Raw genomic sequence first — 72,089 nt, 5'->3', positions numbered from 1 at the left:
CCACAATGATTTTTTTGGTGGCCTTAACCAAAAGGGGTGTGGCCATAATGGCTCTAAGGCAAAGAGGGTATCCCCATGCCACAGGGTTCAGTTGCTGGCTGTAAGACCCCATGGGTCAATGGCAATCTGTGTTTTCGGGCGAGAACCCCCAGGGTATTTCCTTCCTTTTCATATACAGAAAGGAAAAGGGAAATCTGATAATGGGGATGCCCAAAGGCAGGTAGGTTTATCAAATGCTCTTTAAGCCCTAGAAGGCTATGTTGTCCGGTCCCACCCATAAAGTTGTGTTGGGGTTGTTACCGTTGAGTAAAACATATGCAGTTTGGCCGTAGAGAGAAATTTGGAGTTTAATTTCAGCAATAACCAACGAGCCTGGGAAAACCTCACTGGTGCTTAGTTTGGGGTTTGGGGAAACTTAGGACTCCATGAAGTCTATCTGGATGTAGGTGTAGGCCTTGTTCTAATATCAGATACCCTAAATATTGAACCTATGTTTGGGCAAGCTGCAATTTTTATTTGGCAAATTTATGTCCCTTTAAGGCTAAACGCTTTAGTAAGGGGATGCTGTCTTCCTGTGAGGAGGCTTGAAAAGGAGAACAAAGAAGCAAATCATCCACATGTTGCAACAAAGTAGAACTTCTAGGGAACTTCATGTCCTCCAGATCAGCCTTCAGGATTTGCAAGAAATAAGGAATCTCAGTATAACCCTGAGGTGCTACTGTCCCGGTAAATTGTTTTTCTTCCCAAGTGAAGGCAAAAAGGTATTGAACAGTTTCATCAACTAAATAATGCACTGCATAAATCAATTATGGTGAAGAATTTACTTCTGGTAGAATGGATGTTAGTAATGTATGAGGGTTAGAGATAACAGTGTTGTTTATTGCTTGCAGATCCTGGACAACCCTCCACCCTTGGCCCTTAGGTTTTCTCACTGGTAAAATGGAAGAGTTACATGTGCTAGTACAAGGGATAAAGAGGCCTTGAGCCTTGTAAACTTCTGTTATGGTCTTCAAGCATTGAAGGCCTTCTTTACTTACAGAATATTAATTCTGGGAAGAGGTTTTGAGGTGTCTATTTGAATTTTGTTGGGAGGTGTGCTGTAAATTTTGCCATCAGTTGGAGATTCTGTCCAAAGGAAAGTTGTAGCTGATTCAATAGGGACAAATTTTCAATGTTTCCAGAATCAGCTGTAGTACTGTCAGAGATGGAACAAATAAAAGATGTGAAAGGGTCATTTAATTCACCTGGTGGGTTACTTTGATGACTACTGTCAATTTCTAGAATTATTTCGCCCTTTTGGGAGAAAGAAATTCTGGCATGATACTTCTCTAAGAAGTCTCAGCCTAGTAAATGGATAAGGGTGGAGAAACTAAGGGAAAAAAAGGTGTGTATCTCTCAAAGGGCCTAAACAAGAGGGAATGGGTTCTGTATGGTCAGGCCACTCAAGATGGTTGCTCTCTTGCTCTCTCTGCATCCCCTGCTGGCCAGTGCCTGCTTCACCTACACCCTACTCACTTGACTGACTTTCCCGTGTACTTGCTCCTGACCCCAGCTAGTGATTGTTCTTATCATAGGGGCGGTGAGGGGTGTGCCCCTCCACTGGTTTCTCTGGTAACTAATGAGTCCACCTGATGTCAATTCCCCTATAAGTGGTAATCTTCCCTCCCCCCCTCGGCCTCCGCAAAACCGGGAGCGAAGATTGCCGCCGTGTCCTGCTCGCTGCGCTCTGCACACAGTGGGGTGTTGCTCCAGGACCTTGCTTCAGACGTGTAAGCTCCCTAACCCATTAAACCATTAATGTCTCTGTTGCTGACTCTGGGCTCCTTCTTCAGTCTTGAAGCTGGGCAAGCACAGGCCTTGCAGGCCTGCGAGGTGCAGCCCAGGAGTTCAGAGACAGGAACCTCTTGAGATTCATTAGAGATCCCCATTACTGGAGCTGTTTTAGTACTCCAAGGCAGGGGCTGTTATATTGTAGTGGGGCTGTGAACCAAGAGTGTGGCTCCAATGTCATTTAGGATTGGAAGAGATTCATCTCCAATCTGGAGAAATGTTTTTCCAAGCCAACTAAGAGGGAGAATTGGGAAGGGCTTTGTAGTTCTTTGGAGCTCCAGGATTGAGAACTGGAAGGACTTTGGAAAGCCCAGTTAGAGGGCTGAAGGAGCCTCAGGTGCTTACATTTGTAACAATCTCTTTTCCAGCGTCCTGACTTTTTGCAATAATAGCAGAGACTAGGAGGCTTTGGTTTCATTTAGGAGCCTTCGTTTGCCTGAGTTAGAATAAGAATTTTGGTGGTCTTCCTTGGAGGTGACTCATCTAGAGTACAAGAGAGCTGGTTTGCCAGATAAAAACTACTTGGGAAGAATCAACATCTGAAGGAAGACCAGAATTTTCTTTAAAAACAATGTGAAGTTGATTGTAATATTTACGAACAGTTTCCTCAGATTTTTGTGGGCAAGCCTGAATTTTGTTCCAGTCAACAGGCATTGGAAAAGCCCTAAAAATTGTTGGATAAAGTTACCTAGTGATCCGGCCTGAGCCTGATCATATATAGTTGACCCTTTAACAATGAGAGGGTTAGGGGTACAACCCTCTGAATATCCATGTAAAATTCATAGTCGGCCCTTTGTATATGTGGTTGTATTCCCTCTGTATCTGTGTTACCCCAAAACTGGGTTTGTTTCTTGGTGGGTATCAAGCCAACAGACACAACCAAGCCAAAGATTGGGAGAAGGAAAGATTTATTACTTGCAGCAAGTAAGGAGAACACTGGGGATATTTCCCAAAGCACAGTCTCCCAGAACAGCAAAATTGGGGAAGTTTTAAGCTAAACGTACATGCATATTTGTGAAGGGGCTTGGGCAGCCCACAGAGTCCAAGCTTTAGTTGATTGAGGTATGGAAAAGGTCAATATCATCATCCCTTAGGTTCCAGTTGACTTGGTGTTTGAGTGCTTGAGGCTAATCTTTACCATTGAAACAGAACTGGGAGTCTTTCCAAATGACATATTATCTTTGCTCTTATTACTTCTCTTTCCTGATAATAGGCAATGTTTCTGCATTCTTTTGTTCCTTGAGAACACTAATTACTAACACCTGTCTAAGGACAAGCATTGTGGCCAGGCTTAGCTCATAAAATAGCTTACGCCCAAAATGGCTTCTCTTATGTCAAGAAAACCATACCTGATTGTCTTTCTCTGGAGACTCCCTACCCTATCTGCTTACATCTGCAGTTTTATATCCTCAGTTTCAACAACCAAGGATTGTGTAGTACTGTAATGTTCACTGTTGAAAAAAATCTGCATGTAAGTGGACCTGAGAAGTTCAAACCAGTGCTGTTCAAGAATCAGCTGTAATAAGTTAGTGGGCTGGTTGCCCAGTTGTAATTCTAGAGGCCTTTCAGGATATTCTCATTTAGCAGTTTTCATCCAATGCTGAGCCTGGCTTTCACTGACAAACATGAACCAGGCGATATAAGTCAGAAACCAGGTTGATAAGTTTGAATGATAGTATTAAATTCTTTAGCAAATTTGTGAGGATCTTCAGTTACTTTGGAAAAAATCTTTGACTATGGTTCACAGTTCATTTTTAGTCCAGGGAGTATAAGAAATTAAGGGATTAGCCTCTGGATTCTTAATTTTAAAGGGGCAGGTTCTGACAAGTTCAGAGGAAAAGGGAGTAAGGAGAGTTTCAGAGAAAAGGGGAAGTTTGGTGAGAGAATTAGTATGAGATAATTGAGGGTATAGTGGAGGCACAGTCAGTGTAGAAGGAAAGGCAGAAGACGGTGCAGGAGGTGAAGTCTGGCCGTGATGAGCAGAGGGAGAGAGACATGACCACGCCAAAGGTGAAGCCTGAGACAGAGGAGCCAAGAAAGAAGAGCCTGGGGTTTGGGGGGCCATTTTATCTTATTTTAATTGTTTGTTTGCCTCAGTTAATCTTAAAATTATAGTTTTCGAAGAGGCAATTTTAGGCTCTTGATAAAGTTGGGAAGCCTCAAAATACCAAATGAAATAAGCATTCCATTCAGTTCTGGAAAGTTTAGTTATCGTAGTCCAATTCGGTTTTAAGGAAATTAGGTTTGTGGATTTCAAAAATTCCCCATGATGGTCATTGATATTCTAAATTGCCTTTGGTCAGGTGAGTCCATTTAGTTTGAAATTCGCAAGAGGAAGGACTCTGGTTTTTAAATATAGAATTAGCCGGAACCCTGGAGAGGGGGAGGGGGAGGGGGAGGTGTCCTCAAAATACTTAGATAAATGGGATCCAATTTCCTAGAGGTTTTTCCTCTAGAGTAAAGAACAATTTTCAAACAGCTCAAATGACTTACAGCACAAACCGCTCAATTCAAACAGCTGGCAAGCCAGCCCCAGCCAACTCAAAGGAAACTGCTTGGTCCCAGAGGAGCCAAGCCAAAGGCTTTTTCAGCCCATTTCTAGAGAATAGCCCTTCCAAAGGAATAGGCTGAAGCCTGAACACACAGCGCGGTTTCATTTGAAGCAACCCCTTCTAAAGGAATTGGGCCGAAGGCATTTTCAGCCAGCTTCAGTGGAAACAGTCTGATCTCAAGATCAGACCAAAGTGCCAAATGAGTACTTGTAAACAGAACAAGGCCTTGAGGAGAAAGAGGAAACCTTAAAATAGATCCCAAATAAAGCCTGGAGAGCCTCAAGTGCAAGGAGGGCAAAAGCTCAGATTCAGGAGAAAGAAGTACCATCAAACTCCGGGGTAGGGAGAAAGCCGTAAACAATGGGCTTGACTGTGAATACTGCACCTGTTTTCTCACCAGCCTCAGAGCCTTCGGGAGTCTTCTCTGGTCCCAGCATGGGCCACCAAATGCTTACCTCAAACAAATAGACTGCCAGATATTTCACCTGCAAAGATGAATTTATTCAGGACCAGCAGAGAATTGAAATTCTGGGTCTGCAACCATGGTGAGTCACGTGCAAGTTCCCATATGGCAAGGGAGGGAGAACACTTTTATAGAGGAGAAGGAAGTTGGGAGGGCTATAGTAAACGAAGAGTCCGTGGCTTTTCATTGACTGAGTCCTTGCCAGGAAAGAAGAGGGGTCCTTCTTCTCCCTGTTGGGCTCTGCTGTTGTCACAGGTGCGAGAGTTTTCTGGTCTCCCAACTCTGTTGGACTAAGGTTTCCGTTAATTAATTTTGAGAGAGGGAGAGGGAGGAGGAGAGAAGTGTGGTTCTCGAAACCAGGTGAAGAAATTGAAGGGGGAGGCTGTTATCAATTACGTCATGTCTACGGATAGGCTAAGTAAAAGAAGTACGAATACTTGGCCATTGGCTACAGCAGTGTGGCCATCCTGTGTAAATTTATAAAAGATGGTTCTGTGGGTCCAAGAGAAAATGAAGGTGGGAGAATTAGAAAAAAATTATATAGACAACACTTTCAAGGAGTTTTTCTCTAAAGGAGGGAGCAGAGGAACGTGTAGTCGCTGGTAAGGCTGTGGAATTAAGAAAGGGATTTTTCAAATGGGATAAAGTACCTCATGTTTATATACAGTTGAGAAAGATTCTGTGTGTGTGTGTGTGTATGTATATGTGTGTGTGTATATATATATGTGTGTGTGTATATATATATATATAGTGAAAAAAATTTATGATACAGTGATGAAAGAGGTGAGTTAGTGAAACAGTGGCCCAGAGTACATGAAAAGGAGTTGAATCCAGTGAATAAATTACGGGTTTGGCCTCAGAAATAGTAGCATATGATTCAATTCCAAAAGGAGGGAAGATAAGCTATGTGGGTACAGATGCAAGTAGATAGGTAGTTTTACAGAAAAAAGCTTGTGGAAGTTCTATCTCATTCTCATTAAAATATGAAAGAGGTCATCAAGTTAAAACGATAAGAAGGAAGAGTGTTAATGGCCTGAAAGAGAAAAATTGTCCTGCAAAACTTCTCAAGGTAGGAACCCCAAATCAGCAGCCATTCATCATCTGAAATGCAGAATTTTGGGTCCCATTCTAGATCTACTGAATCAGAATCTATGTTTATCAAGATCCTCAGGTAATTTATATGCAGATTCAAGTTTGAGAGGTACTGATCCAGAAAAATGAGTGAGAGAGTTAAAGAATTAGGGAAATATGGTAGGATAGCTTGCAAACAGGAAGGGCCTACTTGAAGATAATGATCATGAGTTTAAGATGAGACCAATTAGTGTGGTTATGAGATTTTATTCAAACAGTTCACCTATGTGGTGCAGGTAAAAGAGTAGCAGAGAGTTGCTTCAATTGAAGTTGATTTTATCAGGAGAAGACAGAGTGATAAATAAGTAAGAGGGCTTATGGTAATTTCAAGGGAGTGATGATTATGATGATCAGAGATTTAAGGTTGAGTAACATAGGAAATGAGGACTAGAGGCTTGTTCAAAGCCCTGTTAAAGTACTGTGAAAGTATTATCTCTGTTTACATCTCTCAGCATCTCCAAAGTAGTATCGTATCTCCAATTTGACTCCAGTAGGGATAATTCAATTTCTTGGAAAGCAGTAGCAAAAAAAGAAAAAGCTACTTACCAAGGATCAGAGAGAAGATTGGGATGCATATCTGAAAAGATTATGGTCAGTTTCCTGAATGTGGGCCAGGTTTTGGTTGGGCGTGAAAGAAGAAGAGGCTGAGTAACCAACTCAGAATGCAGCAGATTTGAAAGAAGGACCTTTAGTTAAAAATAATAGGTGACAGTGTGGAGAACGTCTCAGCTTTGGGCTCTGCCTCTGGTAACAGTTCAGAAAAGACCATCAACTACCAACTATTACACTTACAAAACACGGAATTTAAAGTGTGTTAGACGCTGGGTAACTTGTCTAGGAAAAATTGCACCAGACACATAGGTAAGGGAGGTTTTATTAAAAACTGTTGGAATAGAGATCAAGACTGTTGCAGTAGGGGAGAGATATTGAACTCAACTCTGCTGAAATGAAAGGGAGGAGAGTTTTAGGCACGGAAGTGAGCTGGTGGAAAAGTACTGGAGGACATTGGTGGGAGGTTGGTAAATGTGATTAGACTGTTAACTGGCACTTATTGAAGTTGACTCCTAGCTGGCATGGAGACTAGGAGATAGGGGCATTATCTTTCTTGACAATTATATTTCAAAGGGATGGCTTCTAGGTCCTGGAAAGACATTCCTGGGTTGTAAAATTGGCAAGTGGCTGGGAGAAGATTTATGTCTCAAAGGAGCAGAGAAAAAATTTACAATTGCAGGTTTCCTAAGAAAAGGAAGGTTAGAAGTCTATGTTTAGGAAGAAAAAATATAAAGTTTAGGCCATCATGGGAATGGGGAATGTTAAGACCATCTTGGTCAAATGCTTCCCTTCAAAGCCCATCACCTGTAGATAACCTACCATATAACAGTAATTAGACATGCATAAACCATTTAACAGAAAACAGGAAACTTGAGCATCTTGGGCATTGGTGGCATAAAGGGAATGATTTGCCCCTATATTGAAGTTGGACTAGACAGAACCAGTTGCAAGTTTCTCAAGAACTCAATGATAAACATAGTGCTTTTATATTAATCTCTACTTACCATCATAATCTATAAATCATGTTACTAGACACTTTCAATGTTTTCATTATTTTGCACTCAACATAAGTGTGATGTTTACTATTAATAGATTAGCACTAATTACAAAAAAGAACAAACAAAATCAAAACAATGGACATGGCTAAATTGTTCTGTAGGACTTCTGCCCCCTGTTGGAAAGTGGCAAAGGGTCTTGCTCTGGAACACTGTTCATATTTGTGAAAGTTCTTAACTTTAAGTATGTGAGTTGGAAAGTTTATGTGTTATATTTTTAAATATAAAAATACATTTTTGGATTAAAAATTCAAAACCCTCAAATCAGTATTAAATCACACATCAATCACTACCACATTCTATAGCAATATCTATTCACAGTTACTGATGATTTAGCAGGTCATTCTCAACACTGTGTTGCCTTGACCATGTACTTTTATATATTCTTTGAGCAATGATGTTAACATGTGAGAAATTTCTTTGGCACTGGCTTGATGTCATTTTAGGACTTTGACTTGTTGAAGCAGATGTATTCTACTTTATTCTGTGTGATACAACGTGCTCCTGCTTAATGACTGGGAAGGAGCAAGGGTACCTCATGCACTATGACTTCAAAGATCATGAACAATTACTCAGACATAAAAAGAAATGAAATGGAGGTATTTGTAGAGAGGTGGATGGACCTAGAGTCCGTCATACAGAGTGAAGTAAGTCAGAAAGAGGAAAACAAATACCGTATGCTAACACATATATATGGAATCTAAAAAAAAAAAAAGAAAAGGCTGTGAAGAACCTAGGGGCAGGACAGGAATAAAGACGCAGACGTAGAGAATGGACTTGAGGACACGGGGAGGGGGAAGGGTAAGCTGGGACGAAGTGAGAGAGTAGCATCGACATATATACACTACCAAATGTAAAATAGATAGCTAGTGGGAAGCAGCCGCATAGCACAGAGAGATCAGCTTGGTGCTTTGTGACCACCTAGAGGGGTGGGATAGGGAGGGAGGGAGGGACACGCAAAAGGGAGGAGATATGGGGATATATATATATATATAGCTGATTCACTTTGTTATAAAGCAGAAACTGACGCACCATTGTAAAGCAATTATACTCCAATAAAGATGTTTAAAAAAAGAAAAAAGATCATGAACATTTTACTATTTTCTGATGCCTTACACGGTCCAAATTATAGACAGGTGTTTATTATTTAGATTTAGCTGTAACTAGAAATATGGCAAACCTCCAGAAAATTAATAACATCTGCATGTAAAGCAGCACATCAGTATATCCCTCAGACGTCGCCAATTAGAATTTTGTGTCCTTAGTGGATAAAATTTGCTGAAAATGTCTGCCACAGAATTGTCATCATTGTTTTCACTGAAAATATTTTTAGGGGCTAATGTCAAGTCGTAATGAAATGTGTCCAGAAAAATGTTGAAGAAAATTGATAGAAATAAAACTACATAGCTATTTATTTAGCTTGAAAGCCTGTTTTCAAAATATCTAGCACTTTACAATCTTTTCTTTACCTTCAGGAGTTGTTTATTCAGTAATCATCATCTCTGGTATTGGTGGATTAAATCAGTATACCTCAGTTCTGAAGCTGAAGTATAAAGAAGGAGAATGGGAAACGAAGAGAAAGAAAATATTAGAATTGCAAAGCAAAGTCATTATACAGTGTTTAACTCCTGTGATAAAAATTAACTGTTTCAAATATTGACAAAGGCAGTTTATGAGAAAAAATACCTGTTATGTAATATTGCAAAGCATCTCAAATCTTAGTTTTAAATGGTGAAATGAGGGTTAGTTGAAACAAAAACTGCCCAGAGAATGGTTTAAGTATACTGAAAGCCTGGCTGAGATGTGTGTTATTAAGGAGACGAAAGGTACACCAGGAGGGGCTTCATGAAGCAGGGACACGAAAGGTACACCAGGAGGGGCTTCATGAAGCAGGGACAAAAGTACCTTCCAAGATGAAGCAGAAGTGAAACTGTTTCTAAGCCTGTGCCAAAGTTAATGCCACTGCAAGTACATATTATGCTTAGCAATTTTAATGATGCCATCTTAAAATGAAAACCTGGGGATACGTTGGTGTGAATCAAATTACCATAAATTTTTAAATGCTTGAAGTTAGAAAATAGACAAAAATCTTCACTGGTAACTGAAAATGAATCAAACAATGGAATGCTAGTTGGAAATGAAAAATGTGCAAAGAAGCAGAAGCAAAACAGACAATAAATAAAATGTAGAGACACCTAATTTATCTGATATTGTCAGAGGAAGAGTACTTCCACCTAAAGGAAATATTCAGATGATTGACATTTACCCCATTAAGTGCTCCAGTTATTTTCTGTTTTAACTATTTTTGATGGATATCATTCTTAAATGAATTACATACTTCCATGCCTTATTAAACAAGAGGTACTGAGTATAATCTAACTATTCTTCGATGCCCTGGATTAATAATGGCAGATAAATGTAATGGAAAAAATACAGAGCTGATGTTTAGATAGATTTAACAGCCTCCTCCAGTTACTGACTTTGTGACCTTGGATAAGTTGTTCTCTGACCTCTCACTTATTTCTGTAGTTGGAGAAAAAATTATATACCTTGTAAGGTTATTGTGAGGATTAAAATATTAAGATATTTGTAGTTTATATAGTAGGCATTCAAAATGTTAGTAATCATTTTACCATGACATGATATACAATTGATTTCTTTACAAGTTATTGCAGTTACTGTAGAGACGATCAAGAGAGGCTGAATAGAAAGAGATCTGAAGTAAATAGTTCATGTTAGAAGGACATTATTTGCATATTAGCAGGCGAATCTGGAGCAAAGAATAGTACTAAATTTACCTAAGGAAACAATTAATGAGATTGGGGAAAAGCAGAGAGGCAGCATGAAGCTGTAAAGGTAAATAAAGGCTGTTTCATCCAGGAATATATAAAAAATAATATAAAGATGTTTGTATTTTGAAAAGTAAATCTTCTCTATTTTTCCATACCTCTGTAAAATTTGCCACAAACATACACATACTATGCATAAATGTTGTAGGGTATGTTTTGTTTGTGTGGTATGTGTTTGTAAGCACCTAGTATGTTACCAGATTTGATCTTGTCACTTTAAGCTTTTTAAAATTACAACACTTGTGGGAAAAAAAGCATCCATTTGCTACAATTGCATAAGAAGATTTTGCCTTTGTGAAAAAAGCATCCATCTGCTACCATTGCATAAGAAGAATTTGAGTTTTCTCAGTAGGTCCCTTCCTTTTGACCTTATTAAAATGATTTGGCAGGTAATATCAGAGATTCTTATTTGGTGTTATGATCACTTACCTGTTTCAACAAAGATAGCTTTTCTTTTTTCTTCTCTTTTTCATTTTTTGGCTAGTTTTGGTGATTTTTGGAGAATAGAATCAAAGTAAAATGCCTGGAATACCCATCATTCAGGATTTCATTCAGGATTCTCTTTCCTTTCTATAGATGATAAATAAATTTTTAAAAATTCAGAGGAAAAAGCAAGAGAGCCCCAAACTTGAAATCAGATCAAATAGTATTATCTATGAGGAATAAGCATATTCTGTAAGTTTTTATATCAGTGATTTAATTTTCCTGTCAGTGATCACAAGCATATTATATTCCCTTCAGTACAGTAATTCCACAGCAAATGATAAGAATATAGTGACAAATACCTATACATAGCAAACATACATAAATGTAAAGAGAAAAATTCAGGTCAGATATTTAATGGAACCCTGATAAATTTTAAAAGGACACTGGAGGTTAGAGAAAGATGAGAAAGTGACAAATTAATAAACAAGATACTTTTGGGAAAATAATTTTAAGAAAAGAACAAACGTCCTGATTGTGTATACAAGTTTTATTTTCTTTTATGTGTTGGCTGATTTTAACAGGAAGTTCCAAAATTTAGATGAGTCATATTAGACTTCTAAATCTATAGAGGATGAAGTTAATGACATTTTAAGTTTCCATAATTATAATTATGTTTTCAGTAAGGCACAGATTAATCAAGATGTATGCTGATTGGATGGAAAAGGACTGCAACCATTTCTAAATGATCAATATAATAATCAAACTATGTGTAAAATCTGTATTGTACAATGCCTCTTTTTATAACTTTATTTAACAAGGCATTTTAATATATTATAAGTAAAACGCTCTCTTCATTTGATTAAAAGAGGTGGCTAAACTGCTCTTACTAAGCATTATTTAGAAACTCAGGTAGTTTCTTCTTTAGGAAGAAACTATGTTTTTAATTTTTAAAATTTTTATTTTATATTGGAGTATAGTTGATTTACAATGTTGTGTTAGTTTCAGGTGTATGGCAAAGTGATTCAGTTATGCATATAAATATATATATTCTTTTTCAGATTCTTTTCCCATATAGGTTATTACAGAGTACTGAGTAGAGTTCCCTGTGCTATACAGTAGGTCCTTGTTGATTATCTGTTTTATACATTGTAGTGTGTGTATGTTAATCCCAAACTTCTAATTTATCCCTCTCCCCCCAACACCTTTCCCCTTTGGTAACCATAAATTTGTTTTCTAAGTCTGTGAGCCTCTTTCTGTTTTGTAAATAAGTTCGTTTGTATCATTTTTTAAATTACACATATAAGCAATATCATATGATACTTGCCTTTGTCTGACTTACTTCACTTAGTATGATAATCTCTAGGTCCATCCATGTTGCTGCAAATGGCATTATTTCATTCTTCTTTGTGGCTGAGTAATATTCCATTTTATATATGTACCACATTTTCTTTATCCATTCATCTGTTGATGGACAGTTAGGTTGCTTCCATGTCTTAGCTATTGTAAATAGTGCTGCAATGAATATTGGGGTACAGTATTTTCGAATTATGGTTTTCTGTAGATATATGCCCAGGAATGAGATTGCTGGATCATATGGTAGTTCTATTTTTAGTTTTTTTAAGGAACCTCCATACTGTTCTTCACAGTGGCTGTATCAATTTACATTCCCACTAACAGTGTAGGAGGGTTCTCTTTTCTCCACACCCTTTCTAGCATTTATTGTATGTAGACTTTTTGATAATGGCCATTTTGATGGATGCGAGGTGATACCTCACTGTAGTTTTGATTTGCATTTCTCTGATAATTAGCCATGTTGAGCATCTTTTCATGTGCTTTTTGGCCATCTGTATTAGAAACCCTCTTTTAATTGCGGCATGTCAAAAAATGTTCGCTCTATCCGAGTGTGAATGTATTGTTTCAGGAGAGTCACATTTGCAAAAACACATTGTGAAAGATCTATTAGAATGGGAACTTGTTATGGGAAGAAACTAACAGAATAAAACTTTTGAAATCAATCCAAGGCAAATTATAAATTTATATTAACTAATCATGTCAAGGAAACATATCCTCATTGTTGGTATTTAGGGATACCAGTAGGTAGTCAAAGAATCAGAATTTATGTCATAATCAAAAAGTGTCTCTGTTAGTGATGTTTCTACATATACTGTAAAAAAAAAAAAATACAGTATATATTACTGCCTCAAATAATCAGCTACCTTTTAGAGCAATTACAATAAGTGAAAAAGGTTCTGTTTATATTCATTCATTCAATTTTTGATGCTTTTTATTTTTGGTGTATAATGTAAATTTATGACCTTATTATTACTTCTGCCTGAACAATTTCTTTTTAACTGTCTTATAGGATAAGTTTGCTGGCAATAAACTCTAACAGTTCTTTTCTTTTCCTGATAAAATCTTTATTTCTTCTTCATCTTTAAGGATAATTTTTCTGGATATAGAATTCTGGGTTGACTTTTTTTTTCTTTAGAAATTTTAAAGATCTCACTCTATTTTCTACTGTCGTGTATGGTTTCTAATGAGAAGTCTGCTGTAATTCTTATCTTTTCCATTGTATGTAAGGTGTCCTCCCCAATCCCAGCTCACCCTTGATTACAATCAAGATTTTCTCTCTCTCTTTTTTTTGGTTTTGTTTGAGTACGATATACCTAGTTTCTTTGTTGTTTTAGTATTTATTCTCTTCTGTGTTCACTGTGGTTTGGTGTCTGTTACCATTAATTTTGGAAATTTTAAAGCCATTATTTCTTCAAATATTTCTTCTGCTCTGCTCGCACCTCTTTTTTCTGGTATTCCAATTGCACATATGCTATATGCTATATATATAATTTGATATTTTACCACAGTTCATGTGTGCTCTGCTTTTTTTTCTTTACTCTTTTTTTCTTTTTGCAAATTGAGATAATTTGTGTAATTTCTATTGCCATATTTTCAAGTTCACTCATACTTTCCTCAGCTGTTTGAATCTACTGATTAGCCCATCAAAGGCATATTCATTTCTGTTATTTTGTTTTTAATTTCTAGTATTTCTATTTGATTATTTCTTATTTTTTTTTAACTTTTCATTGTATATTGGAGTATAGCTGATTAACAATGTTGTGATAGTTACATGTGCACAGCAAAGCAACTCAGCCATACTATTTGATTATTTCTGATAGTTTCATCTTTGTATTGAAATTATTTGCCCGATCTAGATCTAGCATGTTTGGCTATCTTTCCATTAGAGTTGTCAACGTATTAATTATAGTTATTTAAAAATATATCTGAAAATAACAATATCTATTATCATATCTGAGTCTGCTTCTGGTAGTTGCTTTATATTTTTAGACTTTTTCCCCCTTGCCTTTTGTCATCCCTTGTAATATTTTGTTGAAAGTGGAGTATGTTATATAGGACAATAGACACTGTGGTAATAGGCATGTAAAGTGAGGATTTGTGTTAATATAGTTATGCTGTATTCGCAGTATGCTGTTGCTGTGGGCACCAGAGGACTCCTCTAGTGACCTTATTCTTTTATTCTCCACTCTCGGCTTCAGGTCTCCCTTTTCTAAAATGCTCCTCAGAGAGAATCTATCTCTTGCAGATCTCCCAGCTGTAATTCACTGGTATTATTATTGGAGGCTTGTAGTGTGGTGGTAGGGTGTAGGACAGAGAAGCTTATGCTAATGTACTGAGTAAGTCTTAGCCCTTGGAGTGTTCAGTGAGCCTGTGTAGTTGAAGTATGACCTTCACAAATGTGCCTGTCCTTCCACCATAGACATAGTTTTTCTTCTCTCCATTTCTTTTCTCAGCGGTAGTGAGTGTCCCCTAGTGTTCAAAAGCTATATCCTTGAGGTACTCTTCCTTGCAGATTGAGACTTTTATTTTTTTCCCCTCAGGTGAGATAGTGTTATGGGCTAAATTGTGTCCTCCTCCCCCAAATTCATATGTTGAAGCCCTAAACTCTAGTACCTCAGAATGTGACTGTATTAGGAAATAAAACCTTTAAAGAAGTGATTAAGTTAAAATGAGGCTCTTAAGGTGGTCCTTAATCCAGTCTGACTGGTGTCTATGTATAGGAAATTTGGACACAGAAAGAGACACCAGGATACATATGTATAGAGAAAAGGCCATGTGAGGACACTGCAGTAAGACAGCCACCTACAAGCCAAGGAGAGAGACCTCAGAAGAAACTATCCATTCTGACACCTTGGTCTTGGACTTTTAACCTCCAGAAGTATGAGAAAATAAACTTACATTGCTTAAGCCCCCCAGTCTATGGTATTTAGTTATGGTAGCCCTAGAAAGCCAGTACAGATAGGGAGACTGGGCCTGGGTGGAGTTCCCTTCCTCTGAGATGAGTTTTGCATGTGTCCTCAGGCTTTCTTCTTCCCTCTGCAGATTGAACATTTGCTCCATCAGGGAGAAAAATCTTCATCCTCATCCTCACTATATGAGCTTTCTTAGGATTCCTACTGATCTTTCATGGAGTTCCTGGAGGAAAATCCTTTAAATGGGGGGGAATGTCCCTAAAACTGCATCTCCCAAGAGATTTTCACTTTCTACTAGCTCACACTCATGTTTTAGAAATTTGTCAAAACTTCTAGTTTAATATTCCTATAGATTACATAGTATCTAGTGGTTTCTTCTCAGGTAAGCAAATGCTCAGCTTCTGTCTCTCCCTGCAGGTATCTTTCTTTGGGTTGGCCTTGACTCGTGACATCTGTTATTTGATGGTTTCACAGAAAACCATTTGTTGCATGTCTAGCTTTTTTCTTGTTTTAAGGATAGAAACTTTCCTTTTTTAGTTCACTACATCTCTAAGCTTAAACTGAAAGTCATGTTAGGATATTTAAAAACATTATAAATATTAAGTAAGCATCACTTATTGTTACAGACAAATAAAATCTTTGGAGTTTAATACTGAAAATAAAAATACACATCGTATGTGGTGAATATTTAAGATTTTTTCAATGTCTAGAATCCACTTCTTCTTACCACACCCATTTTATTTAGAGAAATTTCCTTTTCCCCCTATGTCCACTAACCAATGGCATGTTTCCTATGCTAGACTAATAGATACTTACTTCCTAAAATCTGGATCACGCGCAGAAGGACAGTGGAACTGAAAATGGTTGCATTTCCAGTCATCCCAAGGCTATAACTTTGACCATAATAATTCTGCTACTGGAATGTTATTTTGTTTCTGTTTTCTGGACTCTAGAGTTAGCTTAGTTTCTACAATTTTAAGTCTGATTTTCTAGCATCCCTTGGATTCTGTGTTTCAAATATCTTTCCAATAAATTCCATTTGCTTAGTTTGATTAGATGAGTTTCTGCTGCTTGCAATCAAACAATCCCAACTGATAATCATAATAGAAGATGCTGCTTTCTGGCTATTTGTTTATAAGTGAAAGTTTAGTTTTTCAATGGATTTGTTTGTATATTTTAGTTACCTCATTATAGCATTAGAATATGTATAAGTTTGCATTATTCTTAAAGCTTGTTTTTGGAAACAAACATTAAAACATTGCAATAATCTGTGAAGTGATTCAAGGATGGGCACACTCAGCAGGGGTAACTGAAACTGGGACAGATGTTGAACAGTTCAACCAAATGTACAACTGGTTGGAATACAGCAATCATCTGAGTTGATTGTGAAAGTTAGGTACATATAAGCTGTTAAATTTCCCTGTAGGAGTTCTCTTACTTTCTTAATATGTCCTAGATATTTGACCCTATGACACTGTTATCTCAATGGTAGCACAACAGATGACACACAATAGAAGTTGGTTGCAATAACTCAAGCATGCAGCTAGTGAATATTTAAACAGGAGGCAAAGGTAAGTTTCATGCTAAAGTAAGTAAACAGTTCCTACTATTAACACATATTGCTTTCATATAAGGAAGATAAATATTCTATAGGAAACATTTAAAGGAACGTTGCTATCAAAGGAGAATATACAGCTTACTAAAAACAAAGATTCAAAATGAAAAGAAAGAAGCAAAAACATGACCCATAGGCTAACAACTGACCTTTTTCATACTTACAGTATTAATTACACTGCAGCACAACTTTGGTCTATAGAACTACATTCTCCATTTGATCATGTGTATCTTGAATGTGATAATATATCTTTTATATTTGCATTGTCAACCCTATCACTGAGTCTGACATGCAATAACTTAATGGTATAGTTTTAAGGAATAGATAATAGAATAATGCTACAAACTAAAGAAAAAGTACTCGGCCTATTGCTGTCTTTGCACTTAATTTTTAAAATAAGATTGTTGGTACAAAGCTAAGAAGGAGGAGCAGTGGAAAATTGCATCATTGAAACTTCCCATTATGTCTGTTCTGGGTTTCTAGGTGTCAGCCTCTAAGAATTATAGAGATAGGAAAGTAAAAGAGTAGACAACTTATGTTAAGTATAAAACTACCAAAATTGGCTGTAAATGTAATTAAAAAATAAGTTATGGTAGGTTGAATAATGGCCCCCTCCAAAGATATCCACATTCTAATCCCAGCCTCTGAATATGTTGACAGAAGGGACTTTGCAGGTGTGATTAAAAGAAAGATCTTTAAGTGGGAGGGTTATCCTGGATTATCCAGCTGGGCCCAAATGAATCACAAAGGTCCTTGTAAAAGGGAGGCAGGAAGTTTGGAGACAGCAGAGAAAGGAGTGATGAAGGAAGCAGAGTTTGGAATGATGCACTTTACAGATGGAGTAAGGGGGCCATGAGCCCAGGAATTCTAGAATCCAGAAAAGGCAAGGAAATGGATTTTACCCTGGTGCTTCCAAAAGGAATCTAGCTTTGCTGACACTTTGATTTTTACCTTCTTAAGATTAGCTTGGGATATCTGGTCTCTAGAACTGTAAGATAATAAATATGAGTTATTTTAAGCCACTGAGTCTGTGGTAATTTGTTATAACAGCAGTAGGAAACTGACACAGAAATAGTCTATGATATCAACACTAAGTGTTTGGGAATTCCCTGGCAGTTCAGTGGTTAAGGCTCCATGCTTCCATTGCAGGGGGCACGGGTTCGATCCTTGGTCAGAAAACTAAGATCCTGCAAGCCACGCAGCATGGCCAAAAAACAAAAAACTACTAAGTGTTTTTATGATTCTTAGTTAATACCCTTAACTGTGCAAACAAGACTATTATTTACTTTAGGATATTATAATAATACCAATATTTAATTGTAATTTTGTAACTATTGTTTTTTCTAATAGTAGACTTGCCAGTCTTTAAGGTAAAACTATACTAAATAACAGTTTTGATCACTGAAATAAGGAAAGACCTTAAAAGTTTCTTAAGGAAATATTGCTTATGTTATTCAAGTAAATTACATATTAAACAACCTATGGAAAATTATATTGTTTGCATTTCTGGTCTTTCATTCAATTCACTATTATGTGAGACAACTCAAACGTATATTTCAGAAACTGAAACAAAAGTGATAGGAACAACTACAGAAAAAATACTTTCATGAGAAATCCTAAATTTATTCATGTGTAAACAAATGATTATATCATGTGATGTCTTCACTGATAGATGTGTAAATAAGTTAATGGGAGAAGAGAAGAGAAAATATTTATATCTCCTTAAAGAGGCTCAAAATGATTTTCTGAAGGAGGTGGTATCCTTGTCCCTATTCTAATGAGGCTTAACTGGATGTTTCTAGTTCCCCTTTTTTCTCTTTATTTTTATCCAACTTTTAGACATATGCACTTGGATGTTCTAAAGGACCTCAAATTCACCTTGCCTAAACTCATGCTCTCTTAAAAGAAATCTTTTTCCTCATCACTGTTCTCTCTTTTTTTGAAAGATACCTATATTCCCCCTTTCTCCCAGGCACTAAATCTGGGAATCTCACTTGACTTCCAAGGCATAACATATGTCTTAGTCTCTTTAGGCTGCTGTAACAAAACTACCATAAAGATTCACTGGGAGATGGGTTGTGTGACTAAGTTAGAACTGGAGGAAGTTCAGGGAGAGAACTATACACTCTTCCACAGTAGAAAGTGACTCAAATTTAAAAATTGAGAAATAGCAGTAAATACATGATCTTTAGAACTAAGAAAGTAAAAAGAGCTAATAAGTTTAAAATCAGCTACAGGACTTAGAGTTAAGTAAGGATAGATTGAAAATACCTCTTTTTCATTGCACACCTTATATTTTAAGCTAGGTACATGAATTGCTTAGTTTGGAAAGAATATAGTTCTAATTTTGAAAAACTTTTGGGGTGTTAGGCCTTAAGGTGAAGATATCCACATGCAGATCTGTTCCATACTACCTTATCCTCATCCCTATCCTTAGATATTAATAATTTAAAAATCAGTAATATATTAAATTTTATGTGTAATATTTTATAAAGTCTCTTCATATGAATTATCAAATTTCATTTTGCTAATAATCCTATGAAGTCCGGAGAGCAGAGATCGCTATGTCTGGGCTAGGATTATGTATATGTATTAAATTATTATATATAATTTATATATTACATATATATAAGCAGTATACTATATCTACATACTATATCTACTTGTTATTTTTATAAAATCTAGAAAAAGCTGTGTACAATGAAATAAAGTTTTCAGGAAAAACTGATCTTTCAAGTAATTAAATGAGTAGCAAACAGCAGAATGTTACACAAGGTTATATGAACATACTGAACAATAGTAGAAACAATATAATGTTTAGTAGGAATTATAAAGAAATTGGCTGTGTGCTGTGACTAAAATGGGCCTAAATTATTTTGATTTTTATAAAAAATGTTGAACATATAGTAAGTTCAAGTTGGTGTCTTAAAAATGGGTTATAAAGAGGAATGTAAACTCTTCACTAACCTCAAATAGTTTACAGTGAAATGTAGAGTTTAAAAAAGTAATGATAGTGATAAAGGGCTTTCTATGTTCCAAGCGCTGTGCTAAGTGCTTTACATGCATTGCCTTCCTCTGTATAGCATCTACCCCAGGTGCTGGGCCCCATTGTCATCCCCAGTTTACAGAGGATGGAGCCAAGACTTAGAATGATTAAGTAATATGCCCAAGGTGTCACTGAGATGGTAAGTGTTGGAGCAGGTATTCAAACTATGGTAGTCAGGATCTAGAGACATGTTGATAATCACTATACTTTAAATATATATATATATAAATATAATAGCAGTAAAAATAAATCATGAAAGTAAAAGTTAAAAAGTAGATAACATCATGAAGAACTTTGGAGCATAAAATGCATATCATTTGTGCCCTTATAAGCAATCATAATAAGCAGAATACTTAGGGCCATTGTATAGCACCACTATAAGAAAAGTAAAGGTAATCACGACAGGGATTCAAAGAAGCAGAACCATATGGGAGGAGCCCTCTGGATTAAAAAAAAAAATTATCTTTTGAAGCTTGACAGTAAGATGGTTCACATAAGTGCACATAAGAGCACAGACCTTGGAACCAGATAGCCTGTGTTTGAAACCTGGCTCTGCAATTTACTAGCTCTGTGACTTTGGGCTAGTTACTTAACATCTTTGTTCTTGGATTTCCTCATTGATTAAGGAGAGATACTAATAGTATCTACTTCATAGACTTGTCATGAAGATCAGATCTTTGCTGTATATAACATGCTGAGAATAGTGTCTGGAAAAGAAGCACAGTTATAGGTTTCTGATACTGTCATCATCATCACCATCGTCGTCGTCTCATTATCATCATTTTCATTGTTGTCAATATCATATTTATATTATTACATAATAATTAATCCATTGGTGAAAAAGTGTACTTTAAATAAAGAGTTGAGATTGTGAAAGACAAAGTGCAGCAGACAGTTAAGGAGATGATTTTATTCAGACTATAGTACAATATTAGGGAAATGTTCATTAGTGAGACATGTCTCATATGAAAGGGATCTGGGAGCTTTATGGAGATCATGATAAAGTTCAACATGTCAGTTCTGTCTTTTGTTTAAGGCAAATGTTGCTCATTGATGAACAACTCTGAGTTGATTATAAATTTCCTGAGTGAGACAAAGCAGCTTGTAAGAAATAGTCTACGGAGGATTCTTTTTGGTATTTTTTTCTGTAAAACTAGTTTAACCATCTATTGGGTCACTTAAAGTTGAGAATCTTTATGGTGACAATGGTTTATTGTCCTGGAGATAAGGCAACTTACAAGAGGAATGCCTAAAATGAAAAAGAGAAATACTAATATAAGATTATATTAAAGAGTCCAGTGTTGAACCTTGAGGTTAACCTGTCTAGTGGATTCCAAGAAGCTGTTAAAAGTTACAAAGCACTGCTAGTTGAGTTTTCAGAAAATTGATGAAAATTGATGTTCCTTAGCTAGAAAATTGATGTTCTCAGTGTTGTTGGCTGCAGTCTTGGTGACCTTTTGAATGCATTACCCAAGTGTTTTGCCAGACTTCTTTATGGTCCAGACAGCAACTTGTCCAGGAAAAATTCTGGCCCATGCATGGTCTGTTACAGTGGTGAGTCCTTGAAGATTTATATCAAGGAGCTGGGCTTCAGCTTGCAGATCCTGAGGAGAAGGACCAGCTCCAAGGCAATCCAGAGTCATGATAGTGATCTGGGCAGTCATGTTTTACTTCTCTTGATACTGAGTCAGACAGTAGAGGGAAAGATTGGAAAAGTGAGTTTGGAGAATTGTAGACAGATACTAGAGAAACTTGGTAAAATTAAAAATTTGTTGAGGATTGACAATTTGGACATGGAATTGGATCCAGTCCCATTTACCAGTAGGTATCAAAACTGATTGAAGTCAATTGAACCTCCACAAGGCAAGACAATTAGCATATCTGTTAGTTACCTGTAATTTAGAAGGAAGTAAAATATATCTCAAAAGACAATGAACGGGACAAGAATTTGATAACCCGGAATGGTATACTATAGATGATGCATAGTTTACCATTGAAACACAAAATTTGTCTCTAAAGTAACCCCTCTTTTGATCAAAAGTCATCTCAAGGAAAGATTATTCTCGATCACAAAATAAGACTGGCCTCAGTAGATTTGGTTTGATTGTTTACATAGAGGAAGCAAGAACAGTAATTTACTGTATTGGCCTTCTTAAATTTGCTTTACTGGGTGTTTTCATTAAAAAAAAAAAAAAAACTCAGATTGGACTTTTAAAAGCCTCATAAGCCTAGAAGTCAAGCCAAGAACTGGTATAGTAGGCAGAATAATGCCCTCCCACCCCCCAGAAAAAGATCTACATCTAATACCTGGAATCAGAGATTTGACCCCTACATGAGAGAAGAGGGAGTTACAATTTCAGATGGAATTAAGGCTACTAATCAACTAACCATAAAATGCTGAGGTTATCTTGGATTATCCAGTTGGCCCTGGTTCCTGCTGCTGGCCCCAGCCCTCACCAGTGCAGCTGACCACTGCCACCAGGAGGCACCTGCAGTGGGACCCCACAGCCAAGTGTGATACTGTATGCAAATAAATATGTATGTGTGTATGTATGTATGTATATAGTCTTGAGGGCATTATGCTAAATGAAATAAGTCAGACAGCGAAAGACAAATAGGTATGATCTCATTACATGTTGAATCAAAAAAAGTCAGACTCCTAGAAACAGAGAGTAGAATGGTAGTTGCCAAGGGCTAGGTGGTAGGGGAGATGAGACATTGGTCAAAGGGTACAAACTTCCTGTTATAACATGAGTTCTGGGGATCTAAGGTACGCATGGTGACTACAGTTAACAGTACTGTATTATGTACCTGAAATTTGCTGTGAGAGTACAGCTTTAACATCATACCATAACAACAACAGCAACAACAAAATGGTAATTGTGTGAAGCGAAGGATTGTGTTAAGCAACCTTATTATGGTAAGCACTTTACAATACAACTTTGAGTTATAAGAAAAATAAGTTCTGAGCACCTAATGTACAGGATAGTGACCATAGATAATAATACTGTATGGTATACTTCAAATTTGCCTAGTGTAGCTCTTAAGCTTTCTTACTATACAGACACACAAAAGGTAACTATGTGAGGTGATAGATATGTTAATGAACTTGATTGTGATTATCACTTCACAGTGTATATGCATATCACATCATCACAGTGTACACTTTAAATATACACAATTTGTCAGTTCTACCTCAATAAACCTGGAAAAATGAAAACAAAAACAAAAACTCCCACAAGCTATGAATTAGGAGAAACTTGTCAAAACAATGGGAAAACTTAGAATACTAAAATACTGTTAGAATTCTAGGATAAAATCATACTTATAATAAAGTTTTCATACCCTTTTGGCTTTAAAACCTTGAATTGTTCTGGAGATTGGTTGAATAATAATGTGAACATACTTAACACTACTGAATTATACACTACAATGGTAATTTGGTAAATTTTATATTTTACTACAATTAATTGTTTTTTTAAATTTACTACAGAAAGAAAGAAAAAAATTGACCCGCACTTGCTGACTTTGTGGATGGAGGAAGGTGGTCACCAGCCAAGGAACGAAGGAATGTGGACGGCTTCCAGAATCTCAAAAAGGTAAGGAAATGGATTTTCCTCTAGAGCCTTCAGAAAGGAATGTAGTCCTCTTGATACCTCGATTTTAGCTTAGAAAACCCATTTTAGACTTCTGAACTACAGAACTGTAAGATAATAAATCTACAATGTATTAAACCCCCAAATTCATAATAATTTGTTACAGTAGCAATAAAAACTCACACTGACTGACCGTCACATGAAATACCTATAAATGTGGGTGAATGCCTCTCTTCTTATAGTCCCCAAAATATACTATATTTCCTGGGCTTGACAGGAAGTGACCTTCCTTAGTCACCTTTATGGCTGGAAATCCTGTAAGCCAGACACTTGGGCAGTTTTCCCAAGAGGGCTTTGTGATCATTGGCTCCATAAAGTCAGCCTTCATTCCTTAACATTGTTTGGTCACATCTGATAAATTGAGCATATCAAATATGATATCCTAGGCAAGGGCTTGGTCGCATGTTTCCAATTATGTTCTACTAACAAGAAAGACATATTCTTATTGAATCCATTCAAATAATCTTATTTCCACAAAAATAAGAATATTCAGTAAGATTTTTTGAATTCTGGAAGGTCAGGCAGGGAGCAAAGGATATCATTTACAAATGTTTCAGTTTACAAAAGTGTAATTTACTAAATTGTTATGAATTATAGATAGCTTAAGATAAAAGATAAAGATTCTTTAAATGTCCAAAAACTAACATATCAAAACATCAAAAATGTTTCAAAATAATCCACAGTCATACCTCATCAACTCACTCAGTCTTATGTAATCAATCCTTTCTGTGATCTATCTTGGGTTAGCATCTCATGAACTCACCTGTTTCTTTCTTAGAGTTCTAGAAATTCTGGCACAGTCCAATGGAATGGACCTAAACCTTTGTAACACTGCTATCAGGAGCCTATACCAAAAAAGCACCTTGCATAGTCCTTTTCCAGGGATCTCTGGCACAGTCCTTTGTTAAAGATAAAGGATTCTGGCTTGTAGCTGATTGCAGGTTCTTTCAGGGCAACATCAGAATAAAACAAAAACTACCTGTGAATGACAAAGGACTTAAAAAGGCTGTAGTTAACATAATACTGATAATTTGCAAAACGGAAAGATCAGATGAGAATTCATAACAAGAATAATGAAGCTGAGAAAAGAATTTGGTTGTTTCTGTGGAATGCAAAACAAGACAAAAGTCAACTCCAAATTTTTTTGGACAAAATATTTATAAACATAATAATTACACCTATTTTCAATAATAGTACATATTAAAATTAATAGTACAAATGAAAACACATATTTACAGAGTAAGAAAACTTCAGATATAACATATAAATCAATTGACATAGTGGACCATGAGTATACCAAGCATATCATTAGAATCTACTAAGAATATATGAAGGCTATAAAATAAAGAAATTCTTTAGGTCTAAAGAGGTCCTAAATATCTGTATATTAATAAAAACTCCACAGTTAAGTGATACAAATCTTCAATTGAAAACCAGTATTCTAGAAGAGGCTATTTCAAATTAAAGAAGTAAATTACAACCAAGTTAACGTTTTAAAATTAATTGAATTTATGACTGAAAACACCATGTCTAATATGGGGCAAAGCAGCCGCAAGGTGCTAATAAATAGGAACATGTCATGGACAGCAAGGGCAGTGACTTCCCATACAGCATATATTTTCTGTAATAAATATATTGATAATACTTGACCAATGCAAATTTAACCCAAGGAAATCTATGTATATATTCAGATTTGACACCTCTTTCCGTGCAACTCATCAGTAGTAAAACATATCAAATAACCCTAATTATTTCTGGCACACCTATTTTTACAAAACGAAAGCACAAATCCTTTGTGATTTTCCAGGAGTCCTTTGGGAAATCACAAAGGTAATTTTAAGTGGAAAAGGTCACTTATGATTCAATTTTTTAAAGTAATAGACTGTTTTTTAGAGCAGTTTCAGAGTTACAGAAAAATTGAGCAGAATGTATGGAGTTCTCATATATTCCCTTTCCCCACCTCTGTTTCTCCTATAATTAACATTTTCACTGGTGTGATGTTACAATTGATAAACCAATAGTGATACATTATTGTTGACTAACATCCATAGTTTACATTAAGTTTCATTCTTTGTGTTGTACAGTTCCACAGGTTTTGACAAATGCATAATGTCACGTATCAACCATTATAGGGTCATACAGTATAGTTTCACAGCCCTACAAAATGCCTGTGCTTCACCCATTCATTCCTTTTCTCCACTACTCCCTGCCAGCCCCAACCTGTGGCAACCACCGATTTTTTTTTTTTTTTTACTATCTCTATAGTTTTGCCTTTTCTAGAATGTCATATTGTTGGAATTATACAGTATGTAGTCATTTAGATGGGCTTCGTTCACTAAACAATGTGTATTCAAGTGTCCTCCATGTCTTTTTGTGGCTTGTCAGCAGCTCATTTCTTTTTATTGCTGAATAATAATATTCCATCAGATAAATGTGCCACAGTTACTGTTGCTGTTTTTAATCCATTCACTTATTGAAGGACATCTTGGTTTCTTCCAATTTTTAATCAATTATACAAAACTGCTATAAACATTCATGTGCGGGTTTTTTGGGTGAATTTGTTTTCAACTTCTTTGGGTAAATACCAAGGAATGAGATTGTGGATCAAATGGTAAGAGTATGCTTAGTTTTGTAAAAATCTTAGACACTGTTTCCAAGCGGCCGCACCATTTTGCATTCCCACCAGCAGTGATGAGTTTTCCTGTTGCTCCACATCCTCACCAGCATTTGGTCTCTTCCATGTTTTGGATTTTAGCCATTCTAATAGGTATATAGTGAATATTATTTTATTTTAATTATTAATTCTCTCAGTGACATATAATGTTGAGCATATTTTTATATGCATATTTGCTATCCATATATCTTCTTTGTTGAGGTGTCTGTTGGGATCTTCTGTCCCCTTTTACAGTGAGTTGCTTGATTTCTTTTTTTTTTTTAATTGATTAATTAATTTATTTTTGGCTGTGTTGGGTCTTCGTTTCTGTGCGAAGGCTTTCTCTAGTTGTGGCAAGCGGGGGCCACTCTTCATCGCGGTGCACGGGCCTCTCACTATCGCGGCCTCTCTTGTCGCGGAGCACAGGCTCCAGACGCGCAGGCTCAGTAGTTGTGGCTCACGGGCCTAGTTGCTCCGCGGCATGTGGGATCTTCCCAGACCAGGGCTCGAACCCGTGTCCCCTGCATTAGCAGGCAGATTCTCAACCACTGCGCCACCAGGGAAGCCCTCTTGATTTCTTAATGTTGAGTTTAAGGAGTTTTTTGTGTACTTAGGATACAAGTCTTTTATCAGATATATGTTAGGTAAATGTTTTCTCCAGGGCTAAGGCTTGTCTTTTCGTTCTTTGAACAGTAATTTCCTCACAGAAGAAGTTTTTAATTTCAATTAAGTCCAACTTATCGATTTTTTCTTTTGTGGATTATGCTCTTGGTGTTTTAAAAACTCATTGCCAAAACCAAGGAATCTAGATTTTCTCCTATGTTATCTTCTAGAAGTTTTACAATTTTACATTTTTTTTTAAGTCTATGATCCATTTTGTGTTAATTTTGGGGGAAGTGTCAGGTCAGTGTCTAGACTTATTTTCTTGCAACTAAACATCCAGTTGTCTCAATTAAATGTCAGTTATTCCATTTGTTAAAAAGACTTTGTTTCTGCATTTGATAGTCTTTGCTTTTTTTTTAATCAAAGATCAGTTGAGTATATTTGTTTGGGTCTATTTCTGGTTCTCTATTCTGTTCCATTGATCTATTTGTCTATTCTGTCACCAATTTTATGCTATTTTGATTGCTGTAGCTTTTTTTCTTGACTGATTTGTGTTTACATACTAAATGTCTTTTTTTTCATAACTAAAAAAGGAAGAATGCCCAGAGAACTAAGTATAATAGGTATGTGACAGAATAGATTTGTGTAAACTTGATTGGAACTTGTGAAGTGTGGAATGAGAACAAATTGTCCTCTAGAAATAACTGTAGAAAGATGGACTCTATAAAAATGGAGAAATTGACAAGAGAAAAAAGTCAGCCAAATCTATTTCATTCGAAATTAATTTCAGTGTCAGATAATTCTTGAATTTGCATAATGAATTTCCATAGAACCCTCATATATGAATCTCTTAGACACTCCGAAGTTCTAGGTTATCTGCTATAATCTGTATGAAGAGCCAAGCACTAAATGTCCAATATTAATTAATTGGTTTGGCAAATTACAAAATGTTTAATCCATGGAATATTAAGAAAATACATTATATTAACAAACTTTCCTCAGGTAGAAAAAATACTGTATAGTCTGTAATGTAAAATTAGAATACAAAATTAACAGTGTGAATGCAAACAATATGAGTAAAAAGAAAGATATAAATAAACACGAGTGCTATATTTGTGTAAGAGGATGTGTAATGGACTCTTTTTCTTCAATTTTGTATAATTTTCATTTTCTATAATAAATATTTACTTTTTAAAAAGTTTTATTGAGAAATAAATATATACTTCACATACCATAATATTCACCTATTTAAAGCCTACAATTCAATGGTTTTTAGCATATTCACAAAGTTGTGCAACCATCATTACAATATAATTTTAGAATATTTTCATTACACCTTAAACAAATCCTGTACACATTAGCGGTCAGTTGCTATCTCCTCTCTACCCCACAGACCTAGCCAAGCACTAATTGACTCTCTGTTTCTATAGATTTGCCTCTTCTGCACATTTCAAATAAATGGATTCATATAATATGTGGTATTTCTATGACAGTTTTTTTCACTTAGAATAATGTTCTCAAGGTCATTCATGCAGTTTGTATATCAGTACTTCATTCCTTTTTATGGTCTGGTAATATTTCACATTTTATTTATCCATTCATCAGTTGATGGACATTGACTCTGCCATTACAAAAGTGCTTCTTCATATTTTCTTTGAAAAAGAGAAGAAAATTATCTTAAAAATTTGTATTTTGACAGGAAATCAAATGCTATATGCACATTCGCACATGTGTGTACCTGTGTGTGTGGGTAAGGGTGGGGACCTTGAAGAGGTTCCCTGGGTTTGATATTAGCATAAGGAGAGCAGAAAAGTAATATATAGAACAGTGGTCATGTGGTTTATAGTTTATTCCAGGGTCTCTAGACCCTATCTATAGACACATCATTTCTGATAAAAATGATGAACATATACTTAAGTGATAAATTGCTTTCAGTAAAATTAACTCATCTATTTGATGTTTTAAAAATTTATTAATGAGAAAAATCAATATTTTTGGTGGTGTTTATGTGAAAAATATACATGGCCAAATATTAAATATGGGTATATTTTATAGTAAGCCTATATAAAAAATTACCTAGACTCTAATTAAACTGGTAAACATTAAGAAAAACCATGAAATCATAGACACTTTAGAATCATCAGAACCTAAATACCAAGGTACTGTATACATAACATGTTTTCTTTAGAATTCTAATATATGAAAATTAACTGAAATTTTCAGGAGGATCAGAGGAAATATTTTGAGAAATATCTAAAAAAATACAACAAAAGAGAAAAAGTTATAAAATTAGAGTATCCATCTGGGAAATCCTATGAAAGTAGTTATACAAAGAAAGAGCTGAAAAAATAGTTAAAAATTTATCAAATAAATAAGAAAATGGTTCCAGAATTAAAGGTCTCATGAAATGAAATTAGTATAGTTAATGAAAAAAATCCTATAAATTTATATTCATCATGAAATTTCAGAAGAGATAAAGAGATTCTTAAAATCACTGAGGAAAAACATCAAAAAAAAAAAAAAAAAAAAAAGGATTGGAATTACTTCCCTACAGTAATACTAGACACTGGTATTTAGTCTTCAAAATTTCTGGTCCCAAATTTCTACTCTAGAATTCTATGCTCAGTAAAAATGAGTATGAGGGAGAAAATAATGATACTTCAGACACGAAGTATCTTTAAAATTCATCCAATATACCATTTCTCCAGGAGCTACTAGAAGATAAGCTCCTCAAAATGATGACTAAACCAAGAAATAGGATAATATTGAATTCAGAAAAGAGAAGATTAAAAAACACCTCAGAGGTAAAGGTCACACTCCAGATAAACAGCAAGAGAAATACCAGGATGACAGCTAAGCAGCACACCTAGGGAGCAACCAGCCAGACTGAAACATTGGGACAGGAGGAAAATTATGTATGTTTCTATTGGCAATGAATGGAAAAGTGGAAAATCAAGCAAACCAAAAAAGAATTAATTGTTCCAATAAAATTGAAATTCATACAGCTATTGATATTTATGAATTGAACATTTAATCCTCAGTGAGGACAAGTTACAATATTATGTGCCCTGAGTACCAATCCTTGAAATTCCAGTGCTTCTCCTTTAGAAGGTAATGAAGAAAGGAAGTGTAAGTGTGAGTAGAGAATACCATCTGCTATATATACTATGATAGATCTAAATCCTTATCCTCCAGTTGTGGAAATGTTATATTCAAACCTCAAACATCAGGAAATGGCAGCAAATGCAGAGGCAAAAGAAGAAGAATCAGCTTAAAGAATTGCAAATGATTATTTCCTGAAATTAATAGACTCAGGAAGTGAAGGAGGAATGGGACATATAAGTACTGTGGTTTTGCTTTTTTTTTTTTTTTTTTATTAAAACTACTTGAATTTGAGACTGACATGGATTTATTTAAAATGGAATAAGTTTAAAAATAGCCATAGCAAAATATATAATTCATTTACTTCTATCACCTAAAAGAAAGTGGTGAAAGGAGCAGAGAGGGAAGAAATGGCAAGTACTTCTCCCGTCACTCACTCCTTTGTGCTCCTCCAAGAAGAATCCCAGAGGAAGAAAAAGACAAAAACTAAGGGCAGTTTGGTTATGGGACTGTAATGATTTCATTAAAGCATTCTTCCATTTTATTTTCCAAAATCAAGTGATCATGCAGTGTTTATCAAGGAATGACTGAAGAGCTCCTTTAAAGAGTAAACAAGGATGCCTTTCCTGATTGTCCACATTGTTTCCAGTGCAGCCAGCATCCTCTGATATAACCAGCCCTATCTATCTGCTTCATATAAATATGTTCCATTAATATGTTTCTATTTAGTACTTTGCAAAAATTAATTTCTGTGTGAATAATAGGGGTATACACAGGAGTGTACTCAGCATGTATGTAGCTATTTCTATCATCGTTATACTTCTGGCAGTTGTCTGCTTGCAGTGAAAAGAACTACATTTTGCAGCATCTTTACTCCACAAATTTAAATGTTTCAGGTGATATTTTTTCCACAGAGACAGTTCTAGGATGCAGAGAGAGGCACAAATTACCAGCGTGTCAATTATAGTAATGCTTTTACATAATAAGTATAAGTAGTAGGTCATAAGAACCATTAGTCTCCTTCTTGTTACTAAAAACATAGTGCCAATCAAATTCTATATATGTGGGTAGTGGCTTGTGAGGGAGGTAATAAAAATGAACAAACAAGTTATTCCTATTCAAAGCATACCTTGAGCATACGAGACAATGCACATTAGGCCACGTTCCAAGCAAAGCGAGAACAGGAACCCAGCAGTGATAATCTCTTTTCCCAGACTTTTTCAAAGATACCATAAATAGAGTCTGACATTAATGTTTACAGAGAAGAGATAGCTTGTAGGAGTATTTGGATACTAATTTGCAGAGTAATAACAGATAATGCTCAAATCACTGTGAGCAGTCCGAAAAGAAGAATATGCAAAGGAGCTCTTTAAGGTGACAGTTTATGCTTCTCTTATAAGACAGGGATTCTTAACCTGAGGCCCATGGACTCCCAAGTGTCTGTGGATAGGATTCAGGGTCCCAACACAAAAATCCATGCTAGGATTCAGGGTCCCAACACAAAAATCCATGCTAGGATTCAGGGTCCCAACACAAAAATCCATGCCTTATGAGAGGCAAAAGTGTATATCTATATCACTGTAGTATCAGAAGTACATGCAACTTTGTCACTAATAGAAATGAGAGATTTTAGATATCACAAAGCACTTATTGCAGATATTTTGGGATACAGTTCATGCTCATTAACACTTCAAGGTTATTGTAGTTATTAAGTATACTATTAGAACTTATTATTTTAGGCATTAATAAAGAAACAATCATGTAAGTTTGTTTTTAATATTTTTAAAACTATATTTCAATATATTTGGTTTATATTTTAGTTCTGTGCACTTTGTTCATTTAAAAACTTTATTCTGAAAAGGAGTCCAGACTTTACACGACTACCAAAGTGATCCATGGATCAAAAAAAAATGGTTACAAATCTCTGGTTAAATTCAGAGGTAAAAATATTCTGCTTTTGTTTCAGAATTGAGTGCTCAGATAAATCCAGGAAGTCAGATGTTATTTGGCAATAACTTGGAGGATTTTTTTTTTTTTTTTGATAGAAGCGAGGAGAGCTGGATATTTTAGTAGTTTTCTAGAGCATATACAGGTCTAATATAGGAACATGAACCATAAAACTTTAGACACTTTAAAATACTGTATTGTAGTACCAAGTCGATGGGGAGGAAGAGAGAGATTCCCTGGGCAGACGGAGATAATGGATAGGGACTCCAAGTATTGATGGAGACATTCTGAAATGGCCAGAGTGTGAGTTAGCAGTCCATTTTTACTTCATTGATTTTTCACTGTGATTGAATTGAACGTGTTTGTTCATCAGAAATTGCCTCTGGTATCTGATTTTTCCTCCATTTTAATTTCTCTTTTTTCATCTAAATCATGTCATACTAATCCTCATTGCTATCGAGCAACAGAATATGACATTCCTGACAGAGGAAAGGACTTGGGTACTCAAGGTCTTCATCAGCTATAGCTGCTAACACTACTGACAGTCAATAAGAAATCAGTGCTTTCTATTTTTGTTTTAGGTAATTTGTTTTTTTATTACAAGTTTTATTTTTAACAGTTCAAGAGTTGAAAGTTAAAAATACCAGATATAGGCTGGAAAGCATTCTTTTTTTCCATTCTTAATTTGGTACCCAGTCGAACGTATTCAAAGATGCTGTTTTCAAACCATACATAATTGTTGGGAAAAAGCAATCTAGAAGGTATCTCTAGAACTATCAATTGTAACTATTCTTCAGAAATCCTTTATGAGTGTATCTGGATGCTCTGACCCCCTTGAAACATTTGTGACATTTGTAAGCTTGATCTTTCTTCACATTGTAAATTGTAAATGAATACAAACAGGGACCAGATATCATGTATTTTATGTAAACCCTTGCATAGACTATATACAGCCAAATACACTATCATTTGTCAACAAATATTAAAGGAATGGTAGCATATTATAGAGATTTGTTTTTTCCAAGTATTTGTATTTGTGCTACTTAGCATGAAGATTCTGCAACAGAGATCTTATTTTGCATCTTGTTTAGGGTCATGATGCATATAGCTACTATATTTGAAAAAGATGATTTTCAAACCATCATTATAAAATCAAGTGCTGATTTTATAATAATGTGCCTTTAAAACTATTCATTTTAAGAATCATTTTCAGGATAAAATTCTCTGGCTGTAATAATTTCTCCGAATGTAAATCTTTTTTTCTTGTCATTCTTACCACACTTTCGCTGAAAAACAAAACAAAACAAAAAACTCTACTTCATTTTTCTACAGTTATTACGTTATCCTTCCCCTGTTCTCCTTGCTTCAGGTCTCATATATTAAATTTCTTCTAGTGGTTTCTCAGTAGTACTTAGGTGACTTCCAATCCATTTGATTATCTTGCACTAACACTTCATTTTTATCAATTTGATTATCAGTATTGGAATCCATTTGTACAGTCCACAATTCCTTACCATAGAGAATAATAGCAAACCAATGATAAAGTCCTTTGAAAATCTCATCCTCACCTGATGATGGTTATAATATTTTAACAACTTTGAATTAGGCTTGAAAAATGGCACATTGTTTTTCCTTTAGTACATCTTTCTTCTTCTTTTTTTTTTCTTATGGGAAATTTTTATCATCTAGTTTGGATGCTTTATATGATGATTCAATACATTAACATCAATATAATATGCTTATTTAGAGCATGAAATTTGGACCTAGACTGCCAGGGATTAAATGCTTCCTGGCTATGTAACCTTGGGAAGATACTTAACCTCCTTTGCTTCCTCATCTCTAAAATGGGCACATTCTATTATTGGTCAAATCAAGTGAGGAATGCACCCCACATTGAAGATGCTGGAGAAATAGACTTCACCTTTTGATGAGAAGAGTAATGATATCATATTGCAAAGGAATCTTGATATAGGGACTCTAATTCATTAGAGGACATTACCATGATGATAAACCACTTGTTGACTAATTAAACATACAATTTATCTTCTTATAGGATAATTGATCTGGGTTAAAGGTGGGAATATCCTTAGCCTACATTATTCCATCTTTCTGCTCACCAGGTTAAATTTGGACTCTCTGAAGGGCAAAATGAATGTTTTCCTGTCAACAAATTCTTCTCAAAGCTCTTTGTTTAGTTTAAGAGAACACCTTAGACTTTCTGAAAAAAAAAGTTCTGTTCGTCCATCAATGATTTAGGACAATTTTTTAATAGTGTCTTTGTTGAAATACAGTTGACCCTTGAACTACACAGGTTTGAACTGAGCAGGTCCACTTATAAGTTGATTTTTTTTTCAATAAATACATATTACAGTACTACACAGTCTTCGGTTGGTTGAATCTGTGATGTAAAACCGAAGATAAGAAGGGTTAAATGTAAAATTATACATGAAATTTTTGAGTGCTTGGGGGTCAGCACCAATATCCTACTTGTTGTTCAAAGTCAATTGTATATTCACTAGAATTATCTACAAAATTTACCTGTTCCTGAACCCAACCTGACAAGCTTTGGCAGGTGAGAACAAAGCATTTTTCCTTCTCTTCCCCCCCCCCACTGCCAGCTTTATTAAGATATAATTGACATATAAGGTTGTGTAAATTTAAGGGGTAAAATGTGATGACTTGACACACATACATTTTGCAAAATGATTGCCACAATAAGTTTAGTTCCACCTTCACCTTACATGATTACACTTTTGTTTTTTTGTTGTGGTGAGAACATTTAAGATTTACTCTCCAAGCAACTTTCAAGTATACAGCACCGTATTGTTAACTATGGTCATCATGCTGTACCTTAGATCCCCGGAACGCATAACTAAAACTTTGTACCCTTTGACCAACAGCTCCGCATCTCCCCTACCCCACCAGCCCCTGGAAACTACCAATCTATTCTTTGTTTCTGAGTTCAACTTTTTTTAGATTCCACATATAAGTGAGATCATTCAGTATGTGTCTTTCTCTGTCTGACTTATTTCACTCAGCATGATGCCCTTGAGGTCCATCATGTTGTCACAAATGAAGAAGGAAAGGATTCCTTCTTTTTATGGATGAGTAATATTCCACTTCATATATATACATACATATATATATATATGTATATATATTTCCTTCATTCTTTCATGGATGGACACTTAGGTTATTTCCGTATCTTGGCTATTGTGAATACTGCTGCAGTGAACATCGGGGGTGCAGATACCTCTTCAGGATTTCATTTACTTGCATTAGTATCTGTGCATTTGAGGAACCAGTCTCTTCTTTTAGCCTTTCTCAGCAGTTGGGAGGGACTGCTGACTTGCTTCTCTGCCCTGGCAGGCTGTAGGATGTGCTTTATAGTTGCCTAGAATCTCTGGCCAGGCTTCCTGTTTGGGTGGGCTGGTGACTTGCTTCCCTGCCCAGGCAGGGCCCTAGAATGGACTCTGAGGCTGGGATGGCCTACCTGCTGGTGAGTAAAACTCAGAAGAACTGCTGACCGAGCTTACTGGCCAGATGGGGCCACTAGCTTGACTCTGCAGATAAAGAGAGCCACTGGTTCTCTGCCTGGGTACTATTGCCAGCAGGAATGCAGTCTGCCAAGATCTGCATGCTTGTTGCTGTGAGCCCTGTCACCCTTCTATGTCTCTAGCTGATTCCCCCAATGATTCCCAGGAGGCAATACCTAGTAGGTTCCCTAAAAGCATCCTGTAATGCTGGAGAAGCTGGATGTCCACCTTGGGCTTTCCTTTTTCCACTGGAGAAATGGTAGGTCCTTGGTGTAGTGTTGGACCAGCCTGGGGGAGGTGGTTTTTCACAACTCTTGTCATCCAAGACGTTGCTTTAACCTCATTCCCAAGTGAGATCTTCACAAAAGTGTCTTGTCTATGGATAATTGCCAGTTGTTCTTTCTGTGAGGGGAATTGAAGTCGGGAACCATCTATTTCTCCATCTTGCTGTGTCACTCTGTCTTTATTTCTAATACAAACTTTGGGTGATTCTTAGGCCTAGTAATGTTAGAGAACCATTGGTTTATTAGACATTGGGATACCACATTGACTGTATGAAAAAAATGTGTATGTTCTTCTATAACACTCAGAAGCCTCTGTCTTTTTCTATAACATGACAGAAGATGTAATAGTCCTGGTTAAATTTTATTTCACCCTCATTTATAACATTGTGACCAAGCTAATAAGACTACTGTGTTCTAACTCAGAAGGCCAGGTATATAGACTCTCCTCCCTGGGTTTAGAGAGAATTCTCTGATATGGTGACAAGAATAGCTTCTGTGCCTAAGAATAAAGTTTCTGATCAGCAGGGGCAGGGAAATACTCTTGGAATACAATATATTAAATTTCAGAGGGATGCCCATAACTAAAGTCAGGGGACTTGATATGGAGATGAAGTCTTGCATACATTTAGGTATAGGTTAAAAGTCACCAGGATTTAGGCATGTCGTTAACTTTCATTTTATTCGCAGGCTATAGATGTCAAAGTCTTGCCAGGAAAATATTTCAGGCAAGGAGTTTAAATGAGTGCTATCAATACCCTTGGAAAGGTGGGGGAAACAAATGTCAGAGAAGGCTCATGGAAATCTCAGGAAATTTTTAAGTTGCAGAAATTATAGAAAAACAGCACTGCTAATTTCAGCAACCTGCAGTACCTAATTAATTGATTCATAGGCAAATATCTGGAAGACACAACATAACCTTGCTTTCAGCCCAAATCAGTGTGCTTGCCTACTATTGTTAGCAAGACTAAAATGAATTCTATTTCCAATCTACCTCTAAAATCTTGTGAAAGCAACTTTCTTTGGCAGAATCTAAGCTGGAACTCAGCTAGGGATTTAGTCTAAAAAATGTAGTTTTCTATGCTTCTTTCTTCAGAGTTACAGGAGACAAGTTAGAGAGACAGATATATTGCTGAATACAAGCAGACATTATCCATATTGCCTAAGCCATAATCATATGTGATCTTCTTCTTCCCTTTTCTGAGATTAAGAGAGACTGGGAGCTTGTTAGAATGCAGATTCCTAGTATTTCCCCAATAGAATCAAGTATCTATACTGTTCAGAAGCACAAAAAAATATCCTCATTCATACTAGATTTTAAGAATCACTTCCCTAGAAGAAGAATCAAGTTATTTTATATTTCAGTAAAATATATGTCTCAAGTTTTGAATGAAAACCTAATGTGTAATGGATTCTGGAAGCAAAAGCCTAGTTGTGTATATACCAACCCATGCACATCAGTATATACTTGCATATTTAATATTATTTATCAAATTTAACACAATTACTACAACTGATTTGGACACTATTATAGAGCTTAAAAATAGATTAAAAATGTGAAAGGCAAAGGTTTTGGCATAAACTGAAAAATGATAATTTTATAAGAATAATTTTCTAGATTATTCTTAAGAGTCGTGATTCTCTTCATGTTTAAGGGAACAATTAAGGATCTCCCCACAGTAATTTTAATGATTCTAAATGTGAATAGCTATGAAATTTTAAAGAAACCTACCATTTATTGCTAAGGTAGGTTAAATTATATTTTGACTATTTATCTTACAATGTAAGTTATATCATCATCTAATTATCTTCATAAAATATATGTCTCACTGGGAATAATGTCTAAAATGTGGAGGCAGTGCTCATTATTCTCAAAAGCCCCATTCTCATCTAAAATTTGTGAATCTCTAATATTTTCAGTTGATTTAGGAAAAAGAACCAGATGACATTCAGTTAATTTTCCTAATGTTCAAGTTACTTCAGACCAAGTTAGATCTGGCCTAAAAGAACTAGGTCTCCAAGGAGACTTAACTTTATTCTCTTTATAAATCTATAATTTCTGGGGGTTGCCTCCCTTACTCTCAGAGGCTTCTCATGAGTTTATAGCAACTGGTGGAAAAGTTAACAAAAACATCTTAAGTTCATTTCTTTTCAGTCTAAAACTTTCAGCGCAGGATGAACTTTTTATGAAGTTACTGTTCTCCTTTTTTTTTTAACATCTTTTTTGGAGTATAATTGCTCTACAATGGTGTGTTAGTTGCTGCTATATAACAAAGTGAATCAGCTATACATATGCATATATCCCCATATCTCCTCCCTCTTGCGTCTCCCTTCCTCCCACCCTCCCTATCCCACCCCTCTAGGTGGTCGCAAAGCACCGAGCTGATCTCCCTGTGCTATGCGGCTGCTTCCCACTAGCTATCTATTTTACATTGGTAGTATATATATGTCCATGCCACTCTCTCACTTCGTCCCAGCTTACACTTCCCCCTCCCTGTGTCCTCAAGTCCATTATGTGTGCTTGTGTCTTTATTCCTGTCCTGCCCCTAGGTTCTTTAGAACCATTTTTTTTTTTTTTTTAGATTCCATATATATGTGTTAGCATACAGTATTTGTTTTTCTCTTTCTGACTTACTTCACTCTGTATGACAGACTCTAGGTCCATCCACCTCACTACAAATAACTCAATTTCGTTTCTTTTTATGGCTGAGTAATATTCCATTGTATATATGTGCCACATCTTCTTTATCCATTCATCCAATGAGGGACACTTAGGTTGCTTCCATGTCCTGGCTATGGTAAATAGATCTGCAATGAACATTGTGATACATGACTCTTGTTGAATTATGCTTTTCTCAGGGTATATGCCCAGAACTGGGATTGCTGGGTCATATGGTAGTTCTATGTTTAGTTTTTTAAGGAACCTCCATAGTGACTGTATCAATTTACGTTCCCACCAACAGTGCAAGAGGGTTCCCTTTCCTCCACACCCTCTCCAGCATTTATTGTTTGCAGATTTTTTGATGATGGCCATTCTGACTGGTGTGAGGAGATACCTCATTGTGGTTTTGATTTGCATTTCTCTAATGATTAGTGACGTTGAGCATCCTTTCAAGTGTTTGTGGCAATCTGTATATCTTCTTTGGAGAAATGTCTGTTTAGGTCTTCTGCCCATTTTTGGATTGGGTTGTTTGTTTTTTTGATATTGAGCTGCATGAGCTGCTTGTAAATTTTGGAGATTAATCCTTTGTCAGTTGCTTCATTTGCAAATATTTTCTCCCATTCTGAGGATTGTCTTTTCGTCTTGTTTATGATTTCCTTTGCTGTGCAAAAGCTTTTAAGTTTCATTAGGTCCCATTTGTTTATTTTTGTTTTTATTTCCATTTCTCTACGAGGTGGGTCAAAAAGGATCTTGCTGGGATTTATGTCATAGAGTGTTCTGCCTATGTTTTCCTCTAAGAGTTTGATAGTGTCTTGCCTTACATTTAGGTCTTTAATCCATTTTGAGTTTATTTTTGTGTATGGTGTTAGGGAGTGTTCTAATTTCATTCTTTTACATGTAGCTGTCCAGTTTTCCTAGCACCACTTATTGAAGAGGCTGTCTTTTCTCCATTGTATATTCTTGCCTCCTTTATCAAAATAAGGTGACCATATGTGCGTGGGTTTATCTCTGGGCTTTCCATCCTGTTCCATTGATCTGTATTTCTTTTTTTGTGCCAGTACCATACTGTCTTGATTACTGTAGCTTTGTAGTGTAGTCTGAAGTCTGGGAACCTGATTGCTCCAGCTCCATTTTTCGTTCTCAAGATTGCTGTGGCTATTCGGGGTGTTTTGTGTTTCCATACAAATTGTGAAATTTTTTGTTCTAGTTCTGTGAAAAATGCCATTGGTAGTTTGATAGGGATTGCATGGAATCTGTAGATTGCTTTGGGTCGTATAGTCATTTTCACAATGTTGATTGTTCCACTCCAAGAACATGGTATATCTCTCCATCTGTTTGTATCATCTTTAATTTCTTTCATCAGTGTCTTATAGTTTTCTGCATACAGGTCTTTTGTCTCCCTAGGTAGGTTTATTTCTAGGTATTTTATTCTTTTTGTTGTAATGGTAAATGGGAGTGTTTCCTTAATTTCTCTTTCAGATTTTTCATCATTAGTGTATAGGAATGCAAGAGATTTCCGTGCATTAATTTTGTATCCTGCTACTTGACCACTGTTCTCCTTTTAATCCCTTTCCATACCTCATCAACACCATTCACCTGATCATTTCTTATTCTGCCTGCACTAGCCTGTAATCTGGATTCTTCCTTGATCTGTTCAGTATTCCAGCCTCCCTTGGGTCAGTGCCACCTTGGCTGACATACACTTGGTCTTCCACAGTTTTCTATACCTGCAAGCAGCGGGACTAACTTTTTCTCTTTAGGGTAGAGCATAAGATTGATAACCTGACAAAGCAATTACAGTAAAACTCTATTACAGGGCACTGCACTGTTTCACAGATTTGATTATACCTTGGGTCAAACTATGACTATTGTGTACATTGTGCATTTCTCTTTATATAACATAGAAGGAGCCTACAAGGTGGGTGTTATCTTATCCTCTGACATCAGCATTATTACAGTGGTCTCTTTTATTGCACTGATTCATGTTGCTAGATAGAAAAAAAATTACTTTCTATGCAATTTTCAAGGACTAGCAGATAAACAATGTCAGAAAATAATATCAGGCATCATTTTGTCTTGTAATATAAGCTTATCCCATTACGTATTGTCCCAGTTATAAAATATAGTTGGTGATTTATAGTCATAGGCCAAATATTTTAGAAATGGTTTTATGTGAAAGATGTTCTAAGAAGATATGCTATTTGACTTAAGTAAAAATATTTATTCATATGACTGATGATAGCAGATGTCTCTGATGCCAGCATGTTACATCTCTCCATTCCACAGTTCTGTGCACTTAGACTCACCTTGTGCTAAGGCTCCCATTCCGTGCACTGATCTCTTGTCTTCAGGACTGATGCATTAGGCACAGTGCCTGGCCCATACTACTTTTAGGAGCCCACAGTAATGTTTTAAATTTCTTTTATAATTAGAAGAAACCAACTTTAAGTCTATAAAAATGTTTTAATATATAATAGTAATATATTTTTCTTTATACAAATGCAGTCATAAAATGAGAATTTAAATTCTTTTTATGGTGAAAGGGGCCAGTCACAGTCATAATGTGGCCTTGCATATCTTTCCACTTTTTCCATGGTTGTCTGCTTGGCCATATATAAGTACATATATAAGTACAGCAAGGATGTATAGGGGAGTTAACATCCCCGAGGGCAACAAGGTGGGAGTAGCAGCCAGGTAAACAATTTTGAGAGGAATTTTTATGTTTCCAGAAAGAATGAAGTCCCTGTTGCCCCTCTATCACATCTTTATATACTTTATAAAGCACATTTATATACATTTTTCTTCATCTTTTTCTTGATGTGTAGAGTCAAGTTCTCACTTTATAGGTATAGAGAACACAAACTAAGACTCTTGACTCTACTTCACCACCAATTTCAATCTTTTAAAATATAAAAATGTTCTTTAGATTTCTTCTTCCCAATTATATTTACTTTTATACTAACAGATTTATTAAAATTTAATTCACATACCATAGATTTCACCATGGTAAAGTATACCATGCAGTGGTCTTCAGTATATTCACAGACTTGTACAGTCATCACCATTATCTAATTTTTGAACTTTTTCATCACCCCCAAAAGAAACCTCATACCAATTTGTAGTCATTTCCTCTTTCTTCTTTCCCCCAGCTCCCGGAAACCACTGATGTACTTTCTGTCTACATAGATTTGCCTATTCTAGACATTTCCTATAAATGACATTATATAATGTACAATCTTTTGTGATTGGTTTCTTCATTTAGCATAGTGTTTTTAGGGTTCGTTCATGTTGTAGCATGGATAAGTACTTTATTCATTTTTATGGCTAAATAATGTTCCATTGTATGAGTACACTACTTTTGTTTATTCATTCATCCGTTCATAGACATTCGTACGATTTATGCTTTTTTGGCCATCAGGAATAATGATGCTATGGACATTTGTGTGCAAGCTTTTGTGTAAATATATATTTCAAGTCTCTTGGGCTTTTACCTAGGATTGAAATTGCTGTGTAAAATGGTGACTCCGTGTTTAACTTTTTGAGGAACTCCCAAATTGTTTTCAAAAGTGCTTCACATTTTCACATCCCCACTAGCAATTTTTGAGTGTTCTAATTCACCACATCCTTGCCAATACTTATTCCTGTCTTTTTTATTTTAGTCATTCTTGTACATGTAAAGTGGCATCATATTGCAGTCTTGATTAGCATTTTCCTAATGACCACTTATGTTGAGCATCTTTTCATGTGCTTTTGGCCATTTGTGTATTTTCTTTGGAGAAATGTCTAAGCAAATATTTTGCACGTTTTTAATTGGGTTGCCCTTTATATATTGTGCATACAATGTTATTATCAGATAAATTATTGCAGATACTTTCTCCCATGTGAGTATCATTTCATTTTCTTGATGGTTTTCTTTGAGTCATGAATGTTTTTCATTTTAATAAAGTTTAACTTTTTTCTTTAATACTTGTGTTTTTAATGTAATGCTAAGAAACCATTGCCTAACCATTGTCACAAAGATTCACTCCTGTATTTATTTTTTAGTTTTATATTTTTAGCTTTTAAATTTATGTCTGTGATCCATTTTGAATTAATTTTTGTACATGGTGTGAAGTACAGGTCCAGTTTCATTCATTCTTTTGCATGTGAATATCTAGGTGACCCAGCACCTTTCATTGAAACAGCTATTATTTTCCCACTGAGTTTTCTTGATGACTTGTCAAAAACCAATTGACCATGCTGTAAGAATTTATTTCTGTATTCTCAATTCTATTCTATTGATCTACATGTCTATCGTTGTGTCAGTACCTCATGTCTTGATTGATGTAGGTTTTTAGTAATTTTTGGAATCAGGAAGTGTGAATCCTCCAACTTTGTTCTTTCCTCCAAGATTGTTTTGGTTATTCTGTGTCACTTATATTTTCATATGAATTTTAGGAGCAACTTCTCAGTATCTACTAGAAAAACAGCTGGAATATATGATAACAGTTGTATTGAATCTGCAGGCCAATTTGGGGAGTATTTCCTCAGTGTACAAATTGTCACTCCATGAATATGAGATGTTTTCCACGTACTTAGGACCTCCTTAATTTCTTTCAACCATGTTTTATAGTTTTAAGTTTACAAGTCTTGTACTTTTGTTGAATTTATTCCTATTTTCTTCTTGTTGGTGCTATTATAAATGGAATTGTTTCTTTAATTTCATTTTTAGATTGTTCATTGCTAGTGTTTAGAAATGTAATTGACTTTTGTTCTTTGATTTTGTACCCAGTAACTTTGCTGAACTCATTTATTCACTCTATAGTTTTTCTTAATGGATTCATTATGATTTTTCTATAGACAAAACTGTTATCTACAACTAGAGGTGGTTTTACTTATAATTTTCCAATACTGGTGCTTTCGTTTTCTTTTTCTTACCTAAATGCCCAGGCTAGGATCCTCATTCCAATGTTGAAATGACATGGAGTGAGTGTATATCCTTGTCTTATTCCTGATCTTAGGTAAAGCTTTCACAATTAAGTATGATATTAACTGGAGATTTTTCATAGATATGCTTTATTGTTTGAGAAAGTTCCCTTTTGCTACTACTTTGTTAGGTATTTTTTTTTATATAATGAAAGGGTATTGGTTTTCTTCAAATGCTTTTTCTACATCTATTAAGGTGATCACATGGTTTTGGTCTTCTAAGTAATAAGGTGTTATATTATGAATGTATTGCTTTTTTGTATTTTGAACCAACCTTGTCTTACTGAGATAAATCCAACCTTGACATAGTGTACAGTTTTTTTTTTTTAATTTATTGCTGGACTCAATTTGTTAGTATTTGGTTGAGAAGTTTTGCATCTATATTAATAAAGGATATTAGTCTGATTATTTTTCTCTTGTGTTGTCTTTGCCTGGTTTTGATAGTAGGGTGAAGTTGACCTCATTGAATGATTTGGGAAATAATCATTCCTCTGTATTTTAGAAGGGTTTCTGAAGATTTGGTGTAATTTCTTCTTTGAATATTTTTGTTAGAACAAGCCAGCAAAGTGATCTGGGTGTGGGATTTCCTTTGTTTTTTTGATTACTAATTAACTCTATTTTTATAAATCTTTTCAGATTTTAAATTTTATTTTTTGAGTTAATTTCAGTAGTTTGTTTCTTCCTGGGAATTTGTCCATTTCATCCAAGTTATTGCATTTTTTTGGCATACAAATAAGGTACCTTATATTATCTAGTGTTATTATCTTAAATCCTTTTTTTATCCTGTAAAGAAGATAGTGATATCCCTTTTTCCTTTCTGAATTTAGTAATTTGAGTCTTGTCTCTTCTTTCCTGGTTACTCTAGCTAAAGTTTTGCTAATTTTGTTTAAACCTTTCCAGAGAAACAACTTTTGTTGGTTTTCTCTATTTGTTTTTCTATTTCTATGTCCTTTTCTTCTGCTCTATTCTTTATTATTTATTTCCTTCTGCTTGCTTTTGGTTTTGATTGATCTTGTTTCTTCAGGTGAAAAGTTGGGGTGTTCATTTGAGATCTTTCTTTTTTAATACAGGTGATAACAGCTATAAATTTCTCTCTATACACTGCTTTAACTGAATCTCCTGAGTTTTGGTATTTTGTGCTCTTTATTCATCACAAAGTATTTTAAAATTTTTCTTGTAATTTGTTTTTTGAGCCATTAGTTTTTTAAGAGCATATTGTTTATTTTCCACATATTTGTGTAATCCCCAAATTTCTTTCCTTTATTGATATCTCATTTAATTCCATTGTGGTTGGAGATTATACTTTGTATAACTTAAATCTTTTAGAATTCACTGAGGCTTATTTTAAGGCCTATCAAATGGTCTATCTTGGTGAATATTCCACATACACTTAAGAATAATACTCTGATGTATATACTCTATTGTTGGATTGATTGTTTTATAGATGTCTAAGTCTATAAGTTGTCTTGTCTAAGTTGATTTTTTAAATGTTGCTTAATTCATCTATTTCTGTGTTCTTCTTCTGCTTAGTATTTCTATCCACTATCTAAAGTGGAAGACTAAAGTCTCTAGTGATTGTTGTTGAGTAGTTTTCCCCTTCAGTTATGTCAATTTTTGCTTCATGTATTTTAGGGCATTAAGTACCTATATGATTATAATTATTATATCTTTCTGTGGGTTGACCTTTTATATTCTAAAATATCCTACTTTGTCTCTAGTTATTTTTGTCTTTAAGTCTATTATGGCTGATAATATTATAGCAACTGCAGTTCTTTGTATGGTATATTTTTTTCCTTCCTTTCACTTTCAACCTATTTATGGCTTTGAATCTAAAGTGCATAACTTGCAGACAGCAATTAGTTCATGGTTTTTTAAAAAATTTATTTATTTAATTTATTTATTTTTTTTGGCTGTGTTGGGTCTTCATTGCTGTGTGTGGGCCTTCTCTAGTTGTGACGAGCGGGGGCTACTCTTTGTTGTGGTGTGCGGGCTTCTCATTGCAGTGACTTCTCTTGTTGCGGAGCATGGGCTCTAGGCCTGCGGGCTTCAGTAGTTGTGACATGCAGCTCAGTAGTTGTGGCTCGCAGGCTCTAGAGTGCAGGCTCAGTAGTTGTGGCGCATGGGCTTAGTTGCTCCATGGCATGTGGGAACTTCCCGGACCAGGGCTCGAACCCATGTCCCCTGCATTGGCAGACAGATTCTTAACCACTGTGCCACCAGGGTAGCCCCAGTTTGTGTTTTTTAATCCCTTCTGCCAGTCAGAATTTTTTTGAGTGTTAAATCCACTTAGATTTAATGCAATTACTGATTAGGTGAAACTTAAGTCTGACATTTTTGCTATTTTTTTCTATATATCTTAAGTCTTTTTTGTACAGTTATTCCTTTTTTTTTTTTTTTTTACTACTTTTTTGCTAAATAGATATTTTCTAGGATGTTTAACTCTCTTTTGTTTCCCTATCATATTTTTTAGTTATTTTCTTGGTAATCTCCTAGGGATTACAATTAACATCCTAAGTAAAGCAATCTAGTTTATATTAAGGCAAATTGAATTTATATAACGTATAAAAACTTTGCCCCAGTATAGCTCCATTCTCCACTTCTTTGTCCTATTTTCATATAAATAAACACTTCTATATAAGTTCATCCACGTAGTTTTATAATTTTTTCTTTGTACAGAAGTGAAGCATTACAAAGAAAAATACATTCACAATGTCTTTTATATTTACCTATGCAGTTACTTTCACCAGTGCTCTTATTTTTTCCCATTGATTTGAGTTATCGTATAGTGTCTTTTCCTGAAGGACTCATTTAATATTTCTTATGAGGGAAGTCTTCTAGTGATGAAATCTCTCATTTTTTGTTTATTAGGGTATGTGTTAATTTCTCCTTCAATTTTGAAAGATAGTTTTGCTGAATACAGAATTCTTAGTTAACATTCATTTTCTTTCAGCACTTTGAATATGTCATCCCACTGCCATCTGGCATCCATTATCCTATGAAGAGTCAGCTGTTAATTTTATTGAGAATTCCTCATATGTGATGAGTTGCTTCTCTCTTCCTGCTTTCATCATCCTTTTTGTCTTTGGCTTTTATCAGTTGCACTATGATGTGTCTAGAAGTGGATCTCTCTAGTTCATCCTTCTTGGAGTTAACTGAGCTTTTTGGATGGGCAGATAAATGTTTTTCATCAAATTTGGAGAGTTTTTTTTCTTTTTAAAAAATTTTTTTACTGTTATTTATTCAAATATTCTTTCTTCTCCATTCTCCTCTCTTGAGATTCCAATTATGCATATGTTAGTAAGCTTGATGGTATGTCACAGTATTCTGAGACTATATTTATTTTTCTTTATTCTTTTTTCTTTCTGTTTCTCAGATTGGATAACCTTAATTGACCTATCTTCAAGTTCACTATTTCTTTCTTTTTCTCTCCATTCCAGTCTGCTGTTTATCCCCTCTAGTGAGTATTTTATTTCACTTTAGTTATTATACTTTTCAACTATAGACTGATTTCTGTTTTCTTTTTTAATAGTTTCTATCTTGATTAATATCTGTTTGTTGAGACATTGTTCCCACAGTCTCCTTAATTCTTGAGACATGGTTTCCTTTAGCTCTTTGAACATAGTTATATCAGCTTTGAATATTAAGCCCAATGTCTGAACCTTCTCAGGGGTAATTTCTATTGACTGCCTTTTTTCCTTGTGCATGGGTCATGCTTTTTTTGTTGTTTTTTGTGTGTCTCAAAATGTTTTATTGAAACATATATTTTAAGTAGTATAATGTGGGATCTGGTGACTCAGATCCTCCCCTCCCCTAAAGTTTGTGTTATTGCTGATTGTTGAGTTATTTTTGTTGTTCTTATTGCTATTTGTTTGTTTGATGTCTTTCCTGGACTAATTCTGTAAGGTCTATATTCTTTGACTTGTGTGGCCACTGAAGGCTCTGCTTCGTTGGTGTCAATTTCAGCTAATGATTTGAAAGAGATTTTCTTAAATGCTTTGAGCCATTAAGTCTCCCAGTCTTAGCAGAAGAGCCCTATATTTGTTTTGGTGTTTCCTTTCATTGCTCATGCAGGCAGTTTACAACTCTGCCTTAGCTTTCATTCACTTCCTCCTTGTCAGAGCTTCACGGTCAGACAGAGCTGAGGATTAGGTCTTCTTTCCTTTTTCTTTGGCATGAACACAAGCTTTCACATGGGCATTATCTTCTTGATTTCTAGGAATAAGTTAAAGCTTAAAAAGTCCCCTATTAGTCTCATTCTCCATTTTTAACATTTAAGTTTTTGGTCATCCTCTTCCTATTGTCACCTCAGGCAGGTGAGATTTTAAACAATTGCCACTGATTATTTTAGATAAAGACCCATGGTATAGACTGTTTGCCACGAACAAGCTCTGATTCTGAGATTTAACCTTTTGGGGAACTGTACAGACAGGTAGATAGTGACAATAATCTGGGATGGAACTTGAAGGGGATTTCTTTTATTTTTCTAAATAATTATTTGTATACATTTCAAAATCATCTCAAACTTACAAAAAAGTTGCAAGTACAGATAACTTTTTTTTCCTCTGAACCATTTGAAAGTAAATTGACATAATGTTCCATGATTCCCAGACATTTTAGTGTGTCTTCAGTACAAGTAAAGAGATTCTCCTAGTTATCCACAATACAACCACTGAAATCAGAAAATTAACATTGATCTCTTATTCCCAGCTAATCTTCAGATCCCATTCAATGAAGTATTGCAAACTGTCCCAAGAGTGTTTTTTTTTTTTTAAGTAACAAAAGCATCTAATCCAGAATCAGGTATTATATTAAGTTGCTGTGTCTCCTCAAGTCTGGAATTAAATTTAATTTTAATATAATGAAGGACAAAGAAAAATCAAGACTTTGGAGGTCACTGGCTCTCCAAGGGTTGAGTGGAGAGGCCAATGGTGAGAGGGCTGCTACCTTGGAAATCCAGCCACAAAAAGCCACAGGGGCTGCCTCTGGAGATTCTTCTCCACGGTCCAGAGCAGACTGGGAACAACTGGTCATGATTTTTTGTTCAGGCCTTTCACTTAGCACTAGATAACCCCAGATGAAGTTATTAAATAATCTAAGTGACCGACCAGTATATACTGGCAGAAATGCTTCTGGAAAATGGATTTCATCCACTGCTTACCAACTTTAGTCTTTTGTTTATTTTTATTATTATAATGTTTAATAATATTTATTAATATAGCCAATCTTTATTGAGAAGATACTCTTGTTTAGGCATTTTGCTAAATACTTTCGTTTAATCATCGCATTGAAATCTAACAATATGAAGTATGTATTATTATTAATCCTATCTTATAAATGAAGACAATGAGGCATGGAGAAATTAGATGAAGTTGTCTAAAATCACACAGATGGTAAGGCCTCCAGAGTTCACATACCTTGTCACCTCATACATATGCATGGAAACATTTTTGTTTAATTATGAAATAAAATGAACTTCAATTTCCTGAAATCTGATTCTTTCTCCTCTAAAAGAACCATTGAAAAAATGGCTTTTCAATTTAAGAGGGAGACTTTGACCCTAGTCTAACTCACGAGGACACTAAGATTTTACGCTTCCTCCCTCAACAAACAGAGATAAGGCCAGGCAAGGTCATTAAGTGTGGGTAAAACATTTATTTTGAAAATTCATTTGGTGCTTAGATGATAAACAGGAATTAAGAGCCAGTATCTTTTACTTTATTGTTTTACTTCTTATCATTTTTTAAGCTCTGGTAAACTTTGGTGTATCAGATATAATTTCATACATGTGGACTCCTGAAATATGAAGTAATGTTGTAAAATAACACTGAAAGAAAAGCTGGGCATGCTATTCTTTATTCCAGTAGCACGATTTACCCAGTACTTGCTTAAGTGCTTCAGGTTTGTACTGTTGAGCATCTCCTGTGTGCAAGGCACTTCACAGCCATGAGACCCAGCTCCTAACGTAAGATTTCCAGAAGGCCTCCCCACACAGCTGCCAGTAAGGACTTTGTATGTAGCCGTGCACCAATGGCTTATGCACCTACTGGCTCATTTCCGGGACCAGGAGACCTCCTTGCCTGGAGCTTGGCTCTTACCCTCTGAGAAGTCATTTGCCCCGATGCAGAAGCCATGCCAGAGGATCGTAACTCATTCAACACTTACCACTGGGTTCGGAGCATATCAGAGCTGAATCTTTCATAAGGGGGCTTTAGGTTTTGAGAAGAAGGACAACATCCCATTGTCCTTAAGGAATGATAACACCATGAGGAATTTCCTCTAGGAGAAAATAGAATGTTTCTATCTATCATCAGCCATCTTTGCAGTCAGTGGGATTTATTGGCTACTAAGGTCCCCAGATTCAGTCGGTGTAGGAAGCCATATCATTAGCCTACTGTAGGTCAGAGAACAAGCCTCTTCTTTACTGAACCCCAAGGTGTCCAGAGAGGGTGAATTCGCATAATTTAATCAGTTCTTTTGGTTCATTAGTGAAATAATTTCTTTCTGACTAACAAAGCTAATGCAGAAGTGGAAAACTCATTTATGGTGATTCTCTATTCAGCAATTTAAAGATGCCCTTTCAAAAATTACTTACAGAAGATTGCCAGCAGACAAGAATCATAATGTAGCTAACAATCTATCTTCACTGCTTATATAGTACTTGGCTCATTGCTGGTCCTCAATGGAATTTGACTGAAGAAAACCACAGAAGGGGCAGTTGCATGTGGGCAGGTACAGGGTTGATTTGGGACAGCCCAGTGCCTCCCCATCTTGGCTCTGGAGAAGAGGAGCCAGCAGGGAGCTCACAACCAGAGCTTGCTGGCTGTCTGTGGAGGAAGGTATCGTTGGGATCCTTCAATAGCTCTTATTAGTTGTTAGTTTACCAGAAGAATATCTGACGAAATTTATTCACTGACTACTGCAGGTAGATCAGGAAGTCATACTCCTCAGGGAAGGAAACAAGCAGTGCTTCCCCTGCCATTGGCTCTGTTTGGGTTTGTTCCACTGGCAGCCAGACAGATGGCTGACTTGGTGGTTTGAGACACGCTGCATGGTGGTGACAGGTAGGATATGCAGGCTATCCTGGGATCCAGTCTGATTCTGATAATCTCAGCCAAGACCTGTGCAAAGTTAGTCTGGGATGATCTTCAGTTTCTGTCCTTAAGAGAGAGCTGGTCCACTGCCAAGATCCACTGCTCATCACTCCCTGCTCTACTGGAACTTGAGTATATTCTTCTCACGATCTCGTACACTTCACATATCCGACTACACACATAACATTCACAGGTCTCTTACATTTTCTAGTAGGTCTTTCATAATTTTCTCTAGGGGAGCCTATTCTACACTGTAACTCAATTAAAATCAACTAAATTTAGATTTCCTTTTGTCTGCAAGGATTCTGCCTACCAAAACTGTATGGTGCCACTGGGCATCTTGTGCAAACATAAGCGACCTTGTTTAGATCACTGTGTTCCTGGAGTCTTGGAAAATGTGTTGTTAATCCTATGGAATATTTATCAACTGTGTTTATTTCAGCCTATAGCCTGGAGAGCTAGGAGCTGATAGTTTCTAGGCCAAGAGGGTCTCACTTTTTTTCTCTTCTAATATAAAACATTAAAATTTAACATTTACCTACTAAGTATACTACTTACTACTAAGAGGCAGTACACCTACTGCCTCTAGGTCAGTGCTTGTTCCTTGTGTCAGTATTTATAGTTTAGACAGATCATCCTTTAGCCAGTCAGCTTCCATGTTGGGCTCCTGGTGAAAAATAGAGGATAAATGCAGGAGGTATTTTTTTTCTCACAGAGTCGAATGTCTCCTTCTGGAAAATCTTTCTTCATGTCTTCATAGTACGCTTTTGGACACCAGCCATCTGTAGTATCATAGTAAAATGTGAGCTTAGGTACCTGTTCTTTTATGGTTTCATTGTCTCTCTTCACTGCCTCCATCATTTCTTGGCTCCCAAGGTAGGCAGCACTAATGAGGCAGAATGGTTCCAATGCATTCAGAAAGGAAAATTCACTCTGTACATTAATCATTCGAAGGAGCATTCTGATCATCGAGGACTTGATTTTCTCAGGCCACGATTTCAGTAGTAAGTAGCCAGGAACATAGAGAACATATCAAAGCCAGCACAAAAGTGGATTGGCGAGCTTGCTGTTGGATGACTCAGTCATTCGCTCAATTGCTGGAAAGAGCAGAAAGCAGCGAATTATTGGGAGCTCAGGGCCATGCTTCAGAATCTGAAGGGAAAAATAGCAGCCTACAGAATGACCAATGACCACGAGTTTCATTTCCTTTGGCACATCAGTTCTCAGGAAAGCTAGTTTGTATTCTCCTTGACCACAGAGTCCATAGATGTCCTTAATTTCTCGAGCATTCGGATCGTGCAAAAGTCGTCAGAATCTTCTTGTCTTTGGGGGCCACGGCATGCCCAGCATGACTGATAACCCAAACTGGAAAGCGTCTTTTTGTTGAAGAGTACAAAGCCTTTGCAAATGGCACATAAATGGCAGAAAACCCTGTGTTACCAGTAATAAAGAAAATAAGCAGCTTAGGTCTGTTGGCACTTTGAGTATTAACGCGGTCAGTCCAGGGCCCACATTTTAGAACCTGTGTTTCAGCTCCACAACATGAAATGAATTCCTCAAGCACAGGAGTTTCTTCCTTGATTTCTGAGTCCCTTTCTGTCTGCCTAGAAGGCAGCGGGCTGTATCGTGACCATCTTGGTTAGGAAGGGGATTTTTGTTAATCCATTCTGCTCCCTCCAGTGTCTGCAGGGCTGCTGGTTTTCACAGTTGCTGCTAGCCAGGGTATTCTTTTTCCAGACTACTGTACAGTAGGGAGTAAGGCGTGGGCACAGGGCCTGTTATAACATTTCAAACCTCACTTATCTTACTTTTTTATTGAATAATGTTTTCTCAGGTATTTTTCACGCATTTGATTAATTTCTAGAGTTCTAAAAAGTTGATTTTGCCAATCATTATCATTGCTTTTATGGAGGAGCAGCTTTTCAGAGGTCTTGCTCTGCCATTCCTGAAATGCTTCTTATCCAAATGTATTTTCAGTCTACATGTCTAATTTTCACCTCAATATTCTTAGTACTCAGGTTCTGAAGTAAATAAATATCTAAAGTGGAAGAAATCCAAACTGAAGATATCCACTATCCTGGCTTACTAAATTCAAGGGTGAATTTACTGTGGTTGTGAGTCTAACAGGAGTCCGTACTTTTTTTTCATTCTGGAAAAAAATATATATCACATAATGTGAAAACAAAGTGAACAGCATGTTCTTTAGTTTGAATTTTACTATAAATTGCTTTCTAGATCTGGAACTTGTTCAGAACATTTTTTAACAGATTAAATTTTGCCTTCTTTAATAAAAGAATAATGTCCTCTATGGTGAACAAGCGTTGTAGCAAAATTCTGTATTTATACTGATGCTCAACATTGTGTATTATATATTTTCTTGGTATAACTATCAAATTACAGAACTTCCAGATGCTCCTGCTTACAAACAAGCCTGCATCTAAACATTATCTACTTAACTTACATCCAAAAAAAAAAAAAGAAAGAGCCTGTATATCCCCCGTAAAGAAAATTGTTACAATACCTCATAACTGAGATGTATGTATGTATATCTGCTTGCCACGTTAAAAAATCTTTTGCTTGTGCAAAATTAAGAGAAAAACCCCAACATGGTTCACCATGGAAGATACAAAAATCTACTCTCTGAAATTATGTGATGTTAATTATAAGGTGGGGAATAATATATTGAAGGTATTATTATCACTATTGTTATTTACAAAGCATTTACTTAGTAACTTACAGGTAATAAATGGCTGTTTTACCCACTTCCTATGATTTCATTTTCATTTTCAGTGTTTTATTTACTCCTCTATCTGCCCTGTATCAGCCAGTTACATTCTGTATGTATTCACTGATTCATAACTTCATTTATTTACTTTATACCTATTAGGTATCAGCTGTAAGCTCTTTAAGGGAAGGGACTAGGTCTTATTCATTTTTGTCTGCCTAATTTCTATCACATTGGCTATATAGGAAAATGGATATAAAAATAGAAAAATATAAAACAGTGCAATATTTTAGTATTACATACTTATTTTTGAGATTACAAATTGGTTGTTCCATATGAAATTGTTAATATTTGATTATTTATTTATTTATTTTTGGCTGCATTGGGTCCTCGTTGCTGCACGCAGGCTTTCTGTAGCTGTGGTGAGCGGGGGCTACTCCTCGTTTCGGGGCGCAGGCATCCCATTGCGGTGGCTTCTCCTGCTGCAGAGCACGGGCTCCAGGCATGCGGGCCTCAGTAGCTGTGGCACGCGGGCTCGCTGGCTCTAGAGCGCAGGCGCAGTAGTTGTGGCACATGGGCCTAGCTGCTCTGTGGCATGTGGGATCCTCCTGGACCAGGGATCGAACCCTTGTCCCTGCATTGGCGGGTGGATTCTCAACCACTGTGCCACCAGGGAAGTCCCAATATTTGATCATTTTTGACTTTGCAAAATGGAACTTAATGTGATCCCCCTTAATATATACATAGAATAGTTAAAAGATCAGACTCCAATTCATAGAACAGGTGAAATTTGACTTCACTTCAGGATTTAGTTTGGAAGCAGGGAATTTGGTGATTATCACCTTAAAGTATATACACCGCCATGTTCGTTGCATCATTATTCACAGTAGTAAATAATGACATGGAAAAAGCCTATGTGCCCAATAATGGATGAAATGATGAAATGTGATACACACATACACACTGGAATATATTTCAGCCACAAGAAGGAAGAAAATCAGCCTTTTGCAACACAGGGATAAAGCTTGAGGGCATTGTTCTAACTGAAAGAAGTCAGACAGACAAAAACAAATACTGTATGATCTCATCCTTATGTGGAATCTGAAAAAGCTGAACTCATAAAAAACTCATAAATAGTGCTTGCCAGGAGTCTGGGATAGGGGAAGTGGGGAGATGTTGATCAAAGAGTATAAACTTCCAGTTATAAATTGAATAAGTCCTGGGGATCTAGTTTAAAGCATGGTGAATATCGTTAATGGTACTGTATTGTTTACTTAAAACTTGCTAAGAGAGTAAATCTCAAAAGTTTGCACTATACTACAAAGAAAGGTAATTATGTGCGATGATGGAGGTGTTAACTAACCCTATTGTAGTAATCATTTCACAGTATATATGTGAATCAAATTGTCATGTTGTGCACCTTACACAATATTTCAATTATATCTCAATACGCTGGAAAATATGTCAAAAATAATAATTACTGTTTAATCTTAAGTACAGTTGTATACTTTTTCCCCTTGAATTTACTTATGATAGATAAAATTTGTTCATTTTTAGACAGATAACATTGTCATACCACATATATCAGTTAAGATGATTTCCACTGGAAGAAATTGGAAGCCGGATTAAACTGGCCTAATGAACGAGGACATTGTAAGCTTGCAACTAGGAACCCAGAGGAGTATGTGTCCCAGGATCAGCTGAGTTAGAAGGTTCCATTTTATTGTGATTCCCTCATTTATATTCTTTAGTTTGTTGACTTCATGTCTTATACCCTGATGTACAAAAAAAAAAACCAGTGGAAGCCATCTTTTATATTTGCTTTTCCTTGAGTGTGATTCCTTCTCAAAAACCCCAGACTCTTTATATATCTATTCCTATGGCTGGGACATCTGCTGGTGGTGCAGTGGTTAAGAACCCACCTGCCTCATTTCTGAACTCAAAGGATATCTCCATACGTCAGACAGTAAGTGGATCTGAATAGTACAAGGGGCGCAATGTAGCAAATGCTGGTGCCACATCTACATCCTATCAGTGAGTTCCAGACCATTTCCAACTGACAGCACTTGCGTTTCTTTGCCTAAAGAACCCATCTATGCTAAGGGATTAAGATTATGCTTAGACCCTTCAGACTACTCCAGGAAACACTGGTTTATGCCATTGCATGAGAGATATAATGATACTGACTATTAAAATGAATGTGCATTTGGGTATTTTCTATTCCGTGCAATGAAAGAAGAAATGCTATGAAAGAAGAAAATGACAGGCTCATTTCAGCTAACTGCCAACTCATGATACACAGTGAAATGTAGAAAGAGTCTATGGGAGGATTAAAGAGACTCTCATCTCCTATGGCTGTGGGGAAAATTTTGCTAAAAATCATTCCCAAAACCTGAATGGGAAAACATTGTAATGATTAGGTAAATGCTTACCTAATGTACAAAGCTGGATACGACATCTGGTGAAGTTGCGCCGCTATATTTTAAGATAAAATATATAATTTGAACCAACGGCCATTTTGTGGCACTATATCCCTGACAGGTAGAATACACTGCTTTGAGAACTACCGCATGGAAATAAGACTTGCTTCTCCCATTGTCATTTCCATGACCCGTTTCGGAATTGGTGTTTCTATGTGCACAACTTCAAGCACCATTGGAATAAAGAAACTAAAGTGTGGGGAGTGGTGGCTTGGGGGAAAAGGGGGAGGGGAAGTATGCTTCTATCAGGGAACACAAGTAAGGGTCCACTAATCCTGACCCTTAGTCAGGATTATGGCTGCTGCTTTGTCATTTTGGATTCCTCTTGACAGTAGATACGCAGGCAGGAAAAAGGAGTTTATTAAGTCTTTAGTGTCTACATTCATTAATATTGTCTTGAACGCCAGCATGAAGATTCTGGAACAGGGTAGATTATAATTACTTATATACACTATTAACTGTTTAGGGCTCACTTTGCCCTTATTCTTATCCCTGGGATGATGTGAGAGGAACCAGATATAATCCTGCATGTAACAGGATCTACTGTAGGCAAGTATCGCAGAAAATAACTTTGGCATTTGTAGAAAAGAAGGAACCAGCTGTCCTTCCTCTCCTTCTAAGAGTCTCTTTGGGAATATAATGGGAAGGATCCTGGGTCCTCACACTTTGGAATCTGAATAAATATTTCTAGGGAAAGACAAGACTTGTGTATACAGCTTTACAACTCAAAGGATATCTCCATATGTCAGACAGTAAGTGGATCTGCATAGTACAAGGGGTGCAACGTAGCAAATGCTGGTGCCACATCTACATCCTATCAGTGAGTTCCAGACCATTTCCAACTGACAGCACTTGCGCTTCTTGGCCTAAAACTTTGTTTGTCTTTACTGAAGAATTGGAAGTTACTTTGCAAAGGTAACAGATTTGAATACCAGGATATGCACTCCTTGAGAGCATATCTATGTCATGATTGAAGAAATCCGAATAAAAAACCCAGCTCTTGCTCCTGCTGAGAGAGGCATGTTTTTACAACATTTCTCAAAGTTTTTCTGTGGAATTACATTTTTAAAAAGTGTAGTTAATCTCAACTGATAGCATTACCAGAGTGACCTCTAGGTGCCTTATTCCACAGGGATCTGTGGTGGTGGCTAATAGATCATGTTCTTTTTTGACAGTACGGCTGCTGCATAGGATGTGGACATATGTAACTTAAAAAATATATATAGCTGACAAGCAGAAGGATGATGTTGGATCCCCGAATGGGAATTGTTATAACTCACCTGATTTTTCAGACCTAAGTTCAAACCCTGAGCATTTGGATTGAAGTGGAGGCTAGATCTCTTTGGCAAAGGACATTGTAATGTCCCTTATTGTAAACTCTCCCCTAAAGAACTCTGCTGCCATTTAGTAGAGTAACTGTATACTTAGAAAAAGAATATACAGAATTCTTTCATGTGCTATTAGATATTAACCATTAACTGACTCTGATATTGGAAGAACAGAAATGTCATCATTATTTCTTGGTTTCCAAGAGTGCATATTGGGAATGATAAACTAAACGAATGCCAGATTGGCTACTATGGAGTATACTGTAGCTACTAAGAGTCTGTGTCAAGAAGGACAAACAAAAGCCCCAGAAACTGCCCCTATTTCAGGCCTAAATTGTAAATCAGAAGGAATACCGGCTCCTAGGATAATTTGCAGTGAATAATGTCATCCTCAAAGAATGAAGATGCAGTGATTACCAGCATATCCCAGTTTAATTCACCTGTACATTCCTGAGGGGAGAAGCAAATGAGCTGTGGAAAATGACCGAATAGGAAGTGGGGCCCCAATCTTAGCTGCTGTGCTGGATGTGGTGCTTTTACTGGAACTGATCAACATAGCCTAAAATTCTTGGATTGTGACTACTGATATGAGGAATAATTTATTTTAATCGACTTCAGAAATGAGGATCAAAAGTATTCACATTCACCTGGGAGGAAGACCAGTACACATTAACTTCTTGCCCCAAGATCATGTTAATTCTTCTCGGTCTCACTGTAGTCCACAGGGACTTTGCTTTTCTTCCCTAATGCTGGCTTACTGTTTTGGTGAGTCATCTGAACATAATCTTGTTAACAAGGGGAAGGAAGTACTTTGGATTTTGTAGTGTAACACATATGTGCAAAGAATGGGAGATAAATACTCTAAAGATTCAGAGTCCTGTCTCAAAAGTGAATCAATAGTCTGGGGCATTTGGGGACAGCTCTCTAAAGTATAAGAAAATTTATTGCACTTTTTATTCTTGCCACGTATAAAGATGACTGAACTATGAGGTTTTCTCTCAGTTTCCGAGGCAGCATATCAATGTACTTGAAAATACTGCTACTGCTGATGTATACGGTGTGATTCAGAATACTGTTAGTTTTTAACAGGGGCCCAGGGCAAGAGAGTACCTTCAGTCAGTTGCAATCCATGTTTTACTGCTACTGGGCAACATGTGCTGCTAGTACCTCATCTTGAGCACACATTGTAGTTTACTACATTCTGCCCCAGCGCCTAAGCTAATGCTGTGGGAACTCCACCTCTATGTAAGCAGAGTCCAAATGTAGAGAGTGGTTAAGGTGCCAGGAGCATTCCTTACCAAGTGGGTGTTAAGGGCTGGTTTATAAATGCTCTGGACTTCCATCTTTAAGACACAAAATTTTTACATATAGTTTGTAAAATATTGGTAAGCTTCACGGGAGTTTGCAGCAAAATACAACATCTATTGTTGTAAAACAATCTCAGCCTCAGTTATACATCCTTATCTTTGGCTTTGCTCCTTCCTCTCTCACTCTCTCAGTTCCCTCACTTGCAAGTCTTGAGATAACCAACCAAATAAACCACAAGAGAACCAAGAAGAATTGTCTCCAAACATGGACTTACTGATTTTTAAAAATTGTTTATTTGTTTGCTATTTTATTAACTTATAATTTTCATCTTTCTACTTTCTTTAGGTGTAATTGCTTTTATTTTTCTAACTTATAAGCTGGTTAGTGAGCTCATTAAATTCTAGGCTTCCTTCTTCCTAATATATGCACTAAAGGCTATTGATTTCCCTCTAATCACAAATACACAACATATTGATGGTTGAATTTCCATTATTACAGGGCTAAAATGTTTTCTAATCTAATTTCCATTATGATTTACAGAAAGAAAACTTAATTACCAAACACTCAGGTATTTCCTAATTATTTTTGTTGTTGTTGATTTCTAGCTTAATTTCACCATGGTCGTGTTATACATTTCATATAATTTCATTCCTTGGAAACTTTTTGAGATATGATTGAGAGGCTAATTTGAGATCTATTTGGGTAAGTGCTTCATAGGCATGTGAAAATAATATTTATCTGTTACTATTAATTACAGTGTTCTTTGTATGTCGGTTAGATCAGGATTATTCATCTTGAGCAAACTTCTATACTTTTTTTGGTCTGCTTATGGTTATTTTGTCAATCACTGAAAGAAATTTGCTAAATCTTCCACTCTGATTATAAATCTGTTAATTTCTCCTTTTAGTTATGTCAACATTTGTTTTATATATTTTGAAGCCATTTAATTTGGGTGCATACTAACCAGAATTGTTATCATTTCCTGGTGTATTAATTTGTTTATTATACTGAAATGTCCCTCTTCTTTTCTAGCAATGTTGTTTGCCTTAATACCTACTTTTCTGAATATTAATATAGAAAAGCCAGATTTTTAAATTGAAATATAGTTAATATACAGTGTTATGTTAATTTCATGTATCTTACATAGTGATTTGAAATTTGCATACATTATGAAATGATCACCACAATAAGTCTAGTAACCATGTGCCCCTATACAAAGTTATTACAATATTATGGATGATAATCTTTATGGTGTGTATTATATCTCTGTGACTTATTTATTTTATAACTGCAGGCTTGTAACTCTTAATCCCCTTTACCTATTTCACTCTGACCTACCCTACTTTGCTCTGTCAACCCCATTTGTTCTCTGTATCTGTGAGTCCATTTTTGTTATTTTGATCATTTGTTTTTGGTTTTTTTTTTGGATTACACATATAAGTGAGACCATATGGTATTTGTATTTCTTTGTTTTACTTATTTCACTTAGCATAATACCCTCTAGATTCATCCATGTTATCACAAATGGCAAGATTTCATTCTGTGTTATGGCTGAGTAATATTCTATTGTGTATATACCCCATCTTCTTTATCTGTCCCTCTATTGATGGACACTTTGGTTGCTTCCATATCTTGGCTATTGTAAATAATGATGCAATGAATATTGGTGTGCATGTATCTTTTCAAATTAGTGTTTTCATTTCTTTGGATATATACCCAGGAGTGGAATTGCTGGATCATATGGTAGTTCTAAGTTTTTTGAGGAATCTCCATATTGTTTTCCACAGTGTGTGCACCAATTAACATTCTCACCAGTGGTGTATGAGGATTCCCTTTTCTTTACATTGTCAACATTTTTTACTTGTGTTCTTTTTGATGATAGCCATTTGACAGGCGTAAGGTGATATCTCATTGTGGTTTTGATTTGCATTTACCTGATGATTAGTGATGATGAACATCTTTTCATGTGTCTGTTGGCCGTCTGAATGTCTTCTTTGGAAAAATGTCTATTCAGGTTCTCTTCCCATTTCCTAATTAAGTTGTTTGTTTTTTGATGTTGAGTTCTATGAGTTCTTTGGGTATTGACCAGTTATCTGATATATTTTTTGCAAATATCTTCTCCCGTTCAGTAGGCTGCGTTTTTGTTTTAGTGATAGTTTCTATTGCTGTAAAGAAGCTTTTTAGTTTGATGTAGTCTCATTTGTTTATTTTTGCTTTTGTTTCCCTTGCCTGTGAAGACAGATCCAAAAAAATATTGCTAAGACTGATGTCAAAGAGAATACTGCCTATGCTTTCTTCTAGGAGTTTTATGGTTTCAGTTTTTACATATAAACCTTTAATTCATCTTGTGTTTATTTTTATATATTTTGTGAGAAAGTAGTCCAGTTTGATTCTATGCATGTAGCTGTCCAGTTTTCCCAACACCATTTATTGAAGAGGCTGTCTTTTCCCTACTGTATATTTTTGTCTCCTTTGTCATAGATTAATTAACCATATTAATGTGGGATTCTTTCTGGGCTCTCTATTCTTTTCCATTGATCCATGTGTCTGTTTTTTGTGCCAGTCTGTTTTTGATTATTGTATCTTTGTAGTATAGTTTGAAATCAGGGAGCATGATACCTCCAGCTTTGCTCTTCTTTCTCAATATTGCTTTGGTTATTGGGGCCTTCTGTGTTTCCATACAGATTTTAGAATTCTTTGTTCTAGAATGCCATTGGTATTTTGATAGAGATTGCACTGAATCCGTAGATTGCCTTGGGTAGTATGGTTATTTTAACAATATTAACTCTTCCAATCCATGAGAACAGTGTATCTTTCCATTTGTTTGTGTTATCTTCAATTTCTTTCATCAATGTCTTAAAGTTTTCAGAATACAAGTCTTTTACTTCTTTGTTTAGATTTATTCCTAGATATTTTATTCTGTCTGATGCGACCATAAATGGGATTGTTTTCTCAATTTTTCATTCTGATAGTTTGTTATTAGTGTATACAAATGCAACAGATTTCTGTATTTGATTTTGTATCCTGTGACTTTACTGAATGAGTTTATTAGTTTTAACACTTGTTTATTAGAGTCGTTAGGGCTTCTGTTTATACTATTGTGTCATCTGCATATAATGACAGTTTTAATACTTGCTTTTTTATCTGGCTGCATTTTATTCCTTCTTCTTGCCTAATTACTGTGAATGGGACTTCTAATACTAGGTTGAATAAAAGTGGCTAGAGTGGATATCCATGTCTTCTTCAGGACCGTAGAGGAAAAGTTTTCAAATTTTTGCTATTAAGTATGGTGTTAGGTGTGGGTGTGTCATGTTTGACCTTTATGACACTGAGGTACATTTCCTCTATACCCAGTGTACAGTGTAAATGTACACTGAGGTACATTTCTTATTTCTTGAGAAATTTTTTATCATAAATGGATGTTGAATTTTGTCAAATGCTTTTCTCCTTGTCCTTTGAGATGATCATGTAATTTTTATCCTTCATTTTGTTAATATGGTGTATCATGTTGATTGATATATGGATATTAAACCATCCTTACATCCCTAGGGTAAACCCCACTTGATCATGGTGTGTGATCCTATTTTTTTTTTTTTTTAATTATTTCTTTCTTTATTTTTGGCTGTGTTGGGTCTTCGTTTCTGTGCGAGGGCTTTCTCTAGTTGCGGTAAGCAGGGGCCACTCTTCATCGCAGTGCGCGGGCCTCTCACTATCGTGGCCTCTCTTGTTGGGAGCACAGGCTCCAGACACACAAGCTCAGTAGTTGTGACTCAGGGGCCTAGTTGCTCCGTGGCATGTGGAATCTTCCCAGACCAGGGCTTGAACCCGTGTCCCCTGCATTAGCAGGCAGATTCTCAACCACTGCGCCACCAGGGAAGCCCGGTGTGTGATCCTTTTAATGTATTGTTGAATTTGGTTTGTTGAGAATTTTTGCATCTATGTTCATCAGTGATTTGGCCTGTAATTTTCTTATCTTTTTCTTTTCTTTCTTGTTTTTTTTTTTTTCTTGTGTGTGTATGTTTTTGTTTGGTTTTGATATCAGGGTAATGCTGGCCTCAGAGAATGAGTTTGAAAGTGTTCCTTCCTCTGCAGTTTTTTGAATACTTTGAGAAGAATAAGTGTTAACTGTTTCTAAAATGTTTTGTAGAAACATTACCTGTGAAGCTGACTGGTCTTGGACATTTTTCTGTTGGGAGCTTTTTGATTACTGATTTAATTTCATTACCGGTAATTGGTCTGTTCATACTGTGTATTTCTTCCTGATTCAGTCTTAGGAAATGTACATTTCTAGGAATTTATCCATTTCTTCTAGGTTGTCCATTTTATGGTAGTATAATTGTTCTTAGTAATCTCTTAAGATCATTTCTATTTCTGTGGTCCTGTTTGTAACTTCTCTTTCTTTTCTGGTTTTATTTATTTGGGCCCTCTCTCTTTTTTTCTTGATCAGTCTGGATAAAGGTTTATCAATTTTATCTTTTCAAAATACCAGGTCTTAGTTTCATTGATCTTTTCTTTTTTTTTTTTTAGTCTCTATTTTATTTATTTCTGCTCTGATTTTTCTTATTTCTTTCCTTCTACTAGCTTTGGTTTTGTTTGTTTTCCCTTTTTAGTTCCTGTAGGTGTAAAATTAGCCTGTTTATTTGAGATTTTTCTTGTCTCTTGAGGTAGGCTTGGATTGCTGTATTTCCCTCTTAGAATTGTTTTTGCTGCATGCTGTAGATTTGGATCATCGTGTTTCCATTTACATTGTCTCAAGGCATTTTTTGATTTTCTCTTTGATTTCTCCAGTGACCTATTGTTTGGTTAGTAGCATGTTGTTTAGACTTCAGTTGTTTGTGGTTTTTGCATTTTTTTTTCCTGTAGTTTATTTGTAGTCTCATATCATTGTGATCAGAAGAGATTCTTGTTATGATTTCAGCCTTCTTATATTTATTGGGATTTGTTTTGTGGCCAAACATGTGATAAGTCTATCTTAGAGAATATTCCATATGCACTTGAAAAGAATGTGTATTCTTCTTTTGGATGAAATGTTCTGTATATACTTATCAAATACATCTCATCTAACATGTCATTTAAGGCTAGTGTTTCCTTATTTATTTTCTGTCTGAATGATCTGTCCATTGATATAAGTGGGGTTTTAAAGTCCCCTACTATTATTGTATTACTGTCAATTTCTCCCTTTATGTTTACTAATATTTGCTTTATGTACTTACATGCTCCTGGGTTGGGTTTTTATATATTTATAATTGTTATATCTTCTTGGATTGATCTCTTTATCATTATGTAATGTCCTTCTTTGTCTCTTGTTAACCGTCTTTGTTTTAAAGACTATTGTGTCTTATCTACCTGTGTGGCTCTTCATGGCCCAGGGCAGCTTGGAGTGGAATGATTTATTTTGGATAAATAAAATGATTAAGCATTTCTTTTCTTTCTCCACTAGTTTGTTTTATAAATCATTTTAATATTATTTTATTAGATGCCTTAAATATTACTACATGCATTCTTGATTTATTAGTACTTCCAAATATACTTAGCATTTAGATTTTTCAAGACTCTCTATAAATTATAGGACCATGAAACACTAACCCCATTTAAATCTCTCCCATCTGTTGTATGATTATCATACTTTTTAATTTTGCACATATTTTATGATCCCTAGACTTTAATAATTGTTTTACACAGTTGTTTTATTTTTATCTTTTCATATTTCTCCTTTTCATTGTTCTTCATTGCTTCCGACATTTCTGTGTTTTCTGTATGTGGCAATTTTCTTTCTCTCTGAGGAATATCCTTTAGTATTATTTTTAATCCAGATCTACAGGTGTCATATCATCTCATCTTTTTTAAGAAAAAAATCTAGTAATGTCTTTATTTCACATTACTTTTGAAGTTAACTAGTATATATTTTTAGGCTGTGTTGGAATAATACAGAGATGTTAACTATAAACTCTGGAAAGAATTTTTTTCTTTAAGTATTTGAAAGTAGTACTGGAGAGTTGCAAAAATTTTGAAAAAACACTGAAGAGCCAATCATTAAAAGGCAAAAGCTGAATGAGATTTAATGTTTATATATTAATTTTATATTTATATTTCATTCATATAGCTTGAGACAAACCCTACTTCTTGGGGAGCAAAACAGCTGAATCTGAACTATAAAATTTTTGCCTTTTTGTCTTGAGGAATTAGAAGATAGAATTTGGGCCATCCAGAACAGTAGCAATGTTAGGGAACATACCCCTTAAATAGAGAAGCCCCCCAAAATGTGTGTGAATTACAGGCAGGTTTTTGGATGGCCCCAGAATTCCAAGATTCTAAGGAGCTCAAAGTAAGGGACAGATAGAAGGTTAAGAGAACTGAGCAGAGATGTCAATCTGCTCATATAGGGGAGATATGGTTTGGATATTGTTCCAGCCAAGTCAACTCTTTGCTACAACTCTTAAATTTTTGCTCTTAAAAAGAAGAACAATGAACAACAGTCTCTATGATATGTCATCCATAATGTCCATTAAAATTAAAATTAAATTACTTGAGATGAGTAGAAACAGGAAAATATGACCCAAACTTGAAAGAAAAAGTGATCAGTACAAACCAACCCTGAGATAATCTAGATTTTAGAATAAGTAGACAAGGATTTTAAAGCACTTATTACAAATATGTTCTTGGACTTAACAGAAAATATTCTCATAATTATTATATATATATGTGCAATTTAAGCAGAGACATGAAAACCAAGGAAATAAAGCAAAATGTAGAGTTCAAAAATACAAAACTTAAAAAAATTTTCAATTGATGGAATTAAAATTGCATTGTACACTGCGTAGGAAATAGTGAAGTTGATAATATATCAATAGAAATTGTTCAACCTGAATATCACAGAGAAGAAAGAATTTTAAAAAAGAAAGAAAACATAATATCAGTGACAACTGGGACAGTATCAAGGGATAATTGAAATTTCAGAAGTTGAGAAAAGAAAATAAATTTTTAGAAAATGGAGTAAATAATGACAAAATTTTCCTAAATATGGTAACAAATGTGAACTCACAGATTCAGGAAGCTTGAAAATTCTGAAATAGGGTAAATACAAAGAAAATGATATCTAAGCACATCATAGTCAAACTATTAAAAACCAAAGATAAGAAGAAAATCTTGAAAACAGCATAGAAAAGTGATACGTTATATATAAGGTGAAAATTACAGCTAACTTCCCATCATAAAAAATGGGGTCCAGGTGACAGTGGTAAAGCATTGTTAGAGAATTGAAAGAAGAAAACTGCCAATGCAGAAATCAATATACAGTAAAAATATTTTTCAAAAGTTAAGGTAAAATAAAAGCATCCTTCACCGAATCAAAAGCTAAGAAAAATTTTTGAGTAGAACTGTGCTTCCAAACATGCTAAAGGGAAAATCATCAGACTGGAATGAATAGTAACATAGTGGGGTTGGTAAATGAAGTTATACTGTTGCAAATTTCTATATTTTATTTGATAGAGTATAATGCTAATCTTAAATCAACTGTGATATATTAAAATATAAATGGTAATGACCAGAGCAAACATTTAAAATAATACAAAAAGCTATAACTGAAGAGACAATAATACAGAAAATAAAATATATTACCTAACTAATTTTATTAACACAAAAGTGAGTAGGACAGAAGTACTAGAGGAAAAAGTAAATGGAAGTTATAGAAAAAAAAAAGCAAAATGATAGCATTAAACACAATCATTTAAATAATTATATTGAAAAATAAATGAACTGACACTCTAATAGAATGCATATTTGTCAGACTGGTCAAAATGCAAGATCAAAATATAGTCTGTTTACAAGAGGTGAGCTTTAAATAAAAAGGTATAAATAGATTTAAAATAATTGTATGGAAACAAAATTTTAGGTAAACACTAATCATAAAAAAGAGAATGTCCAAAAAGAACAGAAACAGGAGAATGAACACAGTCCTAGCCCATGACAGTAAATGCATAGTCATGTGCACCCTTTGTGAATATGACCTGCTTCTGTTCCTCCTTTTTTTTTTTTAATAAATTTATTTATTTTTATTTATTTATTTTTGGCTGCGCTGGGTCTTTGTTGCTGCGCGCGGCTTTTCTCTAGTTGCGGCGAGCGGGGTCTACCCTTCCTTGTGGTGTGTGGGCTTCTCACCGCAGTGGCTTCTCTTGTTGCGGAGCACGGGCTCTAGGCGCGCGGGCTTCAGTGGTTGCAGCACGTGGGCTCAATAGTTGTGGCTCGTGGGCTCTAGAGCGCAGGCTCAGTAGTTGTGGCTCATGGGCTTAGTTGCTCTGCGGCATGTGGGGTCTTCCCGGACCAGGGCTCGAACCCGTGTCCCCTGCATTGGCAGGCAGATTCTTAACCACCGCGCCACCAGGGAAGCCCTGTTCCTCCTTTCTTAAGTCAGTTTGGGTGGGGGTGGGCAGTGGCATTTGCCAAATCAATTGCTGCCTGTGCTCTGAGGTCAGGGGTTTACCGCTGGCTGGGTTCCATGTTTGGGTGGCCTGCTGGCTGGGCTCTGCAGTCAGGAGGGGTGGTTGGGTGGCCTCCCTGATCAGGCTGGGCCACTGGCTGCACTCCTTGATCAGGTGGAAGCACTAGCTGGGCTGTGCAGTCACCTGTGGTCAGGCAAGGTAGCAGGCTACGTTCTCTTAAGGGGTGGTGACACTTGAACTCCACTATGGGTCAGGGCTGTGAGCTGGGCTCTGCAGCTGTTGCTGGTGAGGTGGGGGTCTCAGGTTGTGCTCCCCGACCAGATGGTGCCACTGGCTGAGCACTGTGTCCTGGCAGGGCCATAGGCAGGGCTTTATAGTAAAATAAGCCCTCAGGCAGTGCTCTGTGATCGGACAGCGCTGCAGACTGTGCCCCAGAGTTAAACGGGGCTGCAGGATGGGCTTCGTGGCCAGGTAGACATCTGGCTGTGCTCTGCTGTTTGGCAAGATCATTGGCTAGGCTCTTTGGTTGGGAGGTGCCTCCAAGTGTATCCTGCAGTTGCATGTGCTAGAGACTGTGCTCTGAGGTCAGGAGGGGTCATTGTCTCCGCTTCCTAGTCACGTGGGGCTGTGGGTAATGCTCCGTGATCGAGCGGGTCCCTGGCTGGGCCCCCCCTCTCGGCCAGGCCATGGGTTGTATTCAGCAGTCTAGCAACGCTATAGGCTGGGCTCTGCCGTAAGCTGGGCTTTGTGGCTGGGCAGTTACCGTAGTCTGGGTTATTTGGTTGTCAAGGTCACTGTTTAGACTCTCTGGCTATCTGGGGCCAGAGGCTATACTTAGCAGTTGTGCAGTACTGCTGGCCTGGCTCCCTGCCCAAGGGCGGCTGTAGAGTAGACTCTGTGGCTGCCTGGATCCTCTGGTCAGGTTTCCTTGTTGGGTGGGACTGGAGGCTATACTCAGCAGCTGGGCAGTGCTTCAGATTTGCTCCCCTGCCTAGGTGGGAAGTAAAATGGGCTCCAGATCCAGCGAGGTTCGCGCTGGGCTCCTGAATCAGGCAGAACTGTCAACTGAGGGCGAGCACTGGCTCTGCTCTACCGATGGGCGGAGCTGCTTGCTGGGATCTCTGCTAAAGCGCCACGGCAGGGAGGAACGCAGTCTGAGATCTGAGCACTGTTTGCTGTAAGCCCCACTCCCTTCTCCATCTCTTTCCGTTCTCCAGAGGTCAAGCCCTGCAGGGTCCCCTAGTGATCCCTGTGAGATAAGATCTGAGTGGGCCTCCAGGGAAGCACACTGCAATGCTGGGGGAGAAGAAACTCAACCTTGGGCTTACTTTTTCCCACTTTAGAAACGGTAGGCCCGGAGGGGCCGCCTTAGTGTGGTGCTATGGAAGCCTGGGACAGAGATAGGAAACTGCAGTGTGTAGCCACTTCTCTTACCCTTCTAATGTTGTCCTTCTCCACCTCTGTGGTCCAGGGGAGTGCTTCAGCCTCATCCCTGGGTACTGGGATGTTCTCAACAGTGTCTTGTCTATAGATAGTCACTAGTTGGTCTTCTTACGAGGGGAATTGAAGTCAGGAACAATCTATGTCACATCCTGATGATATTACCCAGAAACATTATTTTCAGAAAATAATGTTTCAAAAAACTGTATTTTCAAATATAGTTTTCAAACTATAGTTTCAAAAAACTATATTGCCATGAAATAAATGAAATTGCCATTTCATGTGGAAATGAAAACTGTAGTCACTATCTGTTGGAGGCAAAGAGCTTAATTTGTTATAACATCCTGAGCAGCAAGTTTAGATTATTATCCTATATTGAACATTAGATAACTCTGTGTCAAGTAATGTGTTGGTTAGTTAGTTAGAATATTCATTCTGACCCCTCTACTGTTTCTTCTCAGAGACAGATCTTCATTTTTTAATTTAATATATAAAACTGTACTAATTATGATTGAAATTTGGGAATTTATGAATGTGACCGACCCCATTCAGTCTGTCATATAAGGACATTGAGATAATCATGCAAAATTAAGTTAGTATGTATGTCTTTGAAACTTGTTTCTATTTATTCTTTACGTAGTTTAAGTTAGTCATGAGATTAGCTACCTCTCTGAATTGGCTTTCTTTTTAAGATGCATGCCACACATGTCAATATGTCTAAATGGTCCTTTTTCCAATTTTCCTGATTTTTGATTCATGTGTAAAATTGTGAATCAGATTGAATCGCCGAAATGAATCCTCACACTCCCCCAAACTTCCTGTGTGTTTGCACCCTGTCTGTTTGAACACTTATATTTAGAATTCTCAAGCATGCCCAGGGAGTAAGAAATATACAACAGAAACATCTGTTCCTCTTGGCAAAACTATTTCGTGCGTTTTTACTTTTGGAGGGTCAAGAAAAATACCTAGGGATTGTTTTCATATCTGATTGTTTTCATATCTTTGTAATCTTAGCCTTATTGCAATGATTTAAACACACCCACACACACGAGACGGAAAAATGTACACAATGGTGAGATCATTAGAAACAATTGTTTTCCTTTTTTCGATATGTGATTTTTTTTCCTTAGCAGTTTTACCAGCTTATTAAGAGAAAAGAAACCACCCTTTACCTACCCAGTTCACGTTTCTGCTGTCTCATCCCCATTCACACTCAGGCCACCTTTAGATTTTACAAGCATGAAATACATATTTTAAAAATAAAAGCAAATATTCTTTGATGTCAGCTTATGTGATTGCTCCCCAGTTACCTAAGGTCAAAACTGTAAAACTTACTTATATATTTTGGCAGGGCTGGAAGCTGAATTCACTTTTTTAGAAATATAATAAAGGTTGCAGCTGAATGTGGTATGGTTTCTGTTAGTTCTTGCTGGGCAAGGCCTCAAGCGGGCATTTCCCATTCTGAGTGGCCTTTGACCGGGTGCCTTAGGGAAAGCGAAAATGATAATTTTAACATGCCTCCTCCCTAAGTCCCTCTTCAAAATTTAAAATCCATCTAAGCCTGTGGGACCAATTAATTTTTTTGAAGGCTAAGGATAGCCCCAAGACAGGATAAAGCCTTTGACAGTATTATTTATTTTATAGTGCATATCTGTAACATATTGTCTTTTGCTTGATAGAAATAAAGTTGTTGCCAACTGTGCTGGGAAGTTATAAAGTTCTTGCTAATGAGAAGTGCCTTTAAAAGACAGGGGGCATGAATATTAAGTTAATTACGGTTTGAACAAGAACCTTGAATTGCTAGATCTAAAACTGCTGGGTATAAGAACTATTAATCCACTATTTATCTAAGATGTATGGTGTTAAGCAACTAGAAGAGGGTGTACCAGAACCAGATTTTACCATCAGAGTGAAATGAATCTGTCATGAAAAACATCTGCTCAAGGAGGAGCACTTTTAGAATATGCCTTACTGTTAATAAAATTGAGATCACTTACGTAAATAGCTAATTTAATACTTGCAACCTTGTAAGCACTCTGTAAAAAGTAATGATTTTTATTGGTTTAATGGCTACAGTTCTCAGGCCATAAGGATTATGATTTTTTTTCTATGATTAAATTTAATTTTAATTTTCAGCCTCCATTCTACCAGGTACCAAATAATAAATGTAGCAAGGTAGTCTTTACATCAGTTCATCGGGTTGTTTCTTTTGGGGACTTTATTAAGGGCAATTCCTATGCTTGGGAGGTAAGGTATGTCTAACAGGAGTCATGGTCATGTATTTATGATGGTTTCTACCGTTATTTCCTCACTCACTTCTGCTCATTGGTGGTAGGTCCACACAGATCATTGCTTCATCTTGCCCTAGTAGCTTTCCAGGTCTACCAGATTGAGACGCCGCATTAGTCTGCTTACGGAAGCAGAGGAAAACATTTTGTGGCTCCCTGATACATACAGGTTCAAACAGGGATTCTATTAAGGTGTCTCAGAGCTGACTGACGCGAGAGCCCATGCAGATATTTCTGATGCTCTCACACCAGGCTGGGATCAGAACTCTGGTTCTTGATTTTTCCTAGCCCTGAACTGAAAAAGGCGGTTCAGGCTGCTATCTGCTCTTGAGTTCCCCAAACTAAAATCTATCAATAGCTCCCATACTCACCCCAGGATTCGTCCAGGGGAGACAAGATTGCTTTTAGGGAATCACCAGCATTTAAATTCTTATTTCATTTCTTTCTCTTTAACTTTTCTGGACCAACTTAATCCAGTCTCGGGTGATGGTGGAAGTGAGGTAGCAGAAGGTAATAAAAGACAAGTAGCTCTGAATGTTTGTTTAGTTTTCCAAATCACTATGGCATAATTTTTTAATTTCTATATCTTTTAGGATTTAGGATTTTGAAACTAAAAAGTTTTGGCTTTTGAAATGAAAGGATTTTTCTTTACTTTTTGTTATGACTAAATTAATAAATAAAGGCTCAGGATGAATTGGAAAAGTTAAAAGCCAGATCAACACCTCAAAATATTACCATGCTACATTTGTATCATACTTGATAATGGCTACCATTTATTGGTTGTCAGTCATCTGATAGTCTATGAACCAGTATTTTAAAAAACAATACTCCCAAATTCAAACAAAATTAAAGGTAGACATTTGTGTCTAATTTTGCTGATAAAAATATGTCAAAGATATTACAGAACAAATAAAAATCAAATCGACATCTTTCTAAATTCCAGTGTTGCCTTCTGCCTTTATGTTTTAGATGCTCAAACTAATTGAGAAAACTACATGGGGTTTTCAGCTGGTTAGATGTCTTCCTGTAACCTAGGATGTTATCTACCATGGAAGTTCTTAGGATTTTAAATAATAGGTATAGATGTAAAAAAGTAGTATGTTCTCAATTTAATACATCAAGACCAAAATCAGTTATAGATAGTAAAAAATGTAAATGTTATTATAAAGAGTTTTCTTTCTTGAGAGCAATATATGTTTCATTTTAAAACAAGCCAATGTGTGATCAGGCATATTTGATAAACTCGACCCCTAATAGGGTTTTTAATAGTATTTCAACAAATCTAAGAAAAAGTCTAGATATCTTAATCTGGCTTGTAGGGCTCCCCATGATCTTCTCCAGCCTCATTTTTCACTTCTCTTACTTCCATCCACCAACCTTAACACACTCTAGATACTGAGTTTCTTCCATTTCCTTCATCCGCCAAACTTGTTATCACTCCTGGGTACTAGAACCTGCTGTTTTCTACCTGGAATATTTTTTGTTTCTCTTTTCTTCCCTTCTTACAAAAATCTACCCATGCCCTACCCTCACCTATCTATTTCAACTAACATTTATGTCACTACTTAGATGTCAGCTCCCCTAGGAAGCCTGCTAATTAGTACCAGAAATAGTAGCACTGCCTATGTCTCACATTATAGTATGTATTTTATTCTATGACACTCACTTTAAAAAAATATTTTTAACAGCTTTATTGAGATATAATTCATATGCCATACAATTCACCCATTTAAAGTGTACAACTCATTGGTTTTTAGTATATTCAAGGAGTCATGCAACCATCACCACAATGAATTTTAAAA

The 72,089-nt window shown here is 36.1% G+C and overlaps 1 pseudogene; it reads right to left on the bottom strand.

The window, feature by feature from the left end:
- Positions 1-50,896: 50,896 nt before the first annotated feature.
- LOC118895887 lies at positions 50,897-55,463 on the bottom strand (annotated as a pseudogene).
- Positions 55,464-72,089: the final 16,626 nt, after the last annotated feature.

Source organism: Balaenoptera musculus, chromosome 5 (assembly GCF_009873245.2).
Source record: "Balaenoptera musculus isolate JJ_BM4_2016_0621 chromosome 5, mBalMus1.pri.v3, whole genome shotgun sequence".
In the NCBI taxonomy this organism is placed as follows: Eukaryota; Metazoa; Chordata; class Mammalia; order Artiodactyla; family Balaenopteridae; genus Balaenoptera; species Balaenoptera musculus.
This window is presented reverse-complemented; position numbering and strand designations above follow the sequence as displayed.